Here is a 56,212-nt window from a genome sequence, read left to right on the forward strand (position 1 = left end):
TTGCCTCCATGCCACGCCGCATTGAAGCAGTCATTTCTGCAAAAGGATTCCCGACCAAGTATTGAATATTGAGTGCATAACTGAACATAATTATTTGAAGGTTGACTTTTTATTTTTATTAAATGATAAAAAAAATTTAGGTCGGATGAAATATGCTAATTTTTTGAGACAGGAATTTTGGGTTTTCATGAGCTGTATGCCAAAATCATCAGTATTAAAACAATAAAGGACCTGAAATATTTCAGTTGGTGTGCAATGAATCTAAAATATATGAAAGTTTAATTTTATCATTACATTATGGAAAATAATGAACTTTATCACAATATGCTAATTTTTTGAGAAGGACCTGTATGTTAACACAGGAAAAGGGTTTTTAACAGATTTTGCCATTATTATTCTCGAAGAACACAACACAGGCAACAAAATTAATTATAAAACTGTTTCAGCTTTAATATGAGATCATGTTTTGTAACAAAAGTGCAACTGTCCGTCATCTCCATTGAGGTGTAGGCTATTTCAGCCATGTTGCTGAAATAGAGGGGAAAAAAGTAAATTGTTAAACTGTAAGGAAGATCATCTCAGTTTGACCTCAGTAAAAAGTTGCTTTGAGAGTTGTGAAGATGCTTACCAGTAATGCCCGTCCTCTGGTCTCAATGGGCATAAAGGCCACTCCTATCGCACAAATCACACACGCTGTGGCGAACGGTGACAGGGCCAAAATCACAGACCTAGACATCAACACCTATGACACATTCAAACAATGTTATCTTTGGCAAGATATCATCAATAGCATTAAACACAAAACACAGATATTTATTTAGACGAACACACACGTGCAAAGTCAAACACATAGAGCACCTGTGCTATGAAAGGTGCGATCATTCCCCCAATTCGACTGAAGGATGTGCAAAAGCCCATTCCGATTGAGCGCACGGATGTGGGATAAACCTGCAAACACACACCAATCATTTGGCTTTAACTTAAATACAATAAACTCTTCCTTTAAAGGTTAAGTTCACACAGAAATGAAAATTCTGTAAACAAGTACTCACCCTCATGTCATTCCACATTTTGATTTTGAAATCTGAGAGATTTCTGTCCCTCCACTAAAAGACTATTAACCCAAAAATATGTGATTAAAAACCTAAATTAAATCCATTTATCATATAAAGCGATCTTGTCTCTTCAGGAGACCTGGATAAAACCACTTGATTCATATTAATTCATTTTACAATCAATTTATGAATGTTATGAAGCGTCATAAGCGTTTTGGGTAAATACACTTTCAACGGAGGGACAGAAATCCTTCAGATTTTATTAAAAATATTTTCATTCGCGTTTCAAAGATGAACAAAGGTCTTATGGGTTTGGAACGACATGAGGGTTAATCAATTGAAGACAATATTTTCATTTTTGGGTGAATTATTCCTTTAAGCTATCCAGAGGAAGTGGAGTGTTCATGTGTTTGGTCTCACCTCTGCTGTGTAAATATAGACCACATTAAAATTCATGGAAACCACAGAGCGCAGAAGGAAGAGCAGTACAGTGAAACCAAACCTGCACAGGGACAGACACATAATTCAGTCATCTACTTTAGCTGCACTTCTAACACATGACCACAAGAGAACCACGAGCTGTGTGCAGAATAGCATACCGCCATCCTGCTTTCTGCAGTATAGTTTATGTACACTGTTCAAAGTATGTATAGAATACGTAAAACAGATGGTATAATGAATTACTAAAGCAATAATAATAGCAGTATGTACTTACAAGCAGGTACACAATATAATTCAACATTAAGTGAACCTACTTCATTAGAATTACATAAATGCACCGTAAATAATAAACATTGTGATGTAAAGTGTGACCAATGAAAAGTAGTGTTATTTTAGTATCATTCATATATTATTCTTTTTTATTTATATATTTTCATTTTTCATTTTCATTTTAGTTAAAGTTTTAGTAATTTGTTGTGTTTTTGTAATGTTTATGTTTAGATAGTTTTTATTCATTTTCATTTAAGTTTGAGTTATTTTAGTACTTTCACTTAAACTGAACAACAATTAGAATTGTTACTTTGGCAAGTAAGTTTTTTATGCATTTTATTTTTTTAATTAACATTTATTTTATTTTATTTTATATTTACATGAATTAGAAAATGTTTATTTTACATAAAAAATTTCCATACTGTAATTTATTTAGAATTTTAATATCTGTCATTATCGGTTATCTATTGAAAATGATTATCGGCTTATTGGTTTTGTCTTGAATTTTTAATATCAGGGCATTCTTACTATATGATCTACTTACTCCCGAGTAGTTGAAAATTATATTAGGCATTATAAAATGATTTACACTGATTAGAAATAAAATAAGTTTAAGGTTTTTTTTATATTTTATTTCATGAAGTTTAAATTTATTTTATGTTACATTTATGCATTTGGTAGACGCTTTTATCCAGAATGATTTATATTGTATCAAATGCTATTTCAATGAACAAAAATGCTTTTTACGGTTTTCATTTTAATTTCAAATCATTTTAGAGAACAAGAGAACAACATACTCACATTGTTGTGCAAATATTAATAAGCATGAAAAAGACGGCACACAACACCAGCAGTATGGCCATGCTGGCCTTCCGTCCGAATACATTTAACAAGGCGATATTGAGCGGGATGACTGCAGAGGAAACACACAGATCAGCTTTTAACCTTCAACTTAGCGGAGTATGTGAGTCGTGAGAGGTCACTCACGTGCCACCTCGCCCAAACAGCTGATGAGGAGGGTCTGGTAATCAGCCATGTTGAAGGGGATGCAGTAACACAGCGCCGCCTCGTGGTTGTGTTTGATCTGGTGCTCTGGGTCGGCATCTGTCACACATAGAAGGTTCTTCTCCAGTAACTCAGAACTGCTCAGGACGGAGCCGTAATAGATGAAGGAAGCCACAAACCTGTGGATAAACAATGCAATACGTCACACATTTAGCATACAAAAACTGCACAAGAACTGAAATGTGTGTTTGCTGATTAGATTACACAAACACGCATCCACGCGCACACACACGCAAACACACAAACCAAAGGGAAAAGTGTTAGACATTACCATGAGTACCACAACAAAAGTGATGTTCTTCTATAAGCTGGGCTGATCAGAGTGAATGCATTTCCTCTTTCTGTCTGAATACAAACAGTTCTGTCAGTTGTGCTCTTCAGTGCGTTTACACTTACATTAAAGCATTAATTTATCTGTATACTGTATTTCCTAAATGTTCAAAAGTACCTACTATCTGAAACTATTTATATATTTTTGAATTCAGGCTTCATTTCATACACATATTACATAAAGATGTATATGATATACGTACAGTATATACCCCTAAATATTTTTCAAAGCATTTCTGTTTTAGAGATGCACAAAATAAAACCTGCACCATGTCGGTTATTGGCCAATTTCATTTAGATTTTTCGGTATCTGTAAATATTGTAGATTTAATTGTACGTTCACTATTTTTTCATTAAGGTTACCTTCCTCGTCATCATTGACAGTTGATATAAATTATATCAAGCTTTTTTTTTTATTTACCTTTGCTTATTGCTTAACTGAAACTGAAAAAAGGAACTTCTCATACACACCACTTCAGGTTCCCGTAGTTCTCCTTCCGGTAGGGAGACGCCATTCATCCTGGCGATCCAATCAAGTGTAGACAATGCTCCTTTTATGTTACCTGCTGAGACCTGGAACCGTGCAGACTCAGGAATGAACTAAGACAAAGGAAAAGAGTGAGCGAGTGAGTTAAAAACGAACATCTACTTCCATTACCTTCAGCATATTTCAACGGCATTTAGACAAAACTCACCAAGAAGAGGCCAATGAGTAAGATGCTGGGAATGATGGAAAAACGGATCATCCAACGCCAGCCCATCGTGGGCACCACCGTCATACCGAGAACGATAATAAGCATAGATCCCAGCATCCAGAAGATCTGTCCACCAACACAGGTAAGGTCAGTATTGGAGGTTTCCCAGTTGCAGGTCAAACATAAATTTAATTATTATTATAGTTATTATTATAATTTTGCATTTGGCACTCACTGAGGCAAGAGGCAGCAGGAATGCTCTGTGTTTAGCCGGTATGAATTCGGTCTTCAAAATAAACCTTTAAAAAAGAAAATAGCAGAGTTTTGGAGAGTTAGTCAATGCATTTGAATTATTCTTTTTATGTATTCTGGAAAATCAAGGTTACCACAATTTATGACCAATGAATTTCCATGACCTTTTTCAGTTGTTCATGATTACTGGTTTAAAACATATATTGATTCAGACAGATTTCCAAATGAATCATTCAAACATAAATTACTCAGAAGAACAATGTGCTCACAAAATGAACATTTCTATGGCTCACAAGCAAGTCGTCGTCTAACAAAGAGACATTTTTGAAATATTTTTCAGCAAAGCATATCTTGAAAAATGTATAATTGTATATTTCCAGAACAGAAAAAACACTATTTAAATAAAATATCTTGACATTTCCAGGTTTGTATGTATGTGAGCACAGTATGCTTTGCATAATCTCACCCTTGAGATGTGGCTGCAACACCGCAGCCCACCATACAGCGCAGGAAGATGAACCAGCCGTACGATGGAGAGAATGAAGTGAGCAGAGAAAAATATGATGCCCATATAAAGCCACCAAACACCACCTGTGCACACAAACATGTTTTTCCCTTAAATCTAATTTACCATCAAATCACAATAAACCACTTGTTATGGGTTAAACGAAATATCGTCTGACCTTCCAGCGTCCATATCGGTCGGCAACATAGCCACAGAGGACCCCAAATACCATAAAACCCATGAACACCATCTAAAAACAAAATAGAAGTCCTTCAATGATTATTTCTGAATATTATGGAATTGCACACAAAAAAAAGGAAGTATTTTAGCATTAAATAAATAATATCACCTATAAATAGATACAGAAAACTCAACCAAACGGGTCAGATAGACACGTGTGAATCTTGCACTTCAACATTCCACTCCTGTCAAACTTCAAAACGAAAACAAAATAATTGGACGAGCTCCTCACCGTGGAGACAAGAGCCACCTGCCAATCCTCTAGACGCCATTCACAGCGGATCTCAGGAGAAACCACAGCTAACAACATGATCTCCATTGCCTCCACTATCTACACACACAAGCAATGAAACACGTAAGCAGTAAAAACAGTATGCAGGTTAATGAATTACAGAGACAAACACATACACTTGTCTTACATTGGCACTACCCATGATGACAAAAAGCAGAATATGGAAGCGTCCAAAGCCGATGCTCTCCACAGCCTCCTCAACGGTGTAGCATTTCGGTTCTGTGTGGGCTACAGAGGTCAAAATCCCACTCGATTAAGTGACTGGAAGCTACTTGAGGGATTGCATTGCTCTCTGAGAGTATAAACATATCTACTTTAAGTTTGTTTGTCTGCTTGTTCCTTACCTTTGGCCTCGGCAGGTTCAGAAGGTGTGTTATTATTGCTGCTACTGGTGTTGATCTCTTCCTCCAGCTCCAATTCCTGAAGCTGGATGCCATTGACCAGCTGGGTCTTCATGGAAGACGATCGCTTTAATGCCATCCTCTCTAAAAAGTCGAGCTATTTCTTCAATCGTAGGCACTGGAAAGTTTGGATGAAACTTTTATGTTAACAAAAAAAGGCTAAGACCTTAAAGCAACAGAAGAATGCTTTAAAAACATATAGTGGTATCATACTTTTTGGACATGTTGTTTTTGACATGTACCATGATAATACCATGGATTTAGGGAAATTTGCCATGTTTTTGGACATGGTACCATGGTAATCCCCTATTTTTTGGACAAAGGTTACACGATGTTTCTGGACACATACCATGATAATATCATGTTTTTTTTGGACATAAACAAGTTTTCTAGGACAAGAACCATGGTATCATGATATTCTTTGATGTACCTTTTGATTATTAAACAAATATGGAATACCAATACGTTTTATCATTCAGTAGCATTTTATGACCACTTGATACCTATGCACAGCCACAGTATTTTTTTAAGTGCTCTGATTATTTATGTTACAATGAGTGACAAAATTACACCACACAGTAGACTAATCTACTTAATACTTAGCCTATATGTATTTTTTATGTGAGCATATAATAAATCCTTACTATAACATCGGATGATGAGCTCATCAAACACGATTCTCCGTCATGTGGAAGCTTTTCCCATCGCATCTCACCCCGATTGACACTTTTTGATACTGTATCGTCTATTTGACAGACAGGCAGCTCTTCAAGAAATTCCCGTATGTTGTGTCAAGCCCTTTCAGCGATTTATGCAAATCAGTCTCGCAAAACGCTGATAAAAATGGGTCCAGGAGATTTCTGAACTAGAAAATCCTACCTACTTCGCTTATATAATCGAGATTCTGAACTCTGTGGAAATTTTAAAACTCCCAGATACAGCATCAACCTCTCCCGCAGTAACACCCTCACACACCTGCCGACAGGTAGCCTAAACAACGTCACAACCTTCAGCTTGGAAGGGGTTCTGCTTAACTTTTAAAGGGACATGACTCATTTTTTATTTGTCCCGGGGGGGCGGCAAGATAACACGCCCAATATCGTGTTACTTTGCTCTATTTGTAAGGAACTGTGGATTGGATTATTTCGCTGTTTATCGAGAGTGGACGCAGCTTCTCTAAGTGGACAAGCAGGTTTTAGTGTTGCTCTCCTGTGCCTGAGTACTGACCTAAATCTTGTAAACAAAGCTGTGGGCACTGACATGTTTGTAGTGTGCATTCTCGTCAAACGGTAACAATTGCAATTATACGGACCTGTTAGGCAAGAGATGTGTGAGTAATGTTACAAGGTTTCAGCCGAAGTGGGCGCGACCAAAACATCCTGATCGTCGACATTGGCTAGCCTCGTTACTGTAATGAAGGATGGGCGATTCGTGAATAGGCTAAATCATGTTTATGAATACAATCTTTTCAACGTATCCCTTCAGACCGTTTACAAAAAGTCCAATCGACTTCACTACATAGGCTAGCCTACTACTTTATGTAGTGAAGTCGATGAAAGCGTAGGCCTACTTCAAAACAGTTGACATAGGCTACATTGAATAGATGTTTATTTGAAAAGGTGTTACATTAAATGTATGTGATAGGCTACAGAGTAAATACATTTTGTTAATCCTTTACATGTTTACATTTCAGAATTATGCCTATTTTATTTTATACCATGTTATTTTTATTGAAGCCATATCTGAGTCTTGAACTAAATCTTCTTCCAATATAGATAGATAGATAGATAGATAGATAGATAGATAGATAGATAGATAGATAGATAGATAGATAGATAGATAGATAGATAGATAGATAGAGTGCACTTGCCAGTTGGGATTCATCTTATGGTTACATAGCCTATTACAAGACCAATAGCTTCAGATATATTTGTATTATTAATCTTTTCTTTTTTAGATTAATGCTGCATTACAGATTGAGATAAATTACCTTACCTATACCCAGTACTGACACAAAAGAGAAATAACTGACGGCACATTGTTTATTATTTAATTTACACAACAATATAGAGACATTAAACATCAAATACTGGGATGCAGTTTGCAGAGACCAAGAGAGAAAGAAAGATGAAAATGTGGTTAGATTTCAGGTAGTTTAAATTAAATGAAAAATTAACTTTCTGTAAGATTTAGTTTATATGATATCCACTATGGCACCGACATAGGGACAGGGGGAGGTATACTATTGCGCACACACACACACACACACACTGCATTCAGTTAATCTCAGAGTTTGCACATTGCAATTGCTATAAATATTATTAAGTTCAGTTAAACGCTGTAAGGGTTTGATGGTTTCAGACAGTCAAAATACCTCTCTCACACACACATATTGAGTATAGCACCATGTTAATCAATTGACTGAAATATAACACTTATTCTCAACATAGTCTTTTTATGAATGCGTACACTTCTCATTAAGAAATATACAAAATTAGAAAAAAATATGAAAGAAAAAAAAACAGTTGGTCTTTGCACAGTGGGAAAGGGGGCGTCTGACAATGATGTTTGCCTCTTACTGGTCAACTGTGGACTACATACTGAATATTTAAATATGGAGAAATGTCCGTTTACATATCTTTCTATGGGATATATTTTAGTCATAAATATTGATTTGCAAATACTTTCAAAAATATTATTCAGATTTAAAAATGACAAAATACTGAAAATTTCTTTTTTTGATGATCAGGATGGTTTCTCTGTGCTTTGACCATTGGTTTTTAGTCTAATGAACCATTACATATTAGTCTTTCAAAGTAAGCTAAATTCTATCAAGCTTGTTTGTAGTATTTTTTCAATATTTTTTAAAGACTATTAGCATGCCCATCAATACATTATCACACAAAATAAACAAGGAAGAAATAAAGCATAATCCATCACTTCACATGCGTACCAATTTCAGGCCTGCCAGGAGTCTACATGATTGATAGAAATATAGAAAGAATGAAGAAAGGAAAATTCTAGATGTAAGAAAAGACAGGGATATAAAAAAACAAAACAAAAAAACAAAGACCGAAAGGGTTTCCACACCTTTTGACCAATCCATGACTTTTCAATTAGTTGATCATTGATTATAGTCATGATTATTGGATAACGATTTTTAAAATCATTTTATTGCACTCCCAAAGAGCGATTTTCGAGCTAATGAAATATTTACTAGATATATATTGTAACCTGAAATCTAGAAAATATGATATAAATTATGAAAATTTTGATGATCATTCAATGACCTTTTTTCAAGCTTGAAAAATACGAATTTTCCATAATATTTTCAAGTTCTTCACGGGTGTGGGAACCCTGTATAACTAAAATAAATAAAAAATAATAACAATAAAGAGAGGGAAAATAGTACAGGCAATTAAAGGCCTTTAACCTCAACACATTTCCTTAAAGGAATCTTTACAACACCTCTGTGCAAATCCACATGACCATATACATGAAAATACATTGATAATGCCTACCGAATTACGAAGCTAAAGGAACGATATGCCTCAACAGTGATTTGGTCTTTTTTTAAAATGTCCCATAGCAACACTTTTCCCACATCTTTAATATGTTTCATAACAATAAAAATAAATACAATCTAATATGTTTAACATATAATCTAACATATAATCAGATTGTGCTCAATGAGTTAATACATTAATATGCAATATATATATATATATTTGTATAGAATATGAACTCACTCATATCTTTCTTTATAGTATTTATATAGTTACTGTATACTATACTCTCTTTTCCACAATAAACTCTTTAACTGATTGACTTCCATTATCACCATGATATGAATGTGCAAAGATGAGAAAATGTGCAAAATTAATATCAACTGAGAAACTACCTCAGCCATACCTTAGAAAGACACTGAAATGATTGGACAGCCAACATTCATAACCCACTGGCAAAAAGAGCTCAAACGAATACACACGGGCATCATGAATGTTTGCTTTGATACTTTTCCTCAGATGTAGACCGCTTGGACAAAGTAATATGATGTTATCGGCATGGGAACCATGCTGGTCTGCAACTGAGGCCGCCTGTCGATCATCTCCACATGTGGGCTGGCTCAAAAACTCAGAGTACGCAGAGTAATTTCACTGTTTACAATCCTAACAAAATCTGTTTCCCTCCCCAGCAGGGTTTGAAGTACTCAGAGCTCAAATGTAAGGCAAGACCTGAAGGTTTCGTTCCAAAACCTAGTGAGCTGCTGGACTGCCTACATGGGCAGCATCCCAATTGTTATGGGATGCAACACAAATTGACTCGATTTGCAATTGATTTCAATCAAACGAGTTTAACGTTAGCATGTTGCTAAGCTAACGGCGTGATACTTTAATAAGTAAAAAATACACAGAGCTCACAAATGCTGGGTAAAATAATATAAGCTACTTATCAAATGAAATATTTCATTATAATAGACATTTCTCTTGCCTAGACCAGATTTTGATATTAGCATTTTGCTAAGGCAAAGTCTCTTTAAAGGACTCTCTAAGAAGTATAAAAATACACAGAACTCGCAAATGTTGGGTAAAATAATAGATTTTAAAGTTATGAACGTTACTGAATGAAATTCATCAAACTTTATAACTGACATTTCTCTTGCCCTGTCTAGACTTTGACGTTAGCATTTTGCAAAGTTAACGGCATGACACTCTAATAAGTATAAAAATACACAGAACGCACAAATGTTGAGCTAAATAATTCTTTTAAAGCTTTTATAAACATTTATAACTTTATAATGGACGTTTCTCTTGCCTCGTTCACCATGCGTGTGGGTTTGCCTTCTCTGAAGAATTATAATTTGGTGAAAATCTCGAAAGAGAAATAATTATGTTGGGTACCTTTTCCGGGAGGCTCACTAGATTGTGGAACAGAGCACGTTTCTACTTGATAATCCGTCTTGAATAATTGGGAGAACAGGACAGCGGCAAAAAAGAAAAAAAGAAGAACGCCACTTCAGAGTTTTTTGCCAGGGCTAGTTTGTGGTATTGTGGCAGAGCCCAGAAATGATTTTTAGCACCAGAGGAAGTCCGGAGACACGAAGATGACCCATTTGAAGGAAGCACTTTGAGAGACATGGAACTGAATGGGAGTGATTTTCACATTAGCAACAGTCAGCACTAAGTCTTGAAGGTTCACAGCTCTCAGCATGCAAATTGAGAGTCTGAATACGGGGCAACTTTGTCTATTTTTCTAAACAGTCTGGACATGACGTTTAGGGTGTGTTTTTTCATTGTGAATCATAGGAGAGAGTATTTAACTGTATTTTCTGCATGTCAGCAGTGAAATTTAAATTGTGGATTTCTCCTGCCAATACAAGCAGGGATGATTGCTAGTATTTCTTCATATGTAACAGACCAGCCGTACTTGAGTTTGAAGATTTTGGTTTGGGTTTTGTGTAAAGCAGTTTCTCAGCCATCGAGCTGCGTTGGGATTTGTGAGGTTGTTTATGTGGTACATCGGGAAGTTAACCAGGACTGGGGTTTTGGAATGGTCTTTCTCAACTGTGGTAGCTGACAACAGCAGCCTGTTTCTGAGAAAGTCTCTGCAGTTCTTCCCTGATGGCCTTGATGAGAGAGGCAGAGGAGTGAGGGGGTGGAGAACGCTCCTCGGGGGCAATGTACCCCGCGCTCGAGGCTTCCAGGTGGGCCTGGGGTGTTGTGGGATCCTGCAGGGACGTCCTGGGCATCTGGAATACAGGTGATGAAGAGTATTCTGGGAATGTCAGTATCTGAGAGAAACAGAGAGGAAGAGAGGAGTAATGAATAAAATACCAACAATTCAGGAAAATAATAAACATACAGATTATGCTTAAACACAAACTTAAATTCAATGAAATATATATATATATATATAAAATAAAAATATTTACATATATTTATATTTTACATAATTTAAGTTAAAATATATTCTCTGAGAATAGGGGAGAGAAAAATGAATAAACTACCAACAAACATACAGATTAAACATACACAAACTTAAATTAAATATACATTATATAGAAATATATACATTTTATTTTAAATACATTTTAAATAAATTACATTTAAATATTTTATATTTAAAATTAAGTAAATTATTAAAATAAATATTTTGAATGATCTTGATTTAAAAATTAAACCAATTAAATGATGTAAGGCTATTATTACTTGCCCGTTCACACTTTTGCCATTGATTTTTATTGTATGCAGCTAAACTGCAGTGCTTTGGAAATACAATAGCACAGTTTTGGGATTTTATAACATCCCATATTGAATGGCATAATATTATATTTACTAGTACAATTCTGAAAAATTTATGATGAATGTGCATGTTTGATTTACAGCCTCTCGGTTGGATCCTGGCCTAGAGATCTCCTCATCTGAGCGGTACTGTGTCCAGCTTGATCCTGAGGGTCCAGATACACTACGGCCAACTCCAGGATACATTCCAATCCGACTTGACAAGCCCACTTGTGTCAGCTGATGCAACTGTGCACCTACACACACACAACATATAGCAATTATCATAGCACATAAAGCACATGTTAAATTTAACTAATATGACCTTTACCTGTGCTTCCTCCCACTGGTCGTGGCCGAGAAGATGAAGGCATCTCTTCTCCATACTGTCCCCTGCTGGAGTATCCAGGATCTGACTGCATCTCTGCTGATGCCAGATACTCAGAGCCTTGCGCCTGCCTGTCAAAACTAAACAAATAATCTGCCAAGTAAATATTAAATCTAAACAAGATCAATATTTATACACTAGTAGACAGATTAGTAAGTTTGTTTTTCCTGTACTCAAACTTGTTATTCGCTCTGATAACACACCGTCCTAAATGCTGGATGAAATCCAATACAGCCCCTTTCACACAGAGATTCCGGAAAATACACGGATAAAGCGACCCGGGATTTGACCCGGGTTCTTTTGATTTTGGTTCATTCACACTGCCAGTGATTTTCCGGAATCAGAGAGTGCGTTCACACACAACCCGTAAAGACACGTGACATCGATGTGACATGTAATGTCTCAGCAGCGTGTATAGTTTGCTTATGAGCTGCGATTTCTCTCTGGAGAAACCACGCTTGTGCATTTCTTTCTCTGATTCGATCATAAACTAGCGCATTACGTACCGTTTCACTAGCCTGCTTTCACTTCACTTCAGCGTCATCATTACGACACGGCATTGGTTACGGCTTTTGTTCACACAGCGCGCGTTCCGGGACTGATCCCGGCAATGTTACTAGGTCCCCAACCCGGCATCGATCCCGGCATCAATCCCGGGTCGTGTTTGGGTTCACACAGAAGGCACTCTGGCAATTTCCCGGCAATTTCCCGGGATCAACGCGCTGTGTGAAAGGGGCTTACTTGTTTCTTACTAATTTTGGGGTGCTGATTCCAACAAATAGTGCCTGTTTTGCTCTAGCACATCACACTGTATCATAAAATATTATGTGCATTTCATAAAATATCATTTTAAATATATACGTTTTAAATATTTAAAAATATTTTTTTAATTATTTAAAAATATATATATATTTTGTGAGAATCAGGGAGAAATAAATAATTAATAAAATACCAACAATTCAAGAAATCCAATACTTGTTTCTCACTAATTTGGGGGGCTGATTCCAAAAACACTAAATATGATGTGCGTTTAGTAGCAGTTTTGCTTTCGACAACCATTTGTAAAATCAAGTAGTCTTGAGCAAAGATGACCCAGATGTTGTTTACTAAATCTGAGGGTGGTTTACTACATCCACAGGAATTTTTTATTTTGTTATCATTTATTTTAAAGTTCTTTGACATTAAATGGATTATTTAAAAAAAAAAAAAAAATTCCATTTCTTTTGAGGATTGTAAGTTTTTAACAGGATCAAATTAGGTAATACTAGGCCTTTTTTGCAGATCAGCACAATTGTTTTCAAGATGCAGGGTTGTGTTCCCAGTTTAACAAGGAACATAATCCTTCTTTATCATGTTTACATATCAAATTGCTTCCTCCTGACTGTTCTTGTTAGCTTATTCCATAAAACCTCCCAGAATCCTCCTCACCTCTGCAGTAAACCCTGTACCGATGTGGGAGACATTCCTAACTCAGCATACCTCTACAGAGCAGAGAGAGAAGAGATATTTCACATGAAATGTCACATTAGTTGCATTCAACTTTTATCATTCAAATATCCACAGTCACTCACCGTAGAGAAAGGACTGTGTGCAGGGGCTGCTGGGTAAGAAGAGGAGCCCCATTGGCGTGAGGGGCGTGAGGACGGGCTGGAGGGTTGACCGGGGCTGATTCCTCCAACGCCAGTGACCGCAGTAATGCCAGTGAACGTTAGAGGAGCGGGGCTTCCTTGAGAAGAGGGTGAGACGAGAGCAAAAGCATCATCCAATAACGAGTGCATCTGCTGCCGAGCTTCTTCTATGGTTGGCTGAGGGGGGGCGTAGGTGGGCGGAGCAGGGGCGGGGCCAGATGGTGGTGATCCAGGGTCCAAAAACACCTCATCAGTAGGAGAAGGGCTTTCTGCATCTGGGAGCTGATCTGCATCTGACTACAGGAAGAGAATCGGTGAGTCTGCGTGTTTTAGTTCAGTGAAATCACATATATGCATATATGCGTGTGTCCTACCACATAGGCTACGTTGTTGACCCCGGGGTACTTCCTGTACGTGGCATCTCCGTCATTAATGAGGCGATCTTTGTCTCTGAGACTTCCGCTTCCACTCAAATTTGGTCTCTGTTTGTGCCTGGGAGAGCGTTTTCCTCTGGAACTGCAATTCCCAAACAAATTGCATTCACTTTCCTTGGTAGCAAACTGGGAAAGTACAAGACCAGTGAGATTTATTTCCACTGACCTTTTGCGTGGCTCTCCGCGCGATGAAGACGTGTGTTCCTCAGGATGCAGGATCTTGTGTATCTGCTCCTGAGCTTGTTGATACACTCGCTGCTGCTCGGAGCTGTCGGCGAACGCTGCCATGATGTCCTCCATGGAGGGAAACTCATAGTGGCCCTTTCTCTTGGCACGCAGGCGGATCTTATTGCGATGGTGTTCAATCTCAGATTTATGCCTTAAGGCCACTTGGATCTGCGTCAGTTGGAAGAATGGGAATAAGTTATGAATGTTTTCTTAAAGATGACATAATTTTCAAATCATACATAATTTATTGATGAATATTTTGGGAAATGTTGGATTATGCAAGTGTGAGGTGCATGCATTTATGTATGTGAAGAGGAGTTTGCTTACCTCACTGTTGACATTTGCTCCGTCATGCATCTTGTCCGTCAGGTTGGGACTCAGGGCTTGGTTATGTGGATAGGAGGGAGGGCTTGGCATGGGCTGCATGGCAATAAGCTGTATCTTATTGGACACTCTGCGTGTTCCATCTGATGAACCTCGAGACAGGCGGTCCACATGCTCAAATATGGACGACGAGGACAACTGCTCATCCACACCACTTCCAGGCTGAGTACCTGAACATCAAGGCCAGATGTCAAAGGTCACGCATTTTTAACTAACAATATACAAATGCAACTTGACTATGGGTAAAGAAACTTACCATGTTTGTTTTTTGCTTTTGAAACGCAGGAATAAATGGAGAGAAAGAGGTTTAATTTCATTCATTTTATTTGATATGTAATTTAATTTAGCTTTTCACATTACAAATCATTCCAAAGCAACTTTATATTTTACTTTTATTTATTAATTAATTTATCGAAAGAATTATTATAATTTATTGTAACAATATTATTTACGAACGATGTAAATGGCTCTCTTTATCAATGGACCATTTAATCATTGGTTCACCCGATTCGTTAAAAACGGGGATTCGTTCAGAAACGTGTGTGTGTGTGTGTGTGTTTGTGTCATTTGGTACCATGCTTGTTCTTGCGATGTTGGGGTTTGCTGTCACTTGGCGTCACAGCAGGTCTGGTGCTCTCCTCAGCTGATTCTCTACCGCTGGATGCTTCACTTCCTAACGAATCTCCATCAGATGGAGACAATCTGACAAAAACACCATTTGTGTGATTAAAAACTCATATAAACCAGCGTTGTTATTGTGAAGATTCGAAATTATGCCTAAATGAAATAAATTTACGTTGAAGCAATAAAAATTGCTAACTGTACATAAATAAAAACTAAAACTGAAATAAAAATAAATAAAACCTAAATAGTAATATAAAAAAGAGAAAAGCACATAAAAATGACAAATTAAACATTAAAATGAAAATTGAAAATATAAATACAAATAATACTGAAATACCACTGATACAAACAGAACCTGTTCACACGCAATCCATATCACATGGCACAGGCACATGATCAACAGTTCCTTACCGGCCTCTTCTCCGTGCTGCACGTGATGCTTTTGTAGATGAGCTCTTCGATTTAGGAGTGTTCAATTCTCCGCCCTCAGAGGGCGTGGCCTCTTTAACAGGCGGCGGTAAAGAAGCGGGTTCTTGGATTACCATGATGTCATCCTTACTGTGTTGCCCCAGGTGTAGCTTAGCAAAATCAAAACCTTTAACGCTGGGAGGCTGCAACTAAAATCACAAACACACATGAATGGACAGTAAATATGATACAACATGCTAAATTCACTGTTGCAAAGTAGCTCATTTTTCCGTAAAAGCTCTTGACATGGGTGAGCAATAATGAGCACAGTCACGAACCTCCTTCACATGTAGTGTTTATGAGTGGGCAACACATTCATACACTCACACACTCAGAGACCCAGACCTTCTGTCTCTGCTGGATGGTGCTCATGGCGTCTGGTTGAAACTCCAGCTTCTCAGAGCGGCACAGTTTCCAGTAAAGGATGATGATGATGAGGATGACCACCAGCACTGGGACCACAACTCCTACGATCAGCCAAATGTTACTGGACTGAGTCTCAGAGGGCGGAAGGGCCAGCTTCTCCACCGCTGAAACAGAGTAATGTGATATTTGGCACCAAAAAGATCCCATTTGCTAATTTAAATAGTGTCTTTAATGGGCCATGACTTGAGAAATACAATTTTCCTTGAGCTTTTGACATATAAGTGGTCTTTGTAACATTAAAACATCCTGCAATTTTCATGGTAAAAACGTCCTCTTCATTACAAAAATGATTTAACCAAGCTCCAAAAATAGTTATATTTTACAGCCAAATACATTTTCATATAGTTTCACATCATTGCACCATAGGCCCCGCCCACGGGCGTTCAGTCGCTTAAAGGCACGTCAAAAGCAAATAGAACCCATTATAAAATTACTGACGCGGTCTACACTGGATACACAGTATACAGATGTGCGTTCAGTTTCTGACATACTACACGCGTTGTCTGCTGACAACAGGACAAACAGAAGCGTAAAGGAACGTTCACTTTGACGCGTCCTGTTTAAACAGCTCGTTTGCATCTCTGTACGGAAGGGTTGAGGCATCAGGAACAAGTGGATGGCTCATTTTTAATCACGTCCTGAGTCGCATCGGAGGATTATATGTTTGTTCGGAGCATTTGACTGCAGACACAGTGTAATGGAAAGTTCGAAAAGAAAATCTTGTTCAAATCTTTAAATCTTTTTTAAATCTCGGTTTTATATGGATGTTTTTAAAACACTTACTCATGCGCAATAGTGAGGGGCCGTTAATACTTTTCCCTATACAATGACGTTAGCCAATCATAACTGTGGTCATTTACTGACAAGAAGAGCCTGCCTTAAAAAAATGTTTTGTGAGCAAAAACTTCATTATCAATATTAGTGAACCTCAAGGAACATATTAAAATAATTTAAAAAGCCATGTCAGGACCCCTTTAAAGCCAATTCCAAGTCGATACAGTTTTGACTCACGTGTGGCCAAAACTCCATGTACTCTGTAGCCCAGTACGATGGCAGCTCTCTGCAGGTTCAGTCTGTTGAGCATGACTGCAGTGGCCTGGGCTGGCAGTCTCTCTCCTGACCCCGCTTCCACAAAATACACCAGCTCCAACGGGTAGTCTGGGCCATCCAGACGGGACGCTCGAACGATCTGAGGCACACCAGGGTTCATGCTTATGTCATGTGTGGGAAGGATAGAAAAAGTGCGTACACTTTTGTATGTGTGTTTGTATGTACCTGCACACTGTTGTTGCCAATACTAGTAGCTCTTCTCCATCGTCGATTGCTAACCCCAATCCCAAGTCCCTCTCCGACCAGCAGTGCTAACCGCCTCTCCATTTTGGCCTGGAACGTCCTTTCATTCACACGCTGGTCCAACACACCCAGTAAAACTAAAGCAAATGCACATAAAAAAGAAAATGTTAATATTTTTGTTTCCTTCACATCTGACTAGTCTAAATATGCCTGCCTTTTAGTTTAATAAAAATGTATAGGTGCTATTATTTAAGAATGAATCGCTACTTTTTCAAAAATGAATCGCTGCTTTTTCGAAAGTGAATCGATACTTTTTCAAAGGTGAATCGATACTTTTCCAAAAAGAATCGCTACTTTTTTCGAAAAGAATAATGTAACAAATGTATTTGTTCAGACTATCCATCAGACTAACGGTTCAAGAGATATTCGATTAACAAACAGACAGACAGACAGACGTTCCTGTAATTTATAGATAGATGGGTATAAGTCCTTTTTTACTAAAATGTATAGATCAGATGAACACAAAAACAGTGTTCATCTAGACACTATTAAGTAAATGTCCATTAATTTGTCCATTATATTGTTATTATTATTTTTAAATATACATATTGGCTGTTATCTTGTACAGAATGGACCAGCATCAATCCTGTATGCTACCCAAAAATCTACACATAAAATCTATTTTATATGTAACAATCTATATTTTACCTAAATATAAATTAATATTATATAATTATAATGATGAACTTCCAATATTGGTCTTCATCTCAAAATCAGTTTGTTTGAAATTTCTAATACACCCACATACCTGTTTTCACCCAGGATGTGCGTAAAAGGTGGGACACATTCAGTTCAGGATAATTAAAAGCTGGAAGACAAAAATTGAGATGATAAATAAAAAAGGTTCATAATAAATTAAGACAAAGAGCCTGTGTGTGTATATGTCAACTCACGTTCAGCGATCTGCAGGGTAGGAAAACCAAGATAGAAGCTGAACTCCACAGTGCTGAGCTGCCTCATGTGGCCACTCACGTCTGATCCCGTTAGGAAGCCTTGGGAGTCACGCACAGCAAAGGTGATGTCCACCGGAGCCTTCTGCTGCCGCTGACCCTTAGGAATGCTACTAGTGATATTCACAATCTAGACAAAACAATGATACAGCATTATCAATACAATTTAAAGAAAAGCAAAACACAGAATTAAACTTTTTTTGTTGACAAGCTGTTCATGGAAGAACAGTAAAGTGTTCATGTAAGAGTTCAAATTCATGTAAAGTGCTAAAAATGTGTTTTATTTTGAATTTGTCTCTGCAAGTGGTTCTAAAGGATTTACGTACGTGAACTGTGAAATTTCCATTTTCTTGCGAGCGCTTGCGTACTTCCGCATACGCCATGAGTAGCCCCTTCTCCACACGCTCGCTGAAGCTACACAGACGCACGTCCACATGACTCGGCACAAACTGCAGCACTGCAAGAAAAATAAACTAATATAACACTCATTCTCAAAATATAAATACAATATTTATATTATACTTCTATATTCTATAATACAATTATTTTATATTACATAATATTAAAATATTAGTTTTTTATAATTAAAAAAATTATAAAAAATTGTTTTATAATTTATTTTAGAATCATTGCTCAGAAACAATGTTAAATAAAAATAAATGAAATAATTAAGTAACTTTTTTGTTTCCTTTTTTGAGTTAACCACACGTGAGCATGCCATTCTCTGGTTATATTGGTTGTATGTTGGTGTCTCTCTCACCTGTGTGGACCTGATGTTTGTAATCGGGCACTGCATATATGGTTGTGACGGATAGAATGGTAGAATAAGAAGTGCTGTGTGCTGATTGGCGGAGAGTATTGATGACGGACATAGCAGTGTACACTAACGGACCGGAGACTGCCCGGAAGATGAAATTGGGCGGGGCTTTGAGGACCTGGATTGATAGCACAGATTGATATCAGTGATCCTAAAGATAAAATGCTGATGTGTGATCTGTTGTGATCTTATTCACTGACCTGTAGCTCAACTGAACGGTTGAACTCTCGTCGAAGAATCTCCCGCACATGAGCTTTGGCAAACGCCACGGATGACCCACTTGGCATTCCTGCAAGAGTCACACAAGAAGGTCATAAGAGATGAAAAAAAGATATACCTGTATATAAAGTGAAATAATAGGATTACACAAATAAATGAAAACAATTTTTTTGGCCATCACAACATACTAAAATAATGTAACACTGTTAAATATAATCTTAAGTCTTAAATGTAAATTATTACAGATTTTAAAGATTAACTAAATGTGAAAACAGAGGAAATTAGTGTGCACAATAATGATAAATTATATATAAGGTATACAAATAAATAGGATAAAAATAAAGAAATAATTAATAATACTGGTAATAAATATTGGTAATGCAAAACAAATGAATTAAAACAAAAATGAATTGAAAATGACATTTAACAGTGTTAAATTTAAATGATAAATTAGTGTGATTAACAAAATGCTAAAATAGAGAAAATTTTAATCAGCCAGTAATTGATATATTACCGACATATTGTGCATCCCTAATTTCCCAAAATTTAAATATCTTGTTGTCTTACCCACTCTGACTAGGTACATGTCCGGTTTGGTGATGTTGCAAATGTACTGTCGGGGTGCGATGGACAGAGGAATTCTGGGAGTTGTAGGCGGTGGGCTTTTGGTGGAGCTCATGGTAGTCGTGGTTTTAGTTGTAGTTGTAGTTCTGATGGGGGTTTTGATGGTTGTACGGGGTTTCGTAGCAGGGGGCTTCAGCGTGACGGCTTGTATTACTGGACCCTCAAAGGTGCCGGGTGGAGGCAGGGCAGTTGGCACTGACGGTCGGGTTTTGCCCCCATAGGACGTGGGTATGGAAGGAACACCCTTCTTTGGGGCTTCAGGAGGTCGTTGGGTCTCGGTGGTTGATGGGATGGGAGGCTTAGGTTTTTGGGGTGGAGTTGGGGTCACTGATGGAATGGGCTGAGGGGCTGTCAGGTCAATATGATCAGGGACTTTTCCCAAAGTTGCAGTGGTAGTGTGGGGGGTTCCTACAGTGTGCGTTGGGGTAATGTGAGGGTGCGTCCTATTCCTCGCAATACTAGCGTTCTCTTTGGCTTGCAACGTGTTGTAGTATTCCAAACTGTTCATGTCGGGAAGCAGCATTTCAGTTGGCTCAATGGGAAAAAGCTCCGCCCAATCGAAATCCAAATCATCGTCCATATCGCTTGTGTGGGCAGAGTCAGGAGCCAATGGAAGGCGGGGATCAGTAGGATGGGCCGTCCTTAAGTTATGCCCGTATTTTACGGTCGCGCTGGGCTGGAGGTCTCTGGACGAGAGGGGCAGGATGGGACGAGAGGGGAAAGCTGTGTTGTAGCTGACTGTGGCGTCATCGTCAGCATCATACGGATCGTATCCATGGGTAGGAAGGGTGGTGACGAGAGAAAACTCCTCCCCTTCGGATCCCATGAACGTAAGAGTTTCCAGGTAGTCTCCGGATCCCCAGTCCACCTCCGCAGAGTGGGCGGGATACAGGTCTTCGGGCGGTACCAGGGTCGGGGGAGCTGGCGTAGGCGGTCTGTTGCCATGGAGAGGAGGCATCTGGCTGGGCGTTAGAAGGTCTGGGGGCCGTAACAGCAAGTGGATGCCCTGGGCCCCGTCGCCTAGGTTACCCGACCCTTCGGAGCCAAGGGACGGGGTAGGATCTATACTGGAGGCACTGTCGTGGTGACCAGGGGACGAGGGATGTTTGGCACCTGGTGGCGTGTGAGCTGGACGCCTGGTTCTTTCTGAACGCTGAGGAGATGAAGATGATGATGATGAAGATAAGGCAGGAGGTGAATGTGGTCTTGTTGGAAGTTGATTGAGACTCCTTTTAGACATGTTCGATGGGAGCTCCACTTAGGAAAGATAAAAGAAAACGAAAAGTTTGACTGTGCTGCAGGATGGCACAAAACCAAACAACAAGAAATTCAATATTTGCAAACAGCAGAAGGACTGAGTGTAAATACACATCTAAATCGTTCATAACACACAGTTCAGGAAGAGCCCAGATTGTACCCAAGAAACAGTCATTTTTCACAACTTCTCTATGCAAACTAGATCTGTGGATGATAATTGAAGTGAATTTAAGATCTCAATCAATCAATCAAAATCTACATACATATGAATAGGTTACATGAGCAAAATAAAAGGCTTCTGAAAGCTATTTTAACAAATATTGGGTCATTTTCATTCATTTCATTTCATTTATTCGGTTTGGTCATTTACAGATCATTCAATCAATCAAATCATTCGAAACATAAACACTATAGATGACCAGGTGCAGGCAGAAGCTAAAGCTTATTGTGCCTGCCCTTAACTTTAGAATCATAAATGCAACTCATTAATGACACCATCTGTTCATAAAATTAACATTAACACATTAGTGGACCATTGTCCACACCAGAAGCAAGCCTATTTAATTAATTTTCATTTTATTAAATATTTTTCCAATGTTAATCTCTTGTAAATTTTTTTAAACTGAAAAATAGACGTGGCTTGTTTTAACTCATTACAGCAACTATTCCACAATTTAACTCCTTTATTTGTTAAACAGTGTTCTCTTAATGTAGAATGTACTTGTGGTTGGTTAAATATACATAGTCCTCTGAGATTATATTTACTTTCTCGCTGGTTAAATAATAATTGAAAGCATTTAGGAGTTTTATTATGTTTGACTTGGTAAATAAACTTTACCGTGTACAAATCAACTCAAGTCATAAAACTTCAAAATTTTTGATTGATGAAACAGTAAATTACTTGGTGAATTGTAAGGTGCATAGTTAATTAATCTGATAACCTTCTTTTGTAATAGGAAAATTGGATTGGTTCTAGTTTTGTATGTATTTCCCCATATTTCAATACCATACGTTAAGTATGGTGTGACAAGTGAACTATAAAGTAAATGTAATGCATTTTTGTTCAAAATACATTGCAACTTTTACAAAATTGCAATCGTTTTTGATACTTTCTTCTGAACGTTAAAAATATGCGGTTTCCATGTCATTTTACAATCAATAATTACTCCAAGAAATTTTATATGATTTACTCTTTCTAATTCATTTTGATTAATAGTAATCCTGATCTCATTATTTATCTCTTTATTACTAAATACCATAAATTTCGTTTTATTTAAATTTAGTGACAATTTATTCAAATCAAACCAATTCTTTAGTTTATATAATTCTTTCTCTACCACCAACACAAGCTCTGTAGGATTTGGGCCAGAACAATAAATTGTTGTATCACCTGCGAAAAGAATAAAATTTAAAACATCCGACACTTTACAAATATCGTTTATATATAACAAAAATAACTTGGGGCCTAAAACAGAGCCTTGCGGAACGCCACAATTAATTCTCTGAAAGCAGGACGCAACTCCATTTAAATTCATATTATATTGATTCATAACATATTGAAAACGGTTTGTTAAATAATTTTCTAACCAAGAATATGCATTTCCCCTAAATCCATATTTTTCCAATTTATATAATAATAATATTCTATGATCGATGGTATCAAAAGCTTTCTGTAAATCCAAAAAAAATTAATTTTTTATCTACTGATTGTGATATATTTTCTACCATTTTCTGAAAACTGGGCTATTTGTGTGCCCATGACCCATGACTTAAAGCTCTATTTAGTATAATGCAATAATAATAATGATAATAATATAATATTCTACTACTAATAACAATAACAAATAAAACACTTTTATATTAATATTTCAGCATATTTCAGCGAGTGACATCAAGTCTTTTTGATCACGTGGTTCAAACAGAAGTATATTTTATTATTAGTGCTGTCAAATCTAACGTAAAAGTTTGTAAATGTAATATACTGTATATATACCTACATACATACACATACATACATACTTATCTCACATACACAACTTACTCAATTATCATTTTATTCCAGACTTACTGTATGGGGTTAAAAGGATGTTTAGAATTATGTTGAAGGTTAATAATGCTTAATATATTACATAAATATACTTTATAGACAGTAACAGTCAGTAACAAACAGTGTTGTAGTTTTTAACTACAACTTTTAGTTTATAGTTTTTAGCTTTTAGTCTATTAAAAATACCTTTTCAATAATTGAGATAAAACTAAAATAAAATTATATAAATATAAAACTTAAACTAAAAAAAAAGAAAATTAGAAAACTGAAATAAAGACATAATAAATAAAACCTAAACTACAATTAAAATGAATCAACCATTTCAAACCCCATAATCTGAATATTGAGAGGCACAGACCGCCGCCATCTGGTGGCCACTGTCCATGCAGCTTGTGGATCGGATTTCTTGAAAGTGCACAAAACAATAATTTCCATTTTCATGAAAATCATGATCCAATTATGGTTTAGCATGGACTGAAATAACAACAGCTAAACTAAAACTCATACCATAAGTCTTACTATCGCAGTAAATGTGAAACCGTTGACTCTTAAAATGACTGTTCTTTATTTCAACGAGCCATATGGTACCGAGGCTGCCTATGAGAGCTGGCCTTTTATTAATGTGACTGTGATTCATCGGCATTGTGGGCCACTGAGGGTAGAACAGAGGGTTTGTGGGTAATGAGGCTGATTGAACAGCACAGTGTGGGGGAGCAGGGGAGTACAGGACAGCTGAGTGACATTAGTAGGCCAGTGTGTCATACTAGCATACGTCACGTACAGTAGCAAAGATGGACCTTTAACTGAAATTGAATGTCAAACTGAATTCGAATGGCTTCAAACTTCATGGTGGTACCAGACAGTGCCAGACATAGACATGCCTTGTCATGTTTCCTCAGGCCAAATATCGCTGTTCATCTTGTTAAAAAACACTTGTCAAAAATAGCAATCCATCTGTTTAGTGAGTCATAATAACACTAAACTAACACAAAAATTCTGGACCTGTGTGCCAACCATCAGACAGCAAATGTTGCTATATTTTATATAGCTATAGTTTATAACAATATAAGAAGTAAAGTGTGAACCAAACTGTCGTCTACTTCAGCAAGAATCTGGGTGATCGTTTAGGGACAATGACACTGAGAAAATGTCTAATGAAAAGACACAATCAGGAGCTAAAATAGAAAAAAAATATTATTTTAGCCAGACCTATATTATGACTTTATGTAGCCCCTCCCCTATTCAGCACTGCTCTCCTTGTGTTCTGTCTTCCGGTTTGTATTTCCACAGCATGAAGGTAAGATCTTACGGATTTATGAATGAACCGCTCGTTTTAAAAGACGTTTGTTTTGACATCCGCTTCAAACATTACAATGCTCATGATCACTTTCCTTAAAGGAACACTCCGACTTTTTGGGACTTTAGCCTATTCACCTTATCCACCTTAAACAAAGTCACATGAGACAGACATATTTTAACCGTATAAATACTGGGAACTATATTCTCTGAAGGCGAAGCACTGCTACTTGGGTGGAGTGATAACCGCAGCACCTGAGACGCGCTCTCTGCTCCTCACCACGGCGCGTCTCAGGTGCTGCGGTTTTCACTCCGCCCAAGTAGGAGTGTTCCTTTAAAGCTGCAGTAGGGAGTTTTGAGAAAACGTTGACTTAGCCTGAAAATTTGAACAAGCACAACTTACAGGTCCCACCCCCTTGCTCTCTGCTGCGCTACAGCCCTCCCTCCACAGCTCGTCCTTCACAGCGGAGCCCGTCGTGAACGCGCAGGCTAGTAAACAGGGCCACCGATGATGACGGATAAAAAGTTATACGGCACATTCACTAATAGGGACTAAACGTCAATAATATGCTTTACATTGACTATGGCCTGCCCATACTTTGACTACAAACTTGGTCCTCAAATCATTATGTATTTTGCAATAGCCTACATGTAACTTTATAACGTTGCACTCTTTCTATAAGTTATAAATAGCTAGTAAGATAACGTTAATATAACGGTAACTAACGTTACAGTATGTAATTATTCTAGCGATATATAATGCTAGATAAGGTGTGCTAGTACATTATTTCAGCAACATGACAAGCCAGTGAATTAGCAGGTTTCAATTGTTGCTTAGCAGAGTGTGTGACATTTTATCTACAAGTCAATGGGCTCTGTGTAATTCTTTCTTTTTCGCTTGTTTATCGTCATCAGTCTTTTTCCTTTTACCTCTTTGTTTTATGAGCAGATGTCACTCGAGAATTGGCAGTTTAGGTTGTTTCTCCGTCATAAGCACAGCTGCAGCACGCCGGCAATCTTGAGTTTGAACGACGGCTCGCGCTGTGCAAGAGAGGGGTGTGATCAGCGCGTACACGAGCGTGACTGACACTGCTAAGACACTCCTCTCGGCTCTTATTGGTTGTTTCTGACCGGGAGCGTGTATTTCTTGCAAATGGCAATAGGACCACTGGGAGGAGCCAGAGGAGCTTGATTTTTACACAGATTATCTGTCTCATATTCTACTGTCAGGACATAATGACAGTTTTAGCAAATACATTTTTTCAAAAGTTACCTACAGCAGCTTTAACTCTACAATAAGTAAATCCACTTCACCAGCTATAATTAGAAGATTATATTTATATAATATAGAAATATACAGATCTACCGCATACATGGAAGTCAAAGACAATATTCGAATTCTTCACTACAGTAAAAATCTACACTTTTACATCGAAACATAAGGAAAATATAAGAACGTGTATAATTAGACAATATTCAAGAATGTTAGCATCCAAACGACATTGGACCCCTTTGACTGTCATTATACGGACAATTAAAACACAGAGTCATTCCTCAAAATATTTTCTTTCACTGAAGAAAGAAACTTTAACATAAGGGTGAGGAAATGATGACTGAATTTTAAATTTTGGGTAATTTGTCCCTTTTAAATCTGGTCATGTACATCACCCGGTCAATGAAGGCTCTAATGTATGCGTGTTGAAACTCCAGGATGAGCCACTCTGGGGAACGACATACGAAATAACTCTAGTAATTAACTTCAGACTCAGTTAACTGTCAGAGCATCCCCGGCGGAGAACACAACTTCACACAGGGGGAAAGAGAGACCCCGTCTCACACACACACACACACACACACACACACACACACACACACACACACACACACATCCTATGAATGGCTCTGTGGCGTGGTCAGGCGAGGTGTTTCCATGGTGATGCTGCGTGTTGCATGTGTGTGTTGCAGGAGTATGTCACACGACGACCGCTTCATCAGTATGCTACAGAAGCAGCGGAAAGAGCACACAGGCATTTCTCACACCGACAGAATGAGCCCACGCGCACACGTACACACGTACACTGATTCCACTGACACAGATTCCCAGGCATAAAGGAGAAAACAGAGGAGAAACTGCATCTATGAATAGCAGCACACTATTACGGACCGAAGTCCACTTAGCTTTGATGTTACTAAATCCAATCATCAATGCCGACCATCAGATACCGCAGAGCCACAGAGAGAAAGATTGTGTGTGAGAAAGAGAGAGAGACTCCACTCCACACGCAAGATCAATGGCTTTAATGGGGGGCCTGTTGCACCACAGGACACACTTCCATCACAGCTGTGGGCTTGCCGGGGTGCGTGACTCCTAATAAACCCCCATCCTTTACAGTATTTGATGAAGTGAGTGAGCAAACGTGCATTAGAAAGTTTCGTCTTCCCTTTCAGAGAGTGATGAGACGCTCATCCATCTGTCTGGGTTTATGTGTGTGTGTGTGTATCTTACAGTGATGTGTAACCAGTGTGAACAAATAATGAGCCTGCTGTCGGCCAAAAGCAACAACAGCACATCTCCAGTTACTGAGTGACTGTCTTAAAAATAAAGGTTCCAAAAGCTGGCTTTTGCAGCAATGCCATTTGGGTTTGAAAGAACCTTTCAGTGAATGATTCTTAAAAGAACCATTTTATTCTTAGTGTAAAGAACATTTCAATAATCTGAAGCAGGGTTTTCCAAAAAGGAGTTTGTGAAAGAACTGCAGGGGGATCGTGAATTGATGAAAAACTATTAATAAACTATTGAATGTAAAATTAAAATAAATAAATGGGGCTGCAAGATAATCACAATATACGTAGCTTAGTGCAATTATCAAATCAAAGGCTGCATTTTAATTAAATAACTATATAGTCTTATTAAATAACTCTCTAAGTCACATTTCATTATTATAATTATCTAATAATTATTAGTACAATTGTAATTTACAACAGTAATATGTTTGTATTTATTTAGTTAAAATACTACTATTGCTACCACTAACAGTAATAATAATATTATTATTATTATGATGATGATTATCAACATGCAAATGTGTCATTAAAATATTTCAATATTAACCAGTAGTCTATAGTCTATTTTAGGGGGTAAATATTTGACTTCTAAGTTCTAACTGGGGTTTGGCTGACAAAAAAGTTTGGGAACTTTTCCCACTTTAAAGAACCTTTTGATCAATTGAAAGTTCCTACACTCTTAAAAATGAAGGTGGAGAAAACAATGAACCAACAAACATTTCAGTGAATAGTTCTTAAAATAACCTTTTTTTTTATTTTTATCTTAATGTGAAGAACATTTTAATGATCGAAAGAACATTTTTCCACTATAAAGAACCTTTTGTGGAATGGAAAAATTCCATTGAAGTTAAAGGTTCTTCATGGAACTATCAATAACAATAAAGAACTTTTATCTTGAAGAGTAACCAAAAAAAAAAAGAAACTCCAACTAAGCCGACCATTTCTGATCTGTATCCTCAGCACATAATTTCAAGGAAATATCAATCGAAGAAGTCACTGTGTGGGCAGATATGCACTTCCTTCGAACTGTCTCACACACAATTCAATACAATTCACTGTGAATCCCATTCATTCTGCACCTCTACAGCAACAGACGTCATTCACACAAAGAGAGCATCACTCGCACATACGCCCACCGTCTCTCTGACGTTCTGTGATAGAAAAGACTCGCTATTTATGATATTGACTCACAATAGGTTCACAGAAACCAAATGAAATGTAACATGTAATGTAAATGTAACATGCTAAAGCCAAACTTTTAATGCCTAAGATGAGATACCTGCCACAGGTGAGCTGGACGTCGGCATGAAGCCCACCAGCATCACGGTCGCGAGCAGAAGCGCACAACATCCGAGCAGACGCCGGGAGCTCCTCAGAACCATCCTTGAACTGGAGCTCTCCATTTTTGCTTGTTTCTTATTCAAGAAAGGCCATCTGACCCTGATAAAATGTCCCCCGGATAGCCACAGGTCTTCCCGCTTGGTATCCTTCCTCTATACATTGCTGTGAGAAGGGAAAACACATAATCTGTTAGAGAGTAAAGCTGAATCTCACATTAGTTCAGAGCTCATAATAAGATGAATTGGAAGCATCATCATCATCCTCCCCACATCAATCAATCAGTTTTTAGTTTCCATTCTTGGCAAATAGTATCAGTCTGCTATACTGTATATATAATATCTTGTTGTTTATTGTATATTTTGAAGATGTGTCTTCTGAGAAAAAGAACTTTCAGAAGAGATCTGAAATGTGTCCAGTTGGTCAAGATGCCAAAGTCTGCAATCAGTTGATAATGAACTATTTCTGTTTTCAAATAGTGAGTACATATGTGTACATCTAATTTTTTCACAATTATATTGTATTAGCATCAAATGTTTCATCTTTTTAAATCTTAGTAAAATATCTAAACATATTGGAAAAATGTCATTAAAAGCAAAATATCTATCTATCATGCATCATCCGTATTATAATTTTCATTTACTTCAATGCCATGCAAACCTATAATGCCATTAAGTGAATATACACCGGCATATATACGGTGCCGCGCGCACCGATGATCTGTAACCTACATTCCCACAGTATATTCAGAATATTCCCACAGAATATACTGTGGGAATGTAGGTTACAGATCATCGGTGCGCGCGGCCCGATGCTCCCGTGAGGTTAATATCACGCGCATCATGTCAGACAGGTATGGAGATAACGGGCATGATCTGAAGCAGATAAAAAGCGGTACAGATAGAAAAGGGCGGGTGTGGGAACAGACGAAGCGCATGCACAGGGTCAAAGATGGAAAAACGGCATCTTCAGACGCTGGGATCTCCCCAACCCCTATATATCATATGTTACATACATATTTTTGGTATTTTTCAATGGGATGTTGACATGCAAAGATACAGAGGGTGAATGGTGCCGTATATCGTAGACGTTTTCGTTACCTGTCATGTTGAAATGCACCTCGCGCGGATGCGGCTCACTCGCGCGCCCCTTTACACACACCCGATATCAAGATGACAGAACGGCCATAAATAGAGAATATCGATGCAGGGAATCAAATCAGATGAATCATATCATATATTTATGCTGACAGCTCCTCGTATAGACGGTATCCAGTTCGTTGCTCGTGCGTGGTTCATTTCCCGGTATCCGGTGTAGTGCAGAAGCGGTTATAAAGGTCTCGCTCTTCCCACGAACGGCCCATTACCCAAGATCCCATCGCTTCCACTCACGCTGGACAAATTGCACCGCTTAAATAAATACGCGAGCCGCTTCTAAAATATATTGTTGGCAGCCCATGTCCATTTCTTCGGCATAAAACACTCCACACAGGAGAATTACGCCTTATCGATATCTGCGGCGCTTGGCAAAGACCCGCCCCTTCTATTTATTCATACGAAACGTACAGAATGAACGAGTCTCTGTCATTGGCTGTCAGCAGGATCCCTTAGCAACCCTCACACGCTCATCTTATTTTAATTTTATAGTCTTGTTCATTTACACTAGGGCCTGGACGTATGTTTAAGAGAGTATTGTAATTATTTGTATTTGTAATAGTTCAGTTACTTTTAGAAAGGTAAATGTTTTGAATTAATTTCGTTTTAGTCATTTTCTAGGCGCAATCGGTAACAAAACCGATTTGTTTTCGGTTTCAGTTGAAACATTTTTTTTCTCGATGTCCCCGTCCGATACATTGTTTGAAAACAAATTAAAAAGTTAATATAATTTATTTCCCTTATGTAGATTAACCATAGTTTAACTAGCTTAGAGTAACTAATTATATATTTAACCATGCTATTTGTAGCTAAACCATGCTATACATTATATGATTACGACCATTTTATTATAGTAACAACATGGTAATTTGGTAAAGTAAGCTGTAATAAGGCTACGTAGCTTTTTCTTTGGCTCTCCTTGGGGTTTTTGAATCATTTGAGAACCAGCAAGGTCAAATTAATGTTAATTTCATTTAAAACCCCTGGTGCTACACACCAGTGGGCCTGCAAGATTGCGATTATCTGGAAAACCTTGTATTCAAATGAGTGACAAAATAGGAAAAACAGGGAGAATTTATTGAAGTATGGTTTGAAAAAAGTGCAAGTTTGTACCTCATGAGCTGATCCATATCATCCCACAAAGGTACCACATTCACTGAAGGCACACCAGACAAACCCATGGCTTGAAAAACCAATAGAACCAATAATAATACAAAATAAAGCAATACAAATTCCGCTAAAGTCACAGTATCTAAATGTGTTGATCTGAGGGTAGGACCCTATCATATGAGCAGTTATTTGAGCTAAATAAATCATAAGCACTTAAAAATCAAAGATGTAGCCACATAATTTTCTGGCAAAGACAGATCTATTTTGGTTAAAAAATATGGAATATATTTAAGATTTCTTCATATTAATATAACTATAATATTTCGATCAAAGCCATTGCATTTCATTCAGAGCAATTATTATAGGGTATCCTCAGTTTATTAATTGAGAAGAGCCTTGAGTTTGTAAAGGCCAATTCACGCTGCACAGACAGATGGTGACCAACACAGACAATCACCAGGGGCCAGTTGCATAAACTTAGCCACTATATTAAGACTGTGTCTTAAGAACTAGTTTGACCAACTAGCAGTTAACCAAGGGGTAATCAGTCTTATCTTCACAATTCAAATGATACCAATATACCTTTTTATGTAACTGACTTAAAAAAGTTATGACCAGTCTTAAAGAAAAAATGTAGATGACTAACTTTTAAGACTGGACACATATTACAGTATGCCACTTCTCAGGCGTTCCACGTCCAGACAAATGCAATTGAACAAGTCAAACACACTGATCTGACAAAACCCATCAGAGTGTCTGTAGCCTTTGGTCGAAGTCTGTCGGTGCAGTGTGAATTGGCTTTAAAATTCTGTCATTATTTACTCACCCTCAAGTTGTTCTAACCCTGCATGGCATTCTTTCTTCTGTTGAACACAAAAGAAGGTTTTGAGGAATGTGGGTTACCAAACAGTTACTGGTCTGGACCCCTCTGACTTCCATAGTATAGAAAAAAATCAATGGGGACAAGAAACTGTTAGTTACCCACATTCTTCAAAATATCTTCTTGAGGCTCAGTAAATGAGGACAGAATTTTCAGTTTTGCGTGACCTATGCCTTTAAGAGCACGTGAGTGTATCCAAATGGCAAGAAACTGAAGCAGTAACTCATGATTTGAATGTCTATCCTCAGGTGCGTAAACATGGAGTGTGTTTGTGTGTTTTGTCAGTCACTGGGAAGCTTTAGTTTCCACCTCATTGATAGACACAAAGTGTGGTCGTCTGCGCACCCTTCTCTTTGTGTTGTGTTTGGGGTTCCTTTGATACATATCTGTAAAAAAGGAAAGTCCTATAATACAATATAATATAATTTAATATAATATATTACATATAATATAATAAATATAATATAATTGAATAATAATATAATAAAATAAACACTCAAGGTCACTTTTAAATGAAATCATTTTGTGACATTTTTTTCCAGACCTGGAATATGAAGGTGTGTAGTACCTTGGAAACTGACATAGTAATGCCTATTGCCCTTAATGACAGTAACTTCTGCATTGCTGTCCTCCTGAAAAGCTTTCTCCAGCTCTCTGGATGTTACAGAGGTCACACGTTGCTTGTCATCCTGAAGAAAAACAGTACAGAAACAAAACCACAACCTGACCTTAAACATAAACTCCTCTCAGATGAGAGTATGGCCACTATGTTTGCAATCCAGTCTCACCGGTTGACCGTACTCTATCCAGTTTTCGTGATCTCCTTTGTAGTACCACATCCACTCTGTTGTCAGGATGTAGTGGACGGGTTTAGAGACGGAAGAGACTGTTGAAAGTCGGCGCACAGGGTCACAGTTCCTGGTCATGGACACAAAATCCACCGGTCTCGAGCCTGGACTGAGTCCAAGAGAAGGGATGAGTAAAGAGACTGGGAGAGCAGTCACAAGAAACAGTCCTTTTTTTTCCAATTAAAAAATAGTCCAAATGAATGTCTTAAAAAAAGAAAAATGGAAAGCAAACTCTTGCATGTGCATTTGTACTGACCTGTGTTCATTCTTTGGGTCGCAGTAAGCTTTCTCTATTTCCTCCATGTTTCTTAAATCCCTCCAGTCTTTTCCGTCATAAACCTCCCACTTATACGGAAGATTAAAGTGGACAAGGACACACTGATCTGAAGCAATAAAAAACCCCATTATATCTCAACTCTAAAGTAAATAGGTTAAAGGCAACAAGATTAACCAGAGGGAACCTAGACGACATTGACACCAACCCTGAAACTTGCATTTCCGTCTTATGAAGTGCAGACAGATTTCATTCTTCTCCATCTGAGCGACCGGTTTGACGCCTTGATCAGATATCAGTTCTGAAATGTATATGAATATGTATGTATATTATGAATTAATGAATATACACAGATGAGCCAAAACATTATGATCGCCTGCCTAATATTCTGTTGGTCCTTCGCATGCTGCCAAAACATCCCTCTGAGACCTGGACCGATGAAGGTGTCCTGTGGTATATCTGCCACCAAGACATTAGGAGAAAAGACCTTCAAGTCCTGTAAGTTGCGAGGCGGAGCTGCCGTGGATCTAACTTGTTGATCCAGCACATCCCAATCAGATTGAGATCTAGGGAATTTGGAGGCCAGGCCCTCAAACCCTTCATTATATAGGGTGCATTATCCTGCTGAAAGAGGCCACTCTTTCTCATGTAACTGAATGTCTCCTTACCATCTAATCTATCCAGACCTTAATATGTGGCCTTGTTAGGAGATGATCAACGATATTCGCTTCACCTGTGAGTGGTCATAATGTCTTGGCTCATCAGTGTATAATATGTGTGAATGAATATAAGTGCCCTTACCACTGCTTAGAGTTTGTGAGTTCAGGCGATAAACGTTCTGGTAGATGTAGGGCAGGTCATGGATGATGTCACCACCGAGACCCCGTTCCTCCAGCATCCTGCGGCTGTGCTCGTCGATGCTGTGCTGCCGTTTGCACTTGGGGCCGAACAGGCAGTCGTCTTGCACAAAGTGCTGACAAATATGCACCTTAGTGCAGCGCTCCATAAAGGTACAGGCCCCGAAAAGCCCAGTGCCTTTATTATAGTGAGCACACACCTGCATACATACAACACGAGATGGATTATTTAAATATCAGAGTTATATGCAAAAAAAATTATATTACAAAACCACACATGCATTCATTAATAATTAAATTAAACTAATTAAATGCCTTACACATACTGTCAAACTTCTAGATTAAACCAAAGCGTCACAGAGCTAAGCAAAACATTCTACTTTACCTGTTTACAGGACATTCTCCATTTTTTCCTTTTTTTTTTTTGTCTTTTTTTTTTTTGTCCAAACCAAAGTGGAAAAAACGCACTTAGGACACCTGGAGATCTTAGAACATCAATATCTCTCCATCAGCAACTCTTCATCCTGAACGCGGACCACAATTCTTCTCAATTCACCACTTGCCTGTTTTTTTTCTTTCTTTTTTTACACTAACATACTGACTGGAACACTGATGAAGTAGAGCTTCACTTGGATGACTTATGGTTGACTTTTTCTTGCTTTTTTTTTTTTTTTTTTGACCTTTTTGTGAAGATTTTTTTTTTTTTAGATTACTGGCTTTTTATTGATGGTACTGATCAGATTGCTCCTTATCCAGGACATAACACAGAAAAAACAAGTGTTCTGATAAACTAATGATATACTCAAATATTAAATGACTTCACACTGTGACATTGTATATTTGGGTGTAACCAGTCGCTGAATCAACTCAAACATGCCAGAACAAACGTCAGAGCGGTTACGTGAGCTCTTTTCTACTCTGAAAACGTCTCGTAACTGAGCGCACAGCGAAAGAAACGGAGAAGGGCGATTCAAACGGCAGGAGAGGTACCTGGAATGCAGAAATATCCCAATCATAGCATGAGTTTGGCTTCGGGGAGGAATTATCTCATGAGAATGGAGTCATTTAGGTAGCTTTTTAAGCCTTCCTGTTTGTATTTCCTCACCTCTGGCAGTAGGGCAGGATCATTCTGGAGCAGAAGCAGGAAGAGATCATCCTCGTTCAGTTCATGAAGCGTACACTCCCGCAGAAGGGGATAGTTATGTTGTGACTGGATATTATGGGAATATTTACACTCCTTCCTGACAAACACATCCACAAAAAGCATATAGTGATTTTTGGTCTCTACATAATTCCCAAACTTTGGTTACACTTTATTTTATGGTGTCCTTGTTACAATGTAATTATGCATTTAAGTACTGAGTACAATTAATTAACATGTACTTACTAGGCTGTATAATTATGGTAATTAAGCATAATTTACTGTAATTACTACAGTACATGTAACATATGTAACAAAGACACTGTAAAATAAAGAGATATTGCTTTTACATGACCAATATTTCTTACTATACTACCAATTTTTGAATGTCTATGATAACCGCTATGCATAACTGGTTTTTAATTGTTTATTTTTGCTTTTGACACAATAAAAACTAAATGATCATAATACTTGATACCACTCTGAAAACAATGCATTATGAATATTTTATTGTTATTATATTTATGTTGAGTAATTATCCAAGCAATACATTAAATTAATTAATATATGTTTGAATAGAGTTATTGGGTGCTATCATTAATATGAATGACGTGGTCATTCATATTATTATAATAAACTACGTAGACATTTTTTAATATAGATTATATATAAATAAAAATAATCGCCAATCTCTAAGCTGCATTATTTCATAATTGTGATCACTGTAACATATTCTGAAATGCAGAAAATAGCCATAATATATAAGACGTAAGTGTGTGCAAATTTGGTAGTGTATATGTTCAAGGATGTAAATAAACAAAAGCTATAATATTCATAAAATAATTCTGGATAGGCTACGTTAAATCGCATGTGTCATACAGAACTTAAAGGCGTTATGACCGCTAATAGCTGTTGTTATTTTTAGTATTGTATTAACGCACCTGTCCTTTTAAGGATGAAAGCACTTTATGCTCGGCATTTAGTAAATATAATAGGAAAATCTTACACTAGATATCCAGATGTTCTCCCAACCTTACCTTCCTTTCCCATATCTGCAGTTGCCATAAACAAAATACTTGCACAGGTGTAAATCCTGACATTCGTAACATTCATTCTTGGAGTATTTCTTGCAGAGTCTCAGAGATGTTTTCGCGACAACAATGTAGTCAGACTCTCCATCCTCTGTTCTAGGTCTGCTCTGGGTCACTGTGAAGCGGGCACATTTCTTAACGATGTACCAGAAATCTGCTTCGGTTACCTCAAAGCGCTGGAAGACCCTCTGGTGCAGCTGAGATATCTCCATAGAGCCTTTATTGCTGCATAATATGCTGGTCGCATGATGTATGATCCGAGAATAGCCAGACATGTCTGCGCTGAAGTGAGAGCAGTGCTGGGCTGCTGCGCGCCCGGAGTTCTATGATTTCTAATCTGCGTTTCTACAGAAATGAAAGCGGAAACTGTGAAAGCACGGTCTAAGATTCCAGCCAAGTACACAGTGCCAGCTATTTTCAAAATAAAAGTCTAAAAAAAAACTCCCCCTCAAGATCCACCAAAGATGGATGGATGGCTGGATGACTGGATGACATACAGACAGACAGATAGACAGACATATAGATAGACAGATAGAAAGACAGAAAAATGAATAGAATAGAATTTCCCTTTTACAGAAAAGACATGTCTGATGGTAGTGTACCTGTTCATTAGAAGCAAATGAACAAAAGCAATATACATGTCATAAATACTTATAATAGTCCTAGATACATTACAACTGCATGCCAAATATTTATAAGCCATACAGAACTTAAATTATGAACTGACAATTTCTGACAATTAAAGTAGAAAACAGTTCTAATATTTCACAATATTGCTATTTTTACTGTTTTTTAATTAAAGAAATGCAGCCATGGTGAGCAAAAAAAAACATCTTTTGAATGTCCGCATCCTAGAAAACACAAATGTTTATGCAAACATGTACAGACTTTATGCTAATATGAATAGAATAGAATAGAATAGAATAGAATAGAATAATGTGCCTCTTACAATAAAAGACATGACTGGTCTGACCATGTGACAAAGTGATATGCAGTTAGAAGTTAGTCTTCTCATCTTTCTGTTCAGTGCCTTGAGAGCTTCCTCTGGATGATCCGTCTCCCTGGGAAAGCCCCCCCTTCGGTTGATCTGGTAAGAGACAGTTGCTGGTCAAATAAACCAAATGTCACTCTGTGGCCCAAATACAGAAAGCTGAGAACCTCCACTGTCTTTTTAGGGTTTAATCCTGGTTACAAGATGACGATCTGTCTGTAGAGAAGCTCCTAGTCTGTAGACTGTTGTAGCCCACTGACTGTGTGATTTCTTAAAAGCAGTTGTAGTGTAATGAAATGGAGCTCACTGCTCCAGGTCTCGGGTCAGTGGGTGCTCAGGGCCCAGGAGGTGAATCCTTATGTCTGCAGCTCTCTGGAGTAGATCCAGCCCCTCTCTCCTCTCCACTCTACTGCAGCTACGCAACAACACTTTACCTGCCAGACCAGACACCATAAAACAGACAAAGCTTTTAATGAAGAATATGCCTCTGAAACCAAGGCCACTAAAGTGTGTGGTCACTGCTGTTGTTCAAGCAGCCATTTAGTCACTCACCAAGCTTCATAAGAACGACAGCAAGGTTGTGTTGCGCGGTGGGAAGTTGCAATGTCCGAGCCTCAGTCTCTGTCGTGCTTAAAGCATGGCGGTACAGTTCAACAATCTTCCTCTGTGTCCATCTAAAAGTGCAAATCAAGCCTGTGACCTTGAGGTTTGATGAGGTTGAGGTAACTAGATAAGCATTGCACATAAGTCCATGTCTTACTCTGTATTGGTTTGAGCACTGGCCCAGAGATCTGCAAGCTGCTCCTCCACTTCTGCTACCAGAGGATGATCATGGCCACACCAGCGCCTCCTGCTGGCCAGTGCAGCTTGGAAGCATCTCTCGGCAGTCTTGGGCTTACAAAGACTCAACCTTGAAACGTGTGAAAATGCAATGAAATGTGCACAAAGTTATTTTTGTATGTTTTACATGCTTTGACTTTATCCCAGTGGGGGGCAAACTACATCCTACAGGCCGTATACGGCAAAAAAAGAAAAGTGGAATGTGCAATGTTGCATCGGATGTAGCATCATTTATAATTTAATATAAATTTTAAATATTTAATTGAATAATTCTTAAATTAAATTAAATATTTCTAAGTTAAAATGAATGAAATGAATTTGAATATTTCTAAATCAAATTAAATTAAATTCGGGGGGAAACTTTTCACACTTTTTTGTTGTCTTACTTGTGAATGGCCTTCAGTAGCATGGCTGTGCCTTCAGCACAAGGATGGACAGAAATGTATCTAGAAGAGCTGATCTCTTTGAAAAGCCCTGGCACTGCATATACCCGTCCATCCGCCAGCAATGCCAGACACAGATGACAAAGCAGCTGTCCTGTGAGAGCAGATTAGAACTGCAAAATACGTACGCTTGACAAAATATAACTCGCTTGTTATATGAATGCAGGAGGAAATATGAAATGCATGTTACCAACTATCAGTTTGACCTCTGCGCTGTCAAGACGGGCTACTGTAAGACACCTGGCAGTCTCAAGTCCCTTGTGGCAATACATCTCTGAGTCTTTCGGCAGATGCATACGGACGTAAAGCTCTGCCAGCATATGCTGCACTTTGAGCAGTAACCTCATACTGTCACAATCCTGCTCCATTCCCTGTGGAGGAAAACAGAATGAAACCTTGCATATTAGAGTATGATCCATTATTGTGTTCTTGTTTTTTGAATGCATACCATTTCTGACAATGATTAGCTAATCATATATTACAGAAAGTGTCTTGTTTTATTTTTACCTTCTGGAAAATTTGATCTGCTTTTAGTAGCAGCTCCTCAGCTTGCTGTATCTCACCCAAACAGAGCAGAACTTTACAGCAGAACAATGTTAATCGCCACACACTGCTGGGATCTGGAGGGTGAGCGTCTAAGAAAGACCAGGTGAAAGTAACGTATACCAAGAAGTGATCATTATTACAATCATTTATAGTTTACTTGTACACTTTACATTACTTACAAAAAACGACCAAAGCATCCTTTCAGGTGGCCGAGATGAATACTATACATGGTAAATATTTTAAATAATATAAAACCATAAATTCTGCTTTTCTGAGTCTACATATAAGAATGGTCCTTTCCAAGGGGATCTTTTAAAGGCAATTCCTTACAATTTATAATACAATTTAATACTTTACAGGTTTTCTTTAACAATTTGCATTACTATCATTTACAAAAAAAGTACTGTATTATTTCAGATAAGTGGCCGGGCTTACAAGAATAACATGATGCATGTTATTTACTAATAATGCCATATATTTCTGTCTATGTGGCAATGACAGAAGCTGATTTTTCCATTTTATTTGATAACGATAATAAAAAGTCGGTTTTACCATTAAGACGCTCCCAAGTCTGAGCCATCATATTCTGGAATGACGTCACAGAATCAAATCCTCTCTCCCTTAGTAGTGTCCAATAATGTACAACATCAATTGTCATCTGTGGGTATCGCTTCAGGTTGCTTGACAAAAACTCCATGGCACTATGAAAAAGATGGAGATATATATATATATCTCTCCAGTATGTTAAAGCATCAGTGTTGACTGAGATATGAACTATTTATTTCATAACGAACTAAAAAACACAATGCCTACTGCATTAGCAAAAGATTTTCCAATCAAAGAGAAATTGCAGTTATCGTACGCTGGATCGCTAAGGAAGTCATTCAACTCCTTGAATGAACCAGTTTGCTTGAGATGCCAAGGAATCTCTTCCACCTTTCTTGCCCAGCTACAAAGCTCTAAACTGGACTTCTGAAAAAACGTAGCAAGGATCAGATGATAGGAATTCTGACCCTCCATACCTTAAAGTGAAAGAGACAAGAGCACAACTGTGTGAACACAGTTCTGTTTTTACTGCATGGAAATTATATTACTCTTTAAAGTATTTGAACTCTATTTCAAAAATCCTAGTGAATTCAAGAATTCCTTTGTAGCAAGGAATGAAAATATAATAAAAAGAGAATAAGACAAATAACATAAACATCCTTACCATGCAACAACAGGCTCATTGCCTGGCTGAGGGACTGATGCATGATGGTCAGAAGACCATTGTATTTCTCCTTAACCCAAGGCCAAAAAGCAGAGCGCAATCGGGCCCATTCCAAACCCTCGACTCTTAGATTACCACAGTAACCTAGATCTTCCAACAAAGCCAGAACCTGAGCCTCAGTCAGGCCAGCACGAGACACATGAACGAGACAGAGTGTGTCCCACACCCAGCCTGAGAGATCTGTAGAGAGAGAGAGCGGAAGAGGAAATGCTTATTAGCTGTAACTAATGAAATATAAAAGTCAGGACAAGCATGATGATTTTATATAATAAAGTAAAAAGTACTTACCAAAAACATATAGTGATGCAGTGCTTGTCCGAGTCTCAGTGACTTCTGTTGGAGCAGTTCTGCTGAAATCTTTTACCCAGCGATGTATGACCTTCACCCAGAGCTCTGGAACCGAATCAGCTTCTACATACTCCTGCAACAGCTCCATCTCTTGCTCTTTCTCCCTCAGCAATGCACACGTCCGTAACTCTGTGCCAATGAGCGCTAAAAAAGCCGGCAGGTGGCACTGCTTCTTACGCACAATTCTTTGCAAAACACTGGTTGGCAGCTCCTTGTAAGGTAAAGCCAGATGTCTGAGTAAAATGCTCTGCTGAACACTAGGATCGGAGATATGGGGACAGCTGAGAATCTGGACATCAGTCCTGCTGGTGAGACTTTTGTAAGTGAGGTCAGTAAAGGTTGTTGTGATGATCATTTTGCAACAGTGAGGCAGAGGATCTGGCAGCCATTGTAGTGCCTTCACCTGGAAAACGAAACAAAAAAGGTGTTCATTTTATTGAAATTAAAAAGTTAAAGACAACCTGCTCATGCAAACCATGCAGAGGACTAAAAGATCACCTCTTGCGTTGAGAGTCCAAGTGTTTCTGTCAAAAGGTCAATACCATCTAGAAGAAGAATACAAGGCCCAAGATTGGCTGCTGCCGTAAATGCCTGGACAGCTCGATGGAGGTACTCAAACTCAATGATGTCTTCCCAATCTGGAAAATCACCTGCAGAAACAAATTAGATGCAAAATATATATAATATTTGGTCTTTATTTATGATGCTATAAAACATGTGTTCTCCACTCTGGCCCCCGAGATCCACTTTCCTGCAGTGTTTAGCTCCAACCGTGATCAAACTCGCATGCCTGTAATTTTCTGGTAATACTGAAGACCTTGATTAGCTTGTTCAGGTGTGTTTTATTACGGTTTACCTAATAAAACTTCGGAAGAGGAATGTCGAAGCTGGGAATGACACACCGGAGTTGCACGTTCCCGTACACAGGTCAGAAAACTAAGATGGCAAACCTTAATGTAATTGCTCTTTCAGCATATAAACACATAAAAAAGTGGTATTTTGTACAGATAAAACCAAACTATCATGTCCAAAAACAGAGGTTGGATGTGTGCACCACTGGGTTTATTGAGACAAAGACAAACGGAAGTGCTAATAAACAATAAATTACTACTGGTTCACAAGTTGATGCGCTAAGCCTCTGAGTTTTTCCATCACAACTCCGACCAGATGAAGTTCCCACTTCCGAGGACAAATGGAACGCAACAACTCTGCAGGAAAGTGGACCTCGAGGGCCAGAGTTCAGAATTTATATATTTGTGATATTTATAAAGAAAGGTCCAAGACTCATAACACACTTCTGCTGGAAAAAATGAGGAAATTTACCATAATGTGCTCTTCGAAGTTGGGCAGTACACTGTCTAAGCATAGACCTGACATCAGTGCTGGATGTGCTGGTTTCACAGAAGTGAGAAATGACTAGAAAATCAGGATTCTGTCGGCAGAAGGTTCGCAGCCACCTCGCTGCCAGAGTGGACTTCCCACAACCCCTTTCACCACATACCAGTAAGATAGACTTCACGGAGTCTTTCTGGTCAAAATCACTGAAAGTAAACAATAATTTGTCCTTTAATATAACACATGTTAATCAAACACAGTTTGCCTTCTGTATTTAGTTTTTATCTTCTTACCATGTGAAATGAGCACTTGGGTTTTTTGAGTGTGTCTCAGATTTTGTATTATGGATTATAGAATGCAGAAATGTGTTTATTGCATTCAGTATTTCTGTGGTGGGCACTGAGGGCACAAACCAGTCACACAATCCACGTGCATGGCTCTGTTGGTGATGCCAATCGAATGAATCCTGCCATCCTAAAACAAATCGATTCAAAAATCACAAATGTTTCTTATTTTAACCTTTATGTTCTGTTTTGGGGTCTGAGAAACCCCAAAGCCATTTAACAACTCAAAAAGTACCAGGCTGATACTTCAGAACTTTTCCCTAGGTTTTTATTAGGCCAGAGAAAGAATAAAAATTAAAATAATTATATACTATTACCAAAATATAATATATAAATAAAATATACATGCAGATATATAATCAATAAAATATAAATATAAAAAAATAACGTAATCAAATAAATCAGATCAAATAACAAAATAAAACAGGAATAAAATATAGGCTTAATTCAGAACTTGTTTAAAAGCCTTTTATTAGATAACAAAAAAACTGGTCAAGAATAATAGGCCTACCTAAAATGGGATGTTTTGGATCCTCATGAAACTTAGAAATGACTCCTTCCCAATCCACCCTTATCATCTCCTTAAGTTCATTGAGGTTTCTGAAGAATCTGTCACACAGTGGAAAGAAAAAGAAGGAAGCATATATCCAGTCAAACCAAAATTTATTCAGAGATCTTCAACATTTCTAACATTATCAGTTTATTCGCTATAGTTTACAAAATGGTAATTAACGAGTTCGTTTGCCCATAAAATCTTTAAGATATTAGGTTAAACTTATTTGGCTTGCTGTCCGCTGGAGAGGGGCTCGATGAAGCAGCTTCAACTCGAGCTCTGATATACCCCCCAGTGGCTAAATGTAGGACCTGTTAATTAAAGGGCAAGGTACCTAAGATGAAGGTGGAGTTTGGGGAGGTGGAGGGATACTGGAACAGCTGATACTAGGGAGAGGTAAGCGGCTGCTTATATACTCTGTTTGTTGATTGAAAGATTGGATGGGCTCGCTCCTCCCTAATTTACGTTTAGGAACTTCATTAAAATATGACAAGAGGAGAGTTATCAAATCATGGTTTTGGCCATTCTTCTGTAAGACTATCTCACAAATGAATTAGGTTGAATAGGTGTCAGCTGTTCAATTTAAGTACACAATTAGATAAATAGATAAATACCAATTTAGGTCAACCAATTACCAAGCAAGGCTTAATTTTGTTCAGTCTGTGGTGTAAAAAGGTTGCATTAGCAATTAAAGAAAAAACACTAAAAGCAAAACAGGTCAAAGTCAGGTCAAAGTGTCTGAATCATTTTTGGTCCCAAATTTTTATAGATTTTACTAGTCCACTGTATGAAGAATTTTTGAGTATTATATATGGCACAGTTTACTTTATTTTGCTTTCCTCATTTAAATGAACAATAGTGTCCTGCGCAAACTAGTAAAACAAATATATATCTGGTGTCTGAATAATTATTGGTTTGACTGCAGTGTATATATATATATATATATATATATATACGCACACACACACACACAAATGGAATTTAGTATTTAAAATAAATCTGTATTTATGTTTCAAGACATTGTGGTCTGTTCTCAAACCTGACAGGAAGACAAAGATTTATGATCCTTCTTTTTAGATCTCTCATTCTCTGTCTCTCGCTTTTGCTCTGATTGGATAGCATGTTCAAGAAGATGTGCATTTCATCACTGCTGTCATCCTCCACATCCTGTGGGGTACAGTCTTTAAAATAAAAGAAGCAGCTTCTGTGGTTGTCAATGAAGGCTGCCTTGGTGATCTCCAGCTCTGTCAGGCTACAGGTGCGATACCTGTCCTCCATGACCCAAGGGTAACCAGCCTTTGCAGCAACATGCAAGTTCCTTGCCACCTCAGACAAAGAACATGGGCCGACATCAGATTGAGAACCATTCTCTCCTGGCAGACATTGTCCATAGCTGTGTCCAAGAAGACAGATTAAAAAAGATGAGCGGTCGATGAGATCCAAACTGATTTTCAACTGCTGGTCGAAAAGATCTGGCTTATTTATCTGATGTTCATCATTGTCATTATTTTTATAATCCCTTTCTTGTTTGCTTCGCTGTAAGTCCACGGGTCTGAAACAGGCGCCTCTTGTCTGGCAAAGTGCATCTAGGTGGGGAAACACCTCTGCTTTCAGGTAAGACAACTCTTCTTGAAGATCACCTGGAAAATAGCACAGGTAAGGCTGAAGAGGAAACACCAGGCTGTCAGATGCTCCCATCATTTTTTCTTGGATATTTATTCCTTGCATTTTTAGTGTGTGACACTTTCAGAAAACTAAATATGTTACATTCAACAGAGAAAAAATGAAATGCACGAATATTAAAGGGTACATAAATAAAATATTTTAATGTTTTAATCTCTCCCTTACTAAAAAAAATCCAGTCAACAAAAACTAAGTAAAATAGAAAAAAGAAAAAAACTAAGTGTATCTTTTAAGTCAACTAATCCTATCGGGACTTTCTTGTGGTATATCATGTCAACAACTTGTTGCTAAGGTGACCGTAATATAATTGTAATCTGATTCTGAATCACCTAGTTCCGTTTCCCCCAACCCGCTCAAAGAAGTAAACAAAACCCACACCGTCCCCAGATCAGTCTATGACAAAATCCCCTTCGCTCGATGAATTGGCATCCCGTTGAGCCAATCAACGCGAGCCACGATCGGAACGTGTAAAATCGGACATGTAAGGCGGTTATTGGACGACAACGGCTGCGGACCGCTCTCTGATTGGTGCGGTGTTGTGCGTGGGGTGCTGTGATTGGCTCATGACGAATGAGCACAGCCCTAGAGCGGAGGAGTTTATAAAGCAGATTTCTCGCTCTCTGTCCACGCACTGCAAGAATTCATCGAGGCGTTCATGGTGCAGCAAATGCTCAAGGCGTTAATCTGCTATTGAGTCTCATTAATAAACAGTTTTTCTTTCTAAAACAATGGGGCGACTATGGATTATCGGTCTCCTCTGTACACTATTGGCTTTCGGTGAGTATGTTTTATTAAATGGCCTTGAAACGCACCGTTATCCAGTTTGCTGTCTTTGAACTTGACAAAGCTTCAGTGACTGTTTGCAGTAATGTTGCTGTCTTTGTGTGGTTCCATGTAAGCTTTAGCATTATATATTCAGTTTTTGAAAATCTTTTTTTTAACGCTTCCTAAATGGATGACTGATTCAGAACAGGAAATAAAACCTGGAGAGTGGATTTGAATTGCATGTGCTTCTGGAAGTTTCCTCAAGATTGAAATGGCCTTCATATATTCAGATGCCATTTAATAATGATACATTTATGATGCTTTATGGTGACAAATTGCATTGAAATGGTTGCTTTTACTAATGCGCGATTTAAAAAAACAACTAATAATGTAGTCGTGCAAGAGAAATGGAACCATGAAGTCTAATTGCACATTTAAAGAAGAATTGAATCGGCGATCTTGAACCATGTGAACTGTCACATCAAGGCCTTTAAGTGTCTAACTGAGATCTTCTGGATCAAGAAAGTGCATTTGCACACAAATCAAGAGTATTTTGCGCATTTCAGAGCCTTACCTGAGCAATTTTGATACAATTTTGCTTCACAGAGCACATTCATGTAAAATGAACAATCATCCTTGCTGGGCACAAAAGGGTTTTTACTGAGCAAATCTACTTCGGAATTGAGTTGAATTTTAGTGCTGTTATATCATTAAGTTAAGTAACACTGTTGAATCTGTATAGCCTTTAAGTGCTTTTTATCACCAATGGTGCATTTACATTATTTGTGGTTTTGTCATAATCTTTGTTTTGCATAATTGCAGCATCTGTGAAAGCTGATGATGACGTTGACATTGACGGCACAGTGGAAGAGGACCTTGGGAAGAGCAGAGACGGATCCCGCACAGATGACGAGGTTGTTCAGAGGTCTGTATGGACTTGAACTACACCTGACTGATATGAACCTCAATTTAAGATTGAGGAAAATGACTGCGACCCTTTATTTAGACACTCAGATCTTAAAGTAATCTTAGCTGCTTTTTTTAGCTTATTAAATACATTTGTTTATCTGCTCTGAGGTTACATTTGGATATATTCACTTTAAGCTCCTCACAAAGACCATAAATGCTCCCCAATGGAGGTTGAACATCTGGCTGATGCATTTGTGTCTTTCTCCACAATACCCAAGGGTAAATTGTAATAAGTCCCCAGAGAAACGAACATGTCACAAGCATCCTTTGCACTCTCCCATCTCTTCTCTAACAGGGAGGAAGAAGCCATTCAGCTAGATGGTTTGAACGCCTCACAGATAAAGGAAATACGCGATAAAGCAGAAAAGCATGTATTCCAGGCGGAAGTGAACCGGATGATGAAACTGATCATCAATTCTCTGTATAAGAACAAGGAGGTGAGTATTGGAGGTGGAAGATGTTAAAGGTAGTTTTAGTCTTTATGCTGTTCCTCATGGTTTTGCAAATCACACAAGATTAACGCTTAATAATATTTTTTTCACCCTAAAGATCTTCCTTCGAGAACTCATCTCTAATGCTTCCGATGCCTTGGATAAGATCCGGTTGTTGTCCCTGACCAACGATGATGCCCTTGCTGGAAATGAAGAACTTACTATTAAAATCAAGGTGTGTTAAAAATTAGTCCTGAGACTCGCCTACTGTTCTTCAAATTTCCAGTGGAGAGAGACAACAACTCACATTTGCATTGCAAAAGGAATTCAACCATGTGTGAAGCAAATTGAGGAGCATTTCCTTCCTGTAATTTTCATATCTTAATTTTGATACTCAACACCTTGTTTAACTACGCAAATGATTACATTTTTATTTATTCGTTCATTTAGTAAAGTCCAGTATCTCTTAAATAGATTTGAATACATTATGGTTTAAGTTCTCTTTGGAAATTATATTACTCTGCAAACACTTTAGAAGAGTAAGTCAACTGTATCTGTTTTAATCTAAAGCAAATTTTTAAAGACCTTTTATATAGGTTATAGGTTTATATAGGTTTTTTAATTGCTCTATGGTTTAACTTGTTACTTGCCATGAAAATAGACAATGAAGCTGGCATGGCGTTAAAGCACTCCAACCAACTAGTTCATTTTGTCAATATTTTGACTTGCTTTTATCTAGGTTATTCAATACTTAGTCCTGTGTCTTGTTTTTTCTCATCAGTCCGACAAGGAAAAGAACATGCTTCACATCACTGACACTGGCATCGGCATGACCAAAGAAGAACTTGTGAAGAACCTTGGTACCATCGCCAAGTCCGGAACCAGCGAGTTCCTCAACAAGATGACCGAGATACAGGATGACAATCAGTCCACCTCTGAGCTGATTGGTCAGTTTGGTGTGGGCTTCTACTCTGCCTTCCTTGTGGCTGATAGGGTCATTGTCACCACCAAGCACAACAACGGCACCCAACACATCTGGGAATCTGATTCCAACGAGTTCTCTGTCATCGAAGACCCTCGTGGTGACACTCTGGGCAGAGGCACCACCATTACGTAAGCAGCTGAACTTGAAATGTTTCAAATGTGTAGATTGTGACGCGTTGTAACTAAAGTCTCGTTTCATCAGGTTGGTGATGAAAGAGGAAGCTTCTGACTACCTTGAGCTGGAGACTATTAAGAACCTGGTGAGGAAGTACTCCCAGTTCATCAACTTCCCCATCTATGTATGGAGCAGCAAGGTCAGTGTCTCCACCAAAGACTCGCTAGTTTGAAGTTTACCATTTGCTTAACTAGCTTTAGGACTCATCGATTTGTCGTTTCTCAGACCGAGACTGTGGAGGAGCCCATTGAGGATGAGGCTGAGGCAGATAAGGAAGAGACCACTGAAGATGAAGCTGAGGTTGAGGAAGAGGATGAAGACAAGGACAAACCAAAGACTAAAAAGGTAACGTATATGCAAATAAACCCTAGCAGCAACTCTTTTATATACATTTCTCAATGATTCCTCACTTCCTTCAGGTGGAGAAGACCGTGTGGGACTGGGAACTGATGAATGACATCAAACCCATCTGGCAGAGGCCTGCAAAAGAAGTAGAGGAGGATGAATACAAAGCCTTCTACAAGACCTTCTCCAGGGTGAGAGAACGTGTGCTTTGCGCACAAATAATCAACTTTTATGGTCACCTGTGGCCTCTTGGATTAATTAAAGTGGAATTCTGATTTCATTCAGGACACAGATGAGCCCATGTCACACATTCACTTCACCGCTGAAGGCGAGGTTACCTTCAAGTCCATCCTCTTCATCCCTGCATCTGCACCCAGAGGTCTTTTCGACGAATATGGGACCAAGAAGAATGACTTCATCAAGGTGATTTTGATAACCTTTATTTGGGAAAATAACACATTCTCTTATGTTGTAGTGGAGTTAACCGTACCCAATTTGGTTCTTTCCTCTCAGTTATTTGTGCGTAGAGTCTTCATCACTGATGACTTCCATGACATGATGCCCAAGTACCTCAACTTCATCAGAGGCGTTGTAAGTGCTGTTGGCTGTCTATTAAGTGTTGCCATTACGATATTCAGAATGCACTGAAATTTGTGATAAACCTTTACAATCCTAGTTCTGCACGTACAGAAATATCTTGTTTGCATTTCTCTAGAAGCGATAATACTTCTGCATTTTGGCTCATTAGTGAAGAGCCTTCCATTGAGCAGATTGCATGTGTGCAGTAACGCAACATCTAATGTAATATATTGGAGGGTATAAATGTGCTTTTATTTAGCAAAATCGATTTGTTTTCGGCATTTAATTCGAATTTATTTAGTACTTTTACCCAGGAATAATCAAGTGTTTAAACTATATTATAAAAAAAACTAGCTGCCTATGAATTAGTAGCTTTTTCATATAGAATTTGTGAATATGCAATTATTTAAAAAATATTTGAAACATTTGATATTGTAATGTCATACCAAGGCAGGAAGGTAGATGGTGTAATCACTTAAAATAAAATATACATTTTTATAAGTCTCAGCCAATAATTATAATGTTTGGAGACTCAATGTTTGATCTCATTTCTCAGGTGGACTCTGATGATCTGCCTCTGAATGTGTCCAGAGAGACTCTTCAGCAACACAAACTGCTCAAGGTGAGTTATCGTGTCACTCAAAGTAACATTGACTTTTGTTAAATTAAATGATGAGATTATATATGTTGCACAGGCAAATTTCAATTGTTTTCAAAACTCATGTTCGTTCCTTAGGTCATCCGTAAGAAGCTGGTCCGCAAGACCCTGGATATGATCAAGAAGATCGCCGAGGAGGAGTACAATGACAAGTTCTGGAAGGAGTTCGGCACCAACATCAAACTGGGAGTTATTGAGGATCACTCCAACAGAACCCGCCTGGCCAAGCTGCTCCGCTTCCAGACCTCCCACAGCGAGACCGTACAGTCTAGTCTGGAGCAGTATGTGGAGAGGATGAAGGAGAAGCAAGACAAGATCTTCTTCATGGCTGGAACCAGCAGAAAGGAGGTGCTTAAATGTTTTTACTTTTAACTGTGCGTATTACTAAGGTACTCCATTTCTCAATTTCCATAGTAACGTGTAATATTTAATCTGGTTTTAGGCTGAGTCTTCTCCATTTGTGGAGAGGCTTCTTAAGAAAGGATATGAGGTCGTCTACCTGACTGAGCCAGTGGACGAGTACTGCATCCAGGCCCTGCCTGAGTTTGACGGCAAACGCTTCCAGAATGTGGCGAAGGAGGGTGTGAAGTTTGACGAGAGTGATTCGGCCAAGGAGAAGAGGGAAGCTTTGGAGAAAGAGTTTGAACCCCTGACCACCTGGATGAAAGACAAGGCCCTGAAGGACAACGTATGATGATTTCCTTTGTTTCATTGTATTGCATATTAAAAGCTGTCTGACTTGTAGAAGTGGCAAACATGTTTGTCCTTGTTTCGTGTTTCAGATCGAGAAGGCCATTTTGTCCCAGAGGCTGACCAACTCTCCATGCGCTCTGGTTGCCAGTCAGTACGGATGGTCTGGCAACATGGAACGGATCATGAAAGCCCAGGCTTACCAGACAGGAAAAGACATTTCCACAAAGTATGTCCCCTGAAAAAGTCTTAAAAGCATGATCACAGTGGCAATCACCTTAGCAACTGCATAGCAATGATCTGGCAGCCATTAACCACATCTTAAGATGCAGTCACATAAGTATAATTTGTTAACTTATTGCTGACAAAAAGACAATTGTCTACTGTTAGTAGTGTAGTGATGTGTATGAAGCACAGCTCAAACCAAGCTACTTTTTGTCAATCACCGAATGACTGACTTCCGCTACGGAAAATCCGTGTGGAAATCTTTCGTCCTCATGCACGATTCCTATGGCAATTGCTGAATTTTGCCCACGAAAATTGGCAAAACATCTGTAAATGTGACCGAACCTGTAGAGCTGTAGACTTCTTGGCTTGCCATGTGAAAATGGAAAAATAGCTAATATTCTGCAAATTTTAATTTATCTGGTCATAAAGTAAATCGGTTTTTTTCCTCATTCTAGTTATTACGCAAGTCAAAAGAAGACATTAGAAATCAACCCCAAACATCCTCTCATCAAGGAGATGTTGAGGAGAGTCCATGTAAGTTAAACATCACTCTGATTCAATTCACTTTTATTAAATATTCCACTTAAAAGCTGCAAATTGAGTTCAAATAGTCTGACTTATTGTGCTTTGTCTTATAGGAAGACTCCGAGGATCAGACAGCTGCGGATTTAGCCGTAGTGCTCTTTGAGACTGCCACACTGCGATCCGGCTACCAGCTCTCAGACACCAAAGCTTATGGAGAAAGAATAGAGCGCATGCTGCGGCTCAGCATGAATGTAGACCTCGACACACAGGTACACGCACAATCGAGCACCGGTACACGAAATGGAGATGTTCAAATGAAGTTTGGCTCAATATCCTGTTACCGTGTTCACAGGTTGAGGAGGAGCCAGAGGAAGAACCAGAAGAACAGACCGAGGAAGCAGATGCTGAGGATGAAGAGGAGGTCCAGGCAGATGAGGAGGAAGAAGATTCGGTGAGTGAACTCACTTAATACATCCTCATGTTCCAAAATTGTATCTTTCATGAAATGCAAATGGAGAATTTATTAGTGTTACACTTTATTTTGGTAGTCTACTTTAGATGTTACTTTAGACCACTTTAGATGTAACTTTGCAACTACATTTCAACTAATTCGGAGTATTTGTAGACTAGGTTTGGTTTAGGGTTAGTAGAATAAGTTGACGTGTACTAGCAAAGTTACTTAGTAGAATGTCTGTTGATGATAATCTAAATGGTGTTGGTAGTTTAGCAGTCAGTCTACTAAAGGCCTGGGTATCCGTCATTATCCACATTCGGCTCCGTCTCGCGCACAGTGGTGTCTGCTCAGCTTTCAAAGTATATTCAACTGTGGATGGGTGCGTTCGAATGCGCAGTACAATTGCATTTTTATACTCTACCATGCAAGTTTAGAACAGACCAGAACAAAACGTGTGCAATCCAAAACGCATGCATGGACTATCGATATGAAGCGTAACATTTAAATGGTTTGAAACTACATGAGGGTGGATAAATGGAACTCATTTGAGAATGTGTTCCTTGTGTCTTCATTTGTCTTAACACCCGTACTTCTGTGTTTCAGGATACCAAAGACCGAGATGAGCTGTAAAGTGTAAATCTAAGAGGGACGGGGTGTCGGACTGTGATGCAGAGTGAAGATGCCGATCTCAGCTGATTGTCTTTTCTCTGTGTGGGTGGGTTGGGGGATAGGAACTGTTTTTTTTTTAAAGGCGTTGCGTTTGTGATCTTTTTTTTTTACGTTCCTCCATGATTGTAAATTTGTTAATATTTAACTGACCCAGTTGTGGAGTGCTGACTCCTGTCCACAGAACTATTAAATGTTTCCGTAAAAGGACCTTGTGTGGAATTCGTCTTTTACCTCATCGTTGCCTTGTTTTACCCATTTTAACAGTCTCCCTTCAAAAATAACAGGATTGTGTTTTGTGTTTTTTTTAAGTTTTATTTTCGTAAGATTTAGTTACTGGAACTATTGTCTGACATAAAATTACCAACTCCAATCTCTTGTCTCAGTGAAGTGACCAGTTTAAATTCAGAGATTGTTCAGTCTTATGGTCGTACCAGGGTGAATGTTCCTGTGGGGTCTGGGATAAACCATTTCTCCCAGAGGTCCAGATGAGCGCAGGGGTAGTCCCAGGGCTTGAAGTGGCCATTCCAGTGCAGTAAGTGTGCCTCTTTGAGGAAGGACCTGGGATAACGGGCATCAGGACTCCAGCCTTCATAGAACACAAGAACAGTGTTTAATTTACTTTACTGCAAATATACTTTCACAATTCTTCACATTTTCTTTTAAGACATTGTGATGTTCAAGCTGACCCTCTTCCTGTGTTATTTTAGTATCACTGAGATACTATTATAGTTTTTGGATTTTAGTTCATCTAAGTAATTATCTATTTTTTTTATTGTACATCAATTAAACTACACTATTATGGGAAATGTTGCCTTTACAACTAGCTGAAATAAAATCAGTTGAAGTTTGTTTAATTTCAGAAACATTTAGTCAGAAAATTTTAGTTTAACTGTTAGGACTCAGACAGCCTGAGACGTTTGGTTTTATAGGATGTATTAAGTATAAAATGTATTATGCTAATAAGATAGTGGGTTTATTTTTGTCGACAAATTCAGCATTTCCTTCTGTCCACTACCGTTAAAATTTTTTTTTTTTGAATAAGTTTTAAAATGTAATTTACTGCTGGCAAAGCTGAACATTTTCAGCATCATTACTCAAGCCTTCAGTGTCATGTGATCCTCCAGAAATCATACTAATATGCTGATTTGCTGCTCAAGAAACATTTATTCTCAACAGTTTTGTGAGGATTCTTTGATAAACAGTTCAAAATAACAGCATTTCTTTGAAATTGGGATCTTTTGTAACATCACAAATGTCTCCACTGCAACTTTTGATCAATTTGATGTGTCCTTGCTGAATGTTCCTTATTTTTTTGGAAAGAAATTAACTGTGAATGGTAGTGTATTTTTATAATATATATAATAACTGCCTGGTAAATTGTGTGCGCACTTAAATTACTACCGTGCATATATATAAAAAGTGAAGTACTTTTCAGATTTAATCAACATGTATGGTTTCATTTGAATTGCAGCATTATGGATAACTAATAGGGAGTGATTGTTTTCCAAATTGAAATGCATAAATTGATTGTAGAAAGAGTGAAGAGATCTAAAATAAGTCATTCAGTGAGATGTGGCAGAAAAAAGTCAGTTACCCAGGTGTCTGACATGCCACAGTGGATCAATGGTTGTGTATTTATCATGAAAGACGATCAGCATTGGAGGGGTGGCTACACCCCCTGCCACAGCACTGCTGTACAGGTTCTCCCTAAATTGAATGGGGGGAAAAAACATTTGTTTTTACTGAACTAATTTGATCTCTTAAAAATCATTCATCACAACTCATATCACCTGACATTCTTAGCCATCCATTTCTCAAGCTGTTTAGTTATCTTTTGCTTTTTCCATTCACCGACGTCTGCCACAAAAACACCAGGATTAAAGGAGCAGTCGCTAGGGTTGATGCCCAACTCTCTGACTTCCTCTTTGCGGTAGTCCAGAAAGCCCATATAGGTTGTCTGTGAGAGGGAGTTTATTCATGAAATGAAAGAGACAAATCAACCCTTGTAACTATAGCGATTAACTTAAAGAGGACCAATTTCTTTTACATTTTCAACTTCCTTTAGTCTGAAATGTTGCTGTTTGAGCATGAAAAACAGAGTTGCAAAGTTAAGAAGGACAAAGTCACTCCAAAGGGAGTTCTTCTCTATATCAATGCGCACTGTTTCTGAACATGAAAACCGATTCTGGTAGACACCAAAAACAATGTCAAGATTTTGTAAAAGGGCATAATATGGTCTCTTTAAAACCATATCTAAAATACTAACACATACATCCAAAAATGCCCACCTGCATCCCCACACTGCGCACCATCTCGTGTGTGGCGGGCAGATCACAGTCTGAGGCGAACGCAGCAGCGTGCCCCGGTTTCAGCTTTATGTCATACAGTTCCTGTATGTCTCCTGTAAGCCAGATATAATAAAAATAACTAATTATTGCAGTGAACATATGAGATCATCCTCCCATGATCGATGCGAGTACAAGTGTAAGGTTAGTATCAATTTCAGATGGATTTCACCTTGTACTATGACATCATCGTCTAGGTAAACAATCCGCTTGTGATTTTCAATGGCAAGAAGTGGCAAGTAGAACCTCACAAAGTTTAGCTGCAACGCCAAAGAAACCAGGATCGAGAAAAAAATATTTTCAAACAATTATAAAACCTTAAACAATCAAAGCAAAAGTTTATGATGGACCTACAAGATCACATACACGACCTGGCCAAAAGTCTGTCAGCACCACCCGCAGTCAATGTTTGTCAAAGAAAAAGACATGACTGTAAGCTTTATTTAATGCACCTGTTAGTTTAGGGTGTAGCTGAAGAGAAGGGGGTGTTGACATTTGGTCATGTAGTGTACCAAGTGATCACACCTGTTAGAAATAATGAAGAGTTTACCTAAAGCATCAACTGTACATGAAAAAATACACAGAACCCAGCAGAACTCACAGGGTGCAGGAGTTCTGGTCTGGACGAGTCCGGATTGACTTTCCCCTTCAAAACCATCGGATTGAACTCCAGGATCTTGTATCTGATTTTTCTTAGCTTGGTCTTCTCTATGTATTCCCTGTTTTTGAGTCCAGAGAAAATACTGATTAAGGCATTTGGGAGGATATTTATTGGTTGCATATTTACTCATTTCTTTTTGAGACATGTAAAGAGTGGATTAATAGGTCTGATTCACACAGTATTATGTACATAATTGTTAAAGGAACACGCCAACTTTTTGGGACTACATGTACAAATAACAAGGTCATATGAGACACAGCCATCTTTTAACCGTATACATACTGGGAACTATATTCTCAGAAGGCGAAGCACTGCTACTTGGGCGGAGTGATTAGCGCAACACCCTGAGCGAACTCTCTGCTCCTCACCACGGGGCTTCTCAGGTGCGAGCAAATCACTCCGATTAAACACTCCGGTATTTTGACACAAAAAGTTTGTTTGATTTTAAGAAATGTTTTGTAGACATTTTGTACAATAAACTCCTTATGTACAATAAAATATGTGTTGGGTCACCACTTAAAATCTATTTTCTGAAGCAAAACCAGTTGAGAAACACAGTGAGAGGTCAAAGGTTAGACCTAGCACCTTATCTTTTTGATGGCATCTCGTAGGGTAACTATGTAGAAGAAAACACTAGCACGACTGTTGCTGTAGACACTGTTGATGGTGGCCATGGAAGCACCAATACGCTCCTCTGAAGCACAGATCACCACAGGGATGTCAGTGTCCATCTCTTTCTCATCCTCCATACCCATTTTGGCCTCATCTATCCTGAGCACTGTATAAACCACAATAAGATCAATATATAACAAACCAAGAACACGAGTATACTTTCATATCTGTGCCCTGCATGTGTACCTGAATACTTGGGCAGCGTCTGTAGTCTGGTCTTGTTGTACAGGTGAGCAAAAGTCACCAGGACAAGCAGAATAAGGAGCCCACGATTGACTGGCACACACACACACACACACGGAGAGAGAGAGAGGGAGCGAGAGAGGAGAGAGAGAGAGAGAGAGAGAGAGAGAGAGAGAGAGAGAGAGAGAGAGAGAGAGAGAGAGAGAGAGTCAGAGAGAGAGAGAGAGAGAGAGAGAGAGAGAGAGAGAGAGAGAGAGAGAGAGAGAGAGAGAGAGAGAGAGAGAGAGAGAGAGAGAGA

The 56,212-nt window shown here is 38.3% G+C and overlaps 6 protein-coding genes across 10 annotated transcripts; 1 reads left to right on the plus strand and 5 right to left on the minus strand.

Annotated features, from left to right (window-relative positions):
• Positions 1-425: 425 nt before the first annotated feature.
• svopl (SVOP-like) lies at positions 426-6,586 on the minus strand. 2 transcript variants are annotated; one of them, XM_056233437.1, is made up of 16 exons: positions 6,191-6,586; positions 5,490-5,630; positions 5,273-5,373; positions 5,086-5,184; positions 4,792-4,863; positions 4,575-4,699; positions 4,092-4,155; positions 3,857-3,982; positions 3,633-3,761; positions 3,103-3,176; positions 2,754-2,950; positions 2,568-2,679; positions 1,476-1,557; positions 859-948; positions 629-742; positions 426-528 (listed from the first exon to the last, which is right to left on the minus strand). In XM_056233437.1, the coding sequence occupies exons 2-16, from the start codon at positions 5,623-5,625 to the stop codon at positions 517-519; spliced, it is 1,533 nt and encodes a 510-aa protein (XP_056089412.1). In that variant the 5' UTR covers positions 5,626-5,630; positions 6,191-6,586; the 3' UTR covers positions 426-516. The 2 variants fall into 2 exon arrangements, with proteins under 2 accessions (XP_056089412.1, XP_056089411.1); XM_056233436.1 differs by having other exon boundaries at positions 5,490-5,664.
• A 3,283-nt stretch (positions 6,587-9,869) lies between these two features.
• Positions 9,870-30,505, minus strand: si:dkeyp-27e10.3 (UPF0606 protein KIAA1549). 3 transcript variants are annotated; one of them, XM_056233434.1, is made up of 23 exons: positions 29,974-30,505; positions 29,644-29,748; positions 28,815-29,038; positions 20,314-21,627; positions 19,728-19,816; positions 19,471-19,645; positions 19,037-19,167; positions 18,654-18,840; positions 18,509-18,568; positions 17,683-17,837; positions 17,419-17,596; positions 16,309-16,511; positions 15,925-16,130; positions 15,464-15,591; positions 15,146-15,160; positions 14,833-15,059; positions 14,444-14,673; positions 14,218-14,359; positions 13,787-14,140; positions 13,644-13,696; positions 12,159-12,295; positions 11,930-12,084; positions 9,870-11,337 (listed from the first exon to the last, which is right to left on the minus strand). In XM_056233434.1, the coding sequence occupies exons 3-23, from the start codon at positions 28,936-28,938 to the stop codon at positions 11,107-11,109; spliced, it is 4,494 nt and encodes a 1,497-aa protein (XP_056089409.1). In that variant the 5' UTR covers positions 28,939-29,038; positions 29,644-29,748; positions 29,974-30,505; the 3' UTR covers positions 9,870-11,106. The 3 variants fall into 3 exon arrangements, with proteins under 3 accessions (XP_056089409.1, XP_056089408.1, XP_056089410.1); XM_056233433.1 differs by lacking the exon at positions 29,644-29,748; XM_056233435.1 differs by lacking the exon at positions 29,644-29,748 and having other exon boundaries at positions 16,327-16,511; positions 29,974-30,504.
• A 1,558-nt stretch (positions 30,506-32,063) lies between these two features.
• On the minus strand, positions 32,064-36,597 carry parp12b (poly (ADP-ribose) polymerase family, member 12b). 2 transcript variants are annotated; one of them, XM_056233439.1, is made up of 8 exons: positions 36,175-36,597; positions 35,102-35,237; positions 33,941-34,196; positions 33,348-33,440; positions 33,122-33,248; positions 32,806-32,974; positions 32,562-32,706; positions 32,064-32,403 (listed from the first exon to the last, which is right to left on the minus strand). In XM_056233439.1, exons 1-8 carry the CDS (start codon positions 36,501-36,503, stop codon positions 32,303-32,305), a joined length of 1,356 nt encoding a protein of 451 aa, XP_056089414.1. In that variant the 5' UTR covers positions 36,504-36,597; the 3' UTR covers positions 32,064-32,302. The 2 variants fall into 2 exon arrangements, with proteins under 2 accessions (XP_056089414.1, XP_056089415.1); XM_056233440.1 differs by having other exon boundaries at positions 32,586-32,706; positions 36,175-36,596.
• Positions 36,598-37,158: 561 nt separating this feature from the next.
• ttc41 (tetratricopeptide repeat domain 41) lies at positions 37,159-52,633 on the minus strand. Its single transcript, XM_056233420.1, is given in 18 exon segments — positions 37,159-37,388; positions 37,390-37,452; positions 37,488-37,653; positions 37,772-37,893; positions 37,980-38,129; positions 38,446-38,596; positions 38,693-38,873; positions 39,010-39,137; positions 39,601-39,749; positions 39,911-40,070; positions 40,259-40,498; positions 40,607-41,069; positions 41,165-41,316; positions 41,990-42,207; positions 42,295-42,475; positions 42,857-42,954; positions 43,938-44,538; positions 52,485-52,633. Coding segments are annotated over 18 exon segments (3,312 nt in total). The 5' UTR covers positions 52,522-52,633; the 3' UTR covers positions 37,159-37,336.
• On the plus strand, positions 45,197-51,414 carry hsp90b1 (heat shock protein 90, beta (grp94), member 1). Its single transcript, XM_056233419.1, has 17 exons — positions 45,197-45,358; positions 46,169-46,271; positions 46,611-46,752; positions 46,865-46,981; positions 47,528-47,859; positions 47,933-48,044; positions 48,131-48,250; positions 48,325-48,441; positions 48,536-48,673; positions 48,764-48,841; positions 49,386-49,451; positions 49,566-49,835; positions 49,930-50,175; positions 50,270-50,406; positions 50,861-50,939; positions 51,044-51,199; positions 51,283-51,414. Exons 1-17 carry the CDS (start codon positions 45,310-45,312, stop codon positions 51,397-51,399), a joined length of 2,379 nt encoding a protein of 792 aa, XP_056089394.1. The 5' UTR covers positions 45,197-45,309; the 3' UTR covers positions 51,400-51,414.
• A 1,006-nt stretch (positions 52,634-53,639) lies between the features above and the next one.
• Positions 53,640-55,814, minus strand: glt8d2 (glycosyltransferase 8 domain containing 2). Its single transcript, XM_056233461.1, has 7 exons — positions 55,645-55,814; positions 55,000-55,117; positions 54,571-54,658; positions 54,342-54,454; positions 54,101-54,238; positions 53,844-54,010; positions 53,640-53,760 (listed from the first exon to the last, which is right to left on the minus strand). The coding sequence occupies exons 1-7, from the start codon at positions 55,812-55,814 to the stop codon at positions 53,640-53,642; spliced, it is 915 nt and encodes a 304-aa protein (XP_056089436.1).
• Positions 55,815-56,212: the final 398 nt, after the last annotated feature.

Source organism: Rhinichthys klamathensis, unplaced genomic scaffold (assembly GCF_029890125.1).
Source record: "Rhinichthys klamathensis goyatoka isolate OS25496 unplaced genomic scaffold, OSU_Roscu_1.1 h1tg000370l_1, whole genome shotgun sequence".
NCBI lineage: Eukaryota > Metazoa > Chordata > Actinopteri > Cypriniformes > Leuciscidae > Rhinichthys > Rhinichthys klamathensis.

Coding starts and splice junctions, on each gene's coding strand:
- svopl (XM_056233437.1), bottom strand. CDS start 5,625: ATGGCATTAAAGCGATCGTCTTCCATGAAGACCCAGCTGGTCAATGGC. Junction 4,700..4,791: donor ACCGATATGGACGCTGGAAG/GTCAGACGATAT, acceptor TTGTGTGCACAG/GTGGTGTTTGGTGGCTTTAT. Junction 3,762..3,856: donor TACTCATTGGCCTCTTCTTG/GTGAGTTTTGTC, acceptor CCTTTGTCTTAG/TTCATTCCTGAGTCTGCACG.
- si:dkeyp-27e10.3 (XM_056233433.1), bottom strand. CDS start 28,938: ATGGAGAGCTCCAGTTCAAGGATGGTTCTGAGGAGCTCCCGGCGTCTG. Junction 18,569..18,653: donor TACCCTGCAGATCGCTGAAC/GTGAGTTGACAT, acceptor TTTGTCTTCCAG/CTTTTAATTATCCTGAACTG. Junction 17,597..17,682: donor TTGGCAACAACAGTGTGCAG/GTACATACAAAC, acceptor GGTGTGCCTCAG/ATCGTTCGAGCGTCCCGTCT.
- parp12b (XM_056233439.1), bottom strand. CDS start 36,503: ATGTCTGGCTATTCTCGGATCATACATCATGCGACCAGCATATTATGC. Junction 33,249..33,347: donor ACGGAAATGCAAGTTTCAGG/GTTGGTGTCAAT, acceptor TTATTGCTTCAG/ATCAGTGTGTCCTTGTCCAC. Junction 32,404..32,561: donor TACACACCTTCATATTCCAG/GTCTGGAAAAAA, acceptor CCTTTTTTACAG/ATATGTATCAAAGGAACCCC.
- hsp90b1 (XM_056233419.1), top strand. CDS start 45,310: ATGGGGCGACTATGGATTATCGGTCTCCTCTGTACACTATTGGCTTTC. Junction 46,272..46,610: donor GATGACGAGGTTGTTCAGAG/GTCTGTATGGAC, acceptor CTTCTCTAACAG/GGAGGAAGAAGCCATTCAGC. Junction 50,940..51,043: donor AGATGTTGAGGAGAGTCCAT/GTAAGTTAAACA, acceptor TTTGTCTTATAG/GAAGACTCCGAGGATCAGAC.
- glt8d2 (XM_056233461.1), bottom strand. CDS start 55,814: ATGGGTATGGAGGATGAGAAAGAGATGGACACTGACATCCCTGTGGTG. Junction 54,659..54,999: donor GACCAGAACTCCTGCACCCT/GTGAGTTCTGCT, acceptor TTGGCGTTGCAG/CTAAACTTTGTGAGGTTCTA. Junction 53,761..53,843: donor TGGATGGCTAAGAATGTCAG/GTGATATGAGTT, acceptor CATTCAATTTAG/GGAGAACCTGTACAGCAGTG.